Source organism: Monodelphis domestica, chromosome 3 (genome assembly GCF_027887165.1).
Source record: "Monodelphis domestica isolate mMonDom1 chromosome 3, mMonDom1.pri, whole genome shotgun sequence".
Taxonomy (NCBI): Eukaryota; Metazoa; Chordata; class Mammalia; order Didelphimorphia; family Didelphidae; genus Monodelphis; species Monodelphis domestica.
This window is the reverse complement of record NC_077229.1, coordinates 281,952,103-282,024,191: the sequence shown is the minus strand read 5'-3', so window position 1 is coordinate 282,024,191 and position 72,089 is coordinate 281,952,103. Positions and strand designations below refer to the sequence as shown.

The window sequence follows — 72,089 nt, the reverse complement described above, 5'->3', positions numbered from 1 at the left end:
ACAACTGAGAACCTTTTTAGGAGTGACAGGTTTCTGTAGACAATGGATCCCAGGCTATAGCCAAATTACAAACTGCCTTACAGGCTTAACCAAAAATACAGTCACAGAACCTTTGAAATTAACAAAAGAGCATCTCCAAGCCTTGGCACAGCTCAAAGAAGCAATTATAAGAGCTCTAGCCTTAGGTATTTGAGACTAAAACAAAGAATTCCATCTCTTTGAACATGAAGCAAGAGGTATAGCTTCTGGAGTGTTAGTCCAAATTTTAGGACCCAATTTTAGGCCAGTGGCATATTATATAGTACACAGTTGGATATAATTGAGAAAAGAATGATTCCCATTTGAGAGCAGTCACAGCCACAGCAACCATAATTCAGAAGTCATCTGATTTGGTATTAGATCAAAACTTAATGTCTACTCTTCACACCAACTAGAATCCATATTGAAGAAATGTCATTTAGAAGCTTGCACACAGCAAAGACTTTCTCAATATGAAACTGTGTTACTAAGCAATGAAAACATCGCTTTAAAATGTTTCTTACCATTTAATCCAGAATCCTTAATTCCAGATCTGCCCTTTGAAGGGGAACCCATACATAATTGCCAGGAAACAATATCATTAGTAGAAAAATAAGAAATGATTTAAAAGATACTCCCCTGGAACAACATGACATTGAAATGTATACAGATGGCTCAAGCATGATAGTTAAGGGAGAAAGGTAAACTGGAGCGGCAGTAGTAACACAAACAAAGACATTATGGTATGCATCCTTACCAAAGCATGTGAGTGCTCAAGGGCAGAGCTAGTTGCTTTATTAAATGCTTTGCAAATTGGGAAAGATAAATATGTCAATATTTACACAGATTTCCAGTATGCATTCTCAGTAATTTATGCCACAGCAGACATTTGGAAACATAGAGGATTTTTGACAAGTACAGGCAAAGAGATAGCATAGGCCAAGTTAATGCAACTTCTTGAGACTGTACAACTGCCCAAGGAAGTGGCAATAATCCACTGTAGATCACACACAAGGGCTAATGATCATGTGTCCTTAGGAAACCATAGAGGTGACATTACAGCAAAATTTGGAGCTAGTGAAGGACCTCTACATGTATTGAATTTCTCAATAGTTGAACAGGACAATGTAACTAATACCTACAATGAACAGGAAATTCAGTCATTGAGCAAGAACTTAGGGGTAAAACAAATAAGAGATATATGATTTTCACAACTAGGCAAGTCCATCCTGCCTAGAATGTTATTTTATCACATGTGTAATGCAATACATGCACAAGGACACTATGGAACTCAAGCTGTGATTGATTTAGTGAGATGATTTTGAACTGCACCAGGAATATCCTCATATGCCATATGAATTTGTCAAAAATGTAAAATTTTTATGCAGTTCAATCAGAGAGTTTATAAGACCAAAGGGTTAGGAGATCATCCCTTAGCATATGCTCCATTTGAATGCATACAGATAGATTTTATCAATATGCCAAAAGACTGCCTTGTCATCATAGACAGACTAACTAAATGGCCAGAAGTTTTTCCTGCCAAAAAGAAAAAGTGACATTTGTAGTCAAAATCCTATTAAAAGAAGTCATACCTAGATTTGGGATTCCTACAAAATTGGATTCAGACCGTGTAAGTCACTTTACTCAATCAATATTAAATGAAATTTATAAAAATCTAGGAATACAAGCAACATACCACACACCGTATCATCCCCAAGTTCAGGGAAAGTGGAGAGATTAAATAAAGACATCAAAACATTGATAGGAATTGTGCAGAAACACACCAAAAATGGACAGATATTCTGCCATTAGTTCTGTTCCATCTTAGACCACAACCCAGTGGATATTTGCACATCTTTCCATTTGTGATGCTATATGGACATGCAATTTAGCAAGGAAGGACCTGTAAACCAGCTTACATTGCAATGATAGGTGGAGACTGTCAATTAACAAAATATATACAAGCTTTACAGACAAGAATAGCAGAATTTTATGAAATGGGCTTGATACAACAAACAGTACCCCTGGATTACAATTTGCACATCAAACCAGGACACATAGTATATTTTAAAAATTTCAATAGAAAATTGGCTACAGACATAAAATAGACTGGACCACATGAAGTATTGCTTACTACCCCATCAACTATAAAAATTGTAGGGAAAGACTCATGGTTCCACTGTTCGCATGTAAAACCAGAAAAATTCAACATCACTGTAACAGACATAAAAGATAATTAGACAAAAGATAGTGCTGAGAAATGAAAACAAAAACTGATTAACATCAAAAAGCACACCACAAAGAAATAATAGTGACACATAATGTTCAAGACAACAAGATCCCTGTAGTCAAGCATGCCACAGTGAGAAGACAACTTTCCAGTCCAAAGGAAAAGCATTCCAGAGGAAAAGCATCCCAGAGGAAAAGATTTTAAACCAACCCAGAGGAAAAGCATCAAGAAAAGCTGAGAGAGGGAAGAAACAGAGGAAAAGCTAAAATGGACAGTGAAGACATGGAACTTTGTAAATTTGTTTAATAGACACTAGAGAGAAGAAACAAATATATAAACAAATTTACAAAGTTCAAAGTTTTAGCTGTACATTTCAGCTTTTTTTTGCTTAAGAAAAGGAAAGGTGGAAAATGAGACATATGTAAGACTGAGTGTATTGAAATAAAAAAAACAAAAACAAAAGTAATTTCACATATTAGGGAAATAGCATGCATCACTTCATAATGTGGAAGAAAGAAGAGATTCGTCAGTCAACATGAGAAGTGGAAATCTGAAGAAACTTGATAAGTATTAATTCAACACAACACTATTAGACACAAAACACAAAATCACAGACTGACATATTGGGAGACCTTGTTTAAATAAATAAGTGTCTGAAATTGTATTTATGCAAAATGTAAATATGTATATAGTTAGTTTGATAAAGTCTTAGGCAAATAGAAAGACAATTAGATATTTCTATTTGACTGACAGGATGTGGGACAATGCATATTATTGCATTATATGTAAATAATCTCTATAAATAATGTATATACTATAATTAGGTTAGTAAAATAGTGATAGAGTCTATAAATATTTAGCATAGCATGTATATATGCTGAACATAAGATTAGGTTATATATTAGACTAGAGACTTAGATAATAGTTATTATAAGTAGGGAATAGATTAGGAGTAAATTCAGTTAAACATAGCATATAAAATTAGTTAAACATAGGAATAGACTTAAGCTGCATTTGCAGATAGTAAAATTTTAATTGTTTATTGTAAAGCTGATGCTGAAATTGTATTTAATGGAAATATATATATACATATATATATGATAGTCTGCAAATAATATGTATATAAAATAGGAAAACTATTTGTTTTAGTTAACTTAGCAAGAGTAAGTAGTATTAGCACTAAGATTTAAAAATTTTTGTAATGGTTTTGTTCAAATATTTATTGTATTGAATTTATTGTAAAACCCTAAAACTACCCTTACCCAAACTTTCCTGCATAGAATTCCTTAGAGTTGATTAAGTTAGCATAGAATAGTGATAGAGTAATTGAGGGAACTTTATTATTTGGGGGGAAGTAGTTAGAAATTAGATTTAGTAAATTAGTAACTATAATAAAAATAAGTGACCTTGTGAAGGTCACAACATAAAAAAGGGGACGATTATGGAAATGAGACTAAAACAAGTTCTAGACTTTCTGCCACTGTATTGGAACAAGCAACAGTGGGAATATTAGAGAGAGAAGAAATTGACAAGACTGACAGTTGGTGGGAGAAGAGGCAACTGGGTGTGGCAGTTAGTCTTGTAACTAGCTTTTCTTTCCTGGTGTGGAAAGGGTGAGGAGCTTTTCTTTCCAGTCTCTGGATAGAAGTGCCTCTATTTCTTCATCCCAAAGAGACAGACCCAACCAGCTCTGAAGATCAGAACTTTCTTGTTGCTTGCTGTCTACTGCTAAGATTTTGAAATTAAGAAAACTAGCACATATATAGCATAGACAGGAATAAGAGAAACCTTCCACCACCCTGTGAGGTCTGGCCTCAGCTCCAAAGCTGAGAAAGGCTCAAACCTTATCTAGGGAAATCCCTCTTCCCTTTTTCCCTGATACTTCTCCAATCTTGAACTGGTTATTAAAATTTATCTCATTTGAATATCTCAGTCAGATAAGTGGATTATCTTTTCTGGGGGCATATAGAGGGAGATGAACCTCAGTTCAGTCATTCAACTACAAACAGTCCTTATTGGACCCCTGATAGATGATCAAAGTCTGGGGAAAGGCTTGTCCCTCAGAAGGGTACGTGTTACCTACTCTGGGGCATCTTCGGCATCAATCCAAAGAGAAGACATCCCCACAGGCTATCATAAGTGGCTCATTTCTCAGATACCCCATTTTGTTCAAAAATAGCCTCTCAGCAGGTGGCATCTCTCCATTTGCCTCACTGGCAGCAATATTCATTCTCTCTCCTCCATTCCCTGTTACAAACCTTCAATATCCCCAATTCTTCATATCCACCCATCTTTGTCTATTAAATATTATCACATTCAAAGTTATAATTATTAGTTCTTATTTCCCTCCATTCTATTTTTAGTCACCATTTCCCCCTATCTTTCTTTTTATATTATTCCTCCTCATTAATCTAATTTTACTCTTACCACTATTTCCCAAATTCCCACCTTTTTGGTGCCTCCTTTATTATCCTCTCCTTTCTTTTAAAGGCTCCTTTTCTTTTTTCCTCCACTTATCTATTTTTTAGTTCCTTCTTTGTCCTTCTCTTATCCTGTTATTTGTTAATATGAATGACCTCTATCATTCTGTCTCCTGCTATATCACTTTGCCCTCTTTTTACTTGATCTAAATGCACTTCTAATATTTTCTCTTTTAACTTTCTACTAGTGGTAGTCTCTCGGTGATCGAGAATGACTATTATCTTTGTGCAGTTTCATCTACGGTGTACCCTCATGTGGCTTTGGAGTCCAAAGGCTGAGGCGCACAGTTTGTGGCACATGGGGCATGGGACTCCAGTTGTTACAGGAGGTGCGGTTGTGGCCTGGTGGCGGCGTTCATGCACAGCAGCAAGACATCAACGTCGCTCATCTTCAAAGGTGGTGGCAGCATGGTGAATGTGGGTTTGCCAGCTGCTTCTGTCAGAGGCAGCGAGTTCTAGTTCCTTTGGTGTAATGCCAGCCCACTTCAAGTTGGACTTGAGCTGATCCTTGAATCTTTTCTTTGGTCGGCCTTGTTTCCTGAGTCCATCTGACAGTTAACCATAAAATACCTGTCTTGGTATTCGCTGTGGGTCCATGTGGATGATGTGTCCAGACCATCGTAGCTGGGTTTTGAGGACCAGGACTTCGATGCTGGTGGAGTTGGCTCTGTCGAGGACTTCCTGATTGGTGATTTGGTCCTGCCATCGGATCCTCATGATTGGCCGGAGGGAGCTTTGGTGGAATTGCTCCAGCTGTTTCATGTGCTTCCGGTACAGTGTCCATGTTTCACAACCGTACAGGAGTGAGCTGAGGACCACTGCATTATACACTTTGAGCTTCATCACAGTGCTTACACCTCTGTGTTGGAGGACTTTGCAGCGCATCCGCCCAAGTGCCTGGCTGGCCTTTTGGATCTTGGCATTAATCTCGTGGTCTAGGGACCTGTCGTTGGCGATGATCCTGCCCAGGTACTTGAAAGTGTTGATGTTAGAAAGCTGCGTGCTGTCAATTGTAATGCACGGCTGGTTCGTTGGCCTCCCTGGTGCAGGTTGGAACAGCACCTTTGTTTTGCTGAGGCTGATAGTCAGGCCAAACAGTTTTGCTGCAGTGGAGAACCTGTCCACAATAGTTTGGAGATGATTTTCTTGGTGGGCCATGAGAGTACAGTCATCTGTAAAGAGAGCTTCCAGGATGAGTCTCTCTGTTGTCTTTGTTTTTGCAGTCAGGCGGCGAAGGTCGAATAGTGAGCCATCCAGTCGGTATTTGATGTAGACGCCCAGGTCTAGATCCATCACAGCATGTCGTAATACTTGGGTGAAAAATAGGTTGAATAGTAGGGGAGCAAGGACACAGCCTTGTTTCACGCCATTGGAGATGTTGAAGTGATCAAAAGTCTCTCTACCAGATAGGACTTCCCCTGACATGTCAACACGAATTATTCCCTCTTTTACCCAGAGTTGATGAGAATATGGTTCTAGCATTACCATTCCTCCTTCCCTTCCTTTCCTTCATTGTACCATTTCTTTCATTCAGGCTTCTCTTTTATGGTATGATTATTCTAATTCACCCCCTGTAAAAGTTAAAATTAAATCTTTATAGTAAAATATTTTATTTTAAGAAATTTATTAAATGGTCATTAGAAATCAAGGAATAAAGAGGATACAAAATAAAAACCATGTGCCCATGACTGATTAGCCCATTTAAAATCCCCATGCTTAGCTTACCACCATGCATGAATCATGCTAAAGAGAGAGGCAGGACCCTACCTATTCTCACTTAATATCCCCTGTCTACAGGAAGTCCATAATTACAGGAAATCAGTGGACTCCCTGGAAATGTAGTTCTTTTTTAGGGTAAGTTTTTCAATTATAAATTCTCTCCTGATGATTAATTTGGGGGGCTAGTCTCCTCAATTTGAACACTTAACATAATCAACTTTAAATTACAATTATCTGGGGATAAAAGGGAAAAGAACAAACCCATCGGCACATTGACAAAATACCAGTTAGGGAGAAGTCCCCTTCAGCATAAGAGTATACATAAAAAAACAAATGTATTCAACCGCACACAATTCAAATCACCACATCTCAAAGTGTGAATCTTAAAATTTCTCAGACCCTACTTCATAAGATTTGGTTAACACCATTTCCCATTTTAAACAATGAAGGAACTTAGATCAGAAATGTGAGACCTCTACTTAGATCAGGAATGTGAGACCTCTACTCCACCCCTACTTAAGCATACTTTAGGGGAAGAAACTCCTTGCTGAACAATGAAAAATACTTAAACCCATACTTATAGTAAGGCAAAAGTTCTTAAGCTGTGCCTATTTTTAGATCTAATACAAAAGGGTGCTAAGTACTTATAAAGGTCAGGCAACTTGTGAATTTACAAGGAGCAAAGAGGTGAGAACTTACTCAGGTGTGAATTACTCAAAAATTTAGACTACTTAGGTGTGAATTAAGAATGGTCTGTCCTTTGGAAAATGTCTATTGTGATTGGTAGATGTGAGAACTTAGGGGAGGTGACATAGGAGAAAATTAGCTTTAAAAAGAAGCTCAGAAAGGGCTCTGGGATTTCATTCAGCTGGATTCATTCAGCTGGGAGAGTCAGCTTGGAAAAGCTGAATTGCAGGAGGCAGCTGGCCAAAGCTGCCTTGAAGGGTCTCTCTCAGGGCTCCCTCTCAGAGATCTTGTGGTGAATTGATAAAAGACTGACTGATCCCTCTCATAGGGTTTTCAGCTTAGGCTGGCTTATGCTGGCCTAGGCTGGTATAGCCCTTTTTCTCATTATTCCCTTTTCTCTCTCTCTCTCTCTTTTCTTTAATTCCTCATCTGTATTAATTAAAATCTCTATAAAATCCAGATGATTTGGGTATATTTCATATTTGGGCATTTTTTCCCTGGTGATCACCTTATATTGATTTAAAACAAGACACTGTCTTGAAACCATATTTTCTGTGGTCACAATTTAAGCCAAAACACTCTTTTTTTCTGCCACAGTTTATAACTCCCACTATTTTAATCATCACAAAAGTTCACTCTGGATCTTCTGGTGCAGCATGTTGTCTGTCTAGGCATCTTCATGGTGCCTTCTCCAAACAGTTCACTTTCTGGATTCCAAGAGGTATCATGTTTCTTAACCTAAAATTACTTACAAATAATTTTTAACTTTGCAATTTAGAATAATAATAATAATAATAATAATAATAATAATAATACACCCCCCAAAGAGGGTGTTGAAAAACACAGGGATCACTTAGGAATGCATGGCTGAGTTGTGAGGTATATGAACCAATTGTCTTTCCACCCCTGTAGTGCCATCCTACTAATGAGGCCTATTCCAGAATTTTCAAAAGAAGATGATTCTAGAGACCAGATGGGGAATTTAAGAATCAAGATGAAATGTGTTGATTAAATGGATACTAGTATTGTATTACTAGGATCAAGGAGACTTCATGTTATTTTATACTGGTTATTATTATTATATCATACTTTGGCTTTTTTATTTCAAGATATTTATTTTTGCCTGTAAGGGGAATATGCCCCAAATTATTTTATTTCTTATTTAGGGACTAGGGGGATTTCTTATACAACCTTTGGTCCACCAAAAGTTTATTTTCCTGTTTATCTTAACCTCACTTTAACAAAATTTGACTCATGGAACAATAATGCTAATTTTCCTATACTGACATTCCATAGCTATGCTGCATCTCACCCTCCTCCCTTACCCCACACAGGGGAGGGAAGAATGAGCTCCCAATGGGCTGCTGGGAAGAGAGCCGAGTAATGTGAAAAAATGTCATCAGGCATGGTAGAGAAAGGGAAGGGAACAGCTCTACCCAAGTCCCTCTGCCTTTCTAGTAACAAACTTTTGTGGGGGAGAGAGGGTAGTGTGCATGCCCACAAAGAGTGTGTTCTGTGTGCCATCTTTGGCATATGTGCCATAGGTTCACCATCACTCATCTATGGCATAAATCCAAAAACTAGATATTATTATTGTATAATTCACTCTATTAAGTATAAGGAGTAAAGGGTCAAAAAAGTTAAAGATGCCTACCACCATAGGAAGTGCATAGCATTTGATATTGAGGCTTTGTACTTATTATGCCATCAATCCTGCCTAAGAAAATTTGGAAACAAATTTATATCCGAACAATTCAAGTCCTCCTTTACTTCACAGGATGAACTAATAATTATTTTGCTGCAAGGCCTCAAACAGGATGTAAAGGTTGATTCCATAACCCTTTTTGTAAAAGACAGAAGCTTTTTAGAATAAATGTCCCCCTCCCCAATTCCTTACCCCTATTATGTCTCCCAAATTACACTGTGCTTTTTAACACTTTAGTCAAAATAGATCAATTTCCATTTGTTTGGGTTATTAATCAAATTACTTAGTTGCACAAAAAAGTTTGCCTCAAACTCCTAGGAAAAAATATACAGAATTCATGAGATGCTGAAAACATAAAAATTCATTTCCTAACTGGAGGCTCTGCAACACCATAGAGCAGAAATTATTACTTCTCATTGTGTTTACAATAAAGAATTCAAGCAACCAAAGCCTTCAGGGCTGGACACCTCATCACTGCACTTGAACTCAGTCTCAGCACTCAGCCATAGCATGTGAAGTTAATTACTCTGGGCATTGGGCCTCTGAACAGAAGAATGACCCAATTTGAGGGTCCATGTACCAGGTACCATGCTACAGTGAATTCTTTTACTACCTACACAGTGTACACTCAGTGATTTTAAATGTAGTCTTCATTCTGGCATTCTGGAAGGAAGTTCAACTGTCATCTCATTTTCACTGGGACACTTGTCTCCTCAGGTACCCATTAATGAGAGATCATAGTAGTCTTCAGACATTCACTGTCATCCTTCCAGTTCAGATAGCATCCCATTCTTGTAACTTTGATTTCCATAGAAAACTCCTCATTGTGATGGAGTCTTCAAAGGAATAAATCAATAGTATTGAACACGTAAATTAGAATATACAAGGAGCTACCTATGTAGATATATATTTCCCTGTGGGTAATTTTTCCTTACCAGGGCGAGTTTTAGGGTGGGTAGAGGATATAATGTTTCTTTTCCTTTTTCTTTTTCAAGGGCCACTAAAGTGATTCTCCCTGAGACCTGCATATCACAAAATAATATGATCCAATAAACAAATATACTGAAATATCAATGACTTAATTTGCTATGATGCATTAAGAAATACTATGCCACCTTTTCTAGTAATTTACATTTAAATGATGCCCAGTGGGGAGTAAAATTTTTAAGACTAAAGAACGAAAGGAAAATTTTGGAATTTCAGAGACTCAGAGGAAAAATCACTGGCTCTGGAGTCAAAGGACATGACTCAGTAGGATTTGTGTTCAAATGCTACCTCTGATATCTACCACCTATCTGACTTAGTCAAATCACTTAGAATCTATATAGCTTCAACTATCAAATGAGGAATTCGATTAGATGGCCTCTGAGGCCCCTTAAAGCTCTAATTTCTATGAACCCATAATTCTAAGATCCTATGACAGATCAATAAGATAATTATTTTAACAACTTTTCAAATCTCAAAGTTGATTACCTAATCCTTTTATCTATCAGTTCAAAACTTTTCTTCACCAAAATAACTGAAGAGAGGTTATCAGAGCTATCTAATGCATTATGATTAATTCTGTGTAGGATTTGTCAGAGAGACCTCAGTTTAAAACTTTCAATAAACAACCAATCAATTATCATTTTTTTTTTATTGAGGCCATTCTATTTCAGACACTGTGCTAGGTGTTGAGGATACAAATATAGAAGTACAAGTCTCTGTCCTCAAGGAGCTTCTAATCTATTGAGCATAAAAATATGTTTGGATATAAATTTTATACACACATACATACACACAAAATAGATGAAAACACAATGCAAGGGGTGGCAGGGAATGACCATGCACTTAAAGTCTCTGCCTCAGTTTTTCATTGGCAAAATAGGGAAGATAATAACTATGTTGCATTCCTCATATTGCTATATCATTGCTATATCAAAATTATATTTTTATTATATTTTATAAAGAGTTTTGAAAGACTTGGAGCTCTATGTAAATGGTGGAAATTATTTGCATTGTATTTACAGATGGCATTAAAGCAAATTCTTATTGAATTCAATTTTATTAAAGCAAAATTATTTGATAAAACATTTGGTTTGGGGAATTGCCTTTAATAACACAATATTGGAAATGTACTCCATTTATTAAGGACAGCAAGGTGGCACAGTCTTGGAACCAGGAAGACCTGATTTCAAATTTGACCTCAGATATTTACTCTAGGGTCTTGATCAAGTCACTTAACCTTTTTTGCTTCAGTTTCTGTATCTATAAAATGAACTGGAGAAAGCAATGGTAAACCATTTCGGTACTTAAAAAAAAAAACACAGATGTGGCCACAAAGAGTTGAACACAACTGAAAACATGAAACAACAACTCCATTTGCAGTGTTCTCCTTGTTGAACAAACCTTCTTAAAGTTTCTGTATCCAGAATGAGACTTAGTTGTTTGGGTCAGACAGAAAGCTGAAGTATATAAATCAGAGATTATGAGACAGGAAATCAGTTTGCTTTATTTCAATTGTATTTTTAATTTCATACCAAATGGGAGATAGCTTCCAAAAAGAATAAATAGCATAAAATTCAAACTATTGGACATGAACAGGAGAGAGAGACAAAGAACAGTGGTCAATTTATTATTCAGAATATCATATACAAAAAGTGACTTAACTCAACAAAAATTAAACACATTACCAAAGGAATTAGAGGAGAAATTATGGTTATTTCCCAAGACAACTATTAAAACATTAATGGGGTAATAGTGTAGTGGGACAATGGGGAGACAAGAAATACTGCAAAAGACTGGGGGGTGGAATAATAGGAGAATGGAAAACAGAGACAAGAAGTGATTTGAATCTTCTCAAATGAGATGTTATAAAAATAAAGAAGGAATACCTAACATAAAGTACAAAGCATCAGTATGGACTCATAGTCAAGAGAACTAGATTCAAGTTCTGCCTCCTCCTTAAATGCTATGGAAAATGGAGCAGTTGAGTGGTATAACTGATTAAGTTCTGGGCCTAGAGTCAGGAACACTCATTTTCTTAAGTTCAAATCTTGAGATTTACTAGCTATGTGAACCTAGGCAATGAGCTGGAGAAGGAAAAAGCAAACCACACCAGGATGTTTGCCAAGAAAACACCAAAATGGGATCATGAAGAATTGAACACAATTGAAAGACAACAACAAAAGCTGGGCAAACTGTTTCTGAAGGGCTAAAATGTGTGTCGAGCTTAAAGCTATGGAAAGCATGTAACATGAAAGATATCATTTTCAGCTCCCAATCATACTGTGAATTTGGTTATTTATTACTATTTTACAGATAAAGTAGTTAGGATAAACAGATGACTACTTGACTAGGTCACAACATAAAAAATTACATGTAAAATTTGAATTCAGGACTTCAGATCCAGGATTATATAAATCACAGAGGCCCCTAAATCTAACATACATCAGTCCTTGGGACAACTAGAGCCTGGCACGGATAAATCTCAATAGATGAGCTTTCTAAACCAACTCCAATTGTAAGCTATGAGTTTATATCTGGTACTCCACTCTACAAACAAAATGCCTATTATTCATAGGGTACTCATATTTCAGCTATTATCTTGATTATATACATAAATTAAAGAAGGGTGTAAAATGAGAAAAAAAAATCACACAGAGGCAAAAAAGATGCTAAAAGGGGGTTCTATTTAGAAACAGAATTTCTAATTTACCAGCTAAGTCTAATGTTTTAATATTATTGGGGCCATTCATCATTAAAATAATAATACTGAAACACAATGAAAGTGTTATCCTTCTGAATGGGGGAGAAAGAGAAGTGTAAAATTATGATTAATATTGTACTCAGGAGACGTCTTACTGGGCTAGATAATGCTTCTCTTAATCTCTGTAGAAAAATTCTTCTCAGGGGACTTTCAGGAATCAAGATGGCAGCTTAGAAACAAAAGCTGTGTGCTCTGTGAAAACCCTTCCATACCAATCAAAAACCAAGCACTTTGAGGGGGACACAAAACCAAATACAAAAACATAACAAAGCAAGGTGATCCTCCTGCTCAATTCAACTTAAAAAGTATACAGAGAAGGTTTAATCCTGGGGTTTAAGGAAAAGAAAGAATCAGGGTTCCAGAATCCTTCTCTCACCTACTGTGCTATGACTTAGGCCATTTCTTGGATCTTGGGGCCAGGGCTCCAGTATGGAGGTATTGCCTTGCTACTGTGGAAAGGAAATTAGAAATAAGTTCTGAACTTTCTGCCACTGTGTTGGAACAAGCAACAGTGGGAATATCAAGAGAGTAGAAATTGTCAAGACTGACAGTTGGTGGGGGAAAGGGCAACTGGGAGTGGCAGTTGGGTCTTGTGACTAGCACTTCCTTCTTACTGGGCTTCCTTCCTTCCTGGTATTGGAGGTGGGAGGAGTGTTGGCTTCCCAGTCTGGATTTGGATGCTTCTTCTCGGTTCAGCCTGAAGACACAGGCCCAATCAGCTCTGATAGTTAGAACTGTTCCTGTTGCTTTCTGTCTACTGCTAAGATTCTGAAATTGACAAAACTAGCACAGAGGATGGGAGTGGGAGAAACCCTCCACCAGCCTGTGAAGCCTGGCCTCAACTCTGAAGCTGAACAAAAACTCCAACCTTATTTAGCGACATCCCTCACCCCTCTTTCCTGATACCGTTCCAATCCAAACTGTTTATTAAACTTTATCTTATTTGAAAAAAAAACTGTAATATTTATTGGAAAATATGGGGGAATTGGAAAAATGGGGGATAGTGGAAGCTTTGTAGCAGGCTGTGGAGGATTTGAGGGAAGAGAGGGAATATTGCTCGGTGAGTCAAAGGAGAGAGATACCCCCCCTGCTTAGAGGAAGCAGCAGGGGTCCAATAAAGAGTATTTGTTGTTGAATGACTGAACTGATGTTCAGCTCCCTCTATGCCCCAGAAAAGATAGTCCACTTATCTGACTGCAAATGTTGTCTACAAGAAACACACTTGAGGGAGGTAGACATATACAGGGCAGTACTAAATATTTATGCATCAAATGGAACAACATTCAGATTTCTAAAGGGGAAACTAAAGGAGCTTATGGAGGAAATAGATAGTAAAACCATACAAGTGGAGGACCTCATCCCTCCCCTATTATAATTAGATTAATCAAACCAAAAAATAAATAAGAAAGAAGTGAGGGAAGTGAATGAAATGTTAGAAAAATTAGAGCTAATAGATGTCTGGAGAAAAATAAATATGGATAAAAAGGATTATAACTTCCTTTCAGTAGCACATGGCACATATACAAAGATTGACTATGTACTAGGGCATAAAAACATTGCAAACAAATGTAGGAAAGCAGAAATGATATATGCAATTTCAAGACCATATTGCAAAAAATAATAATAATAAATAAGGGCTTGTGGAAAGGCAGATTTAAAATTAATTGGAAATTAATGATCTAATTCTTCAAAACTGGTTGGTCAAAGAACAAATCAAAGAAACAATTACTGATTTCATTGAAGAGAATGACAATGAGGAAACAACTTAAAAAAATCTATGGGATGCATCCAAAGCAGTACTCAGGGGGAAATTTGTATCCCTGAGTGCATATATCAACAAATCAGAGAGAGAAGAGGTCAATGAACTGGGCATGCAAATTAAAAAAACTAGAAAGAAAACAAATTAAAAATCCCCAGATAAAAGCTAAACTGCAAATACTAAAAATCAAAGGAGAAGTTAATAAAATTGAAATTAAAAATATTGAACTAATGAATAAGACTAGGAGTTGGTACTTTGACAAAAAATACAATAGATAAAGTACTGTTTAATCTAACAAAAAAAGAAAGAAGAAATTAAAATTTACAGAATCAAAGATGAAAAGTGCAACCTCACCTCTAATGAAGTGGAAATTAAGGAAATTATTAAGAACTATTTTTCCCAATTATATGGCAACAAATATTATAATCTAAGTGAAATGGGTGAATATTTACAAAAATATAAATTGCCTAGACTAACAGAAGAAAAATAGAATACTTAAATAATGCCATATCATAAAAATAAATTGAACAAGACATCAAGGAACTCCCTAAGAAAAAATCCCCAGGGCCAAATGGATTCACAAGTGAATTCTATCAAACATTTAAAGAACACCTAATCCCAATACTATAAAAGCTAACTGACAAAAAAAGCAAAGAAGGAGTTTTACCAAATTCCTTTTATGACAAAAATATGGTACTGATTCCAAAGCTAGGCAGTCCAAAAACAGTGAAACAAAACTATAGACCAATCTCGTTAATGAATAGAGATGCAAAAATCTTAAATAGAATACTAGCAAAAAAGACTAGCACATCACAAAGAATAAGCACTATAATAATCAGGTGGGATTTATAACAGGAATGCAAAGATGGTTTAATATTAAGAAAACCATCAACATAATTGATCATATAAACAACCAAACCACCAGGATTCACACGATTATCTCAATAGATGCAGAAAAAGCCCTTGACAAAAACAACACTAATTCCTATTTCAAACACTAGAAAGTATAGGAATAAATAGACCTTTCCTAAAAGTAATAAACACTATTTATTTAAAACCATCAGCAAGTATCAGCTGCAATGGGAATGACTTAGGAGCCTTTCCAGTGAGATCAGGAGTGAAGCAAGGATGCCCATTATCACTTCTATTATTGAACATTGTATTAGAAACATTAGGGCTAGCAATTAGAGAAGAAAAAGAAATTGAAGGGATTAAAGTAGGCAACGAAGAGACAAAATCATCATTCTTTGCAGATGATATGATGGTCTACTTAAAGAATCCTATAGAATCAACTAAAATGATAGTGGAAATAATGAACAACTTTAGCAAAGTTGCAGGATACAAAATAAACGCACATAAGTCATTTGCCTTTCTATATATTTCCAAAATCCCTCTAGACAATATAAAATATTTAGGAATCTATTTCCCAAGACAAACACAGGAATTATATGAACACAATTAAAAACACTTTCCACACAATTAAAACTGCACCTAAATAATTGAAAAAGCATTCATTGTTCATGAGTAGGACAAGCTAATATAATAAAAATTATAATCCTACCCAAATTAATCTACTTATTCAGTTCTATATCTATTAAACTACCAAGAAACTTTTTTTATTGAATTAGGAAAATAAATTAAGTTCATTTGGAAGAATAAAATGTCAAGAATATCAAGGGAACTAATGAATAAAATGTGAAGGATGGGATTCTAGCAGTATCAGATCTTAAACTATACTAGAAAGCAATGTTCATCAAAGCAATATGGTACTGGCTAAGAGATAAAAGGAAGGATCAATGGAAGAGACTTGGGGCAAATAGCCTCAGCAAGATAAGGTATGATAAACCCAAAGATCCCAGCTTTTGAGACAATAATCCATTATTTGACAAATACTGCTGGGAAAATTGAAAAATAGTATGAGAGAGATTAGGTTTAGATCAACATCTCACGCCCTATACCAAGATAGATTCAGAATGGGTAAATGACTTAAAAATAAAGAAGGAAATTTTAAGTAAATTAGGTGAACATAGAATAGTAAACCTATCACATCTATGGGAAAGGAACTGTTTTAAGAATTAGCAAGATATAGAGGACATAACAAAATGTTAAATGAATAATTTTGATTACATTAAATTAAAAAAGATTTTGTACAAACAAATCCAATGCAACCAAAATTAGAAGGGAAGCAACAAATTGGGGGGAAATATTTATAATAGCAACCTCTGACAAAGGTCTAATTTATCAAATATATAAGGATCTAAATCAATTGTACAAAAAACAAGCCATTCCCCAATTGGCAAATGGTCAAGGGACATGAATAAGTCGTTTTCAGATAAAGACATCAAAACTATCAATAAGCACATAAAAAGTGTTCTAAATCTCTCATAATTAGAGAAATGCAAATCAAAACAACTCTGAGTTACCACCTCACACCACCAGGTTGACCTATATGACAGCAAAGGAAAGTAATAAATGTTATAGAGAATGTGGCAAAATTGTCTCCCTAATGCATTGCTGGTAGAGTTGTGAATTGATCCAACCATTCTGGAAGGCAATTTTGAATTATGCCAAAGTGCTTTTAAAGACTGATTATCTTTTGATCCATCTATACCACTGCTGTGTTTGTACCCCAAAGAGATAATAGGGAAAAATACATGTACAAAAATATTCATAGCCATACTTTTTGTGATGGCAAAAAATTGGAAAATAGGGGGTATCCATAGATTGGGGAATGGCTGAACAAATTGGGGTATATGATGGTGATGGAATATTATCCTTTTGAAAGGATTAATGAACTGGGGCAATTTCATGTGAACTGGAATGACCTCCAGGAATTGATGCAGAGTAAAAGGAGCATAATCAGAGACTGATACACTGTGACACAAGCAAAGGTAATGGACTTCTCTACTAGCAGCAATACAATGATCCAGGACAATTCTGAAGGACTTATGAGAAAGAATGCTACCCACATAAAGAGAAAGAGCTGTAAAAGTAGAAACACAGAAGAAAAAAACATATGGTTCGATGGGGATATATTTGGGGATATTGACTTTAAATAATCACTCTACTGAAAATATTAATAACATGGAAAAGGGTTCTGAAAAATGATACATGTAAAATCCAGTGGAATTGTTTGTCAGCTCTGGGAGGGGGAGGGAGGAAGGAAAGGAAAGAACATGAATCCTGTAACTGTGGAAAAATATTCTAAATTAATTAATTTTTTTTTTAAAGAAAAGTTCTCTTTTACCTAGAAAAGAGAAAGCAAGAGTTGAAGGGGAGGAAACTCAGCTTCTTCCAGGTTCAGGATTTTTAATAATATGAAATAGGCAAGTCTGTATCCCTAACTTCTGGAATGATGACCATCTTTTTTCTTTTTTAAAGATTGGAATATGGCTCCTCACTCCATCTCCTTGAAAGGAAAGCATGAAGGAAGAAAGTGTCAGTCCTGACTAGAAAGAAGAAATGAGTGAAAAAGGATTATTCTCTATTTTCTTTAGGCACTAAGTAAGAAACAACTATGCTCACAGGGACATGTTATCAAATATATTTAATCACCTTCTCTTTCCCCTCTGTTTCTTTTTTGTTCTTGGAGATTGTAAAGAAACACAGCTTATTGTGCTACAGTTATGCATGAAAACAATAATTATGCATGTGTTCTCTTAGGCTGAACTGTAGGAAGTCAGCAGGAAGAGGAGGTTACTTAACTATAAAGAAGAAGCATGAACATGGGTGGTATGGGGCAAGGGGAGATTAAGGGAGTTATTGTTAACATAGAAGGCAAATATGAATACAGTTCAACTCATTTCAATTTAATTCAAGTCAATTCACCAGACATTTATTTAAATTCTACTGGTTGTAGAGCATCCTGCTATTTTGAGACAAGCTAAAACAATGAAAAAGATCTTTTAATGAAATATAATCCAATGAGCATTTAAGGACCTTCTATGTACAAAATCTAGTACTAGATATTGACAGCATAATGACAATCTCTCTCTCTTAGGAGACGTACATGCACCTTTTGGCATATGCCATGTAAATGAAACAGGTGTGGGTGGGTGGTGGAAAGAGGTTGCTATTTATTCCCTGTTTCATTCATCTCTCAGTTCCTCTCATTTTTCCTCCTGTTTGAAACACTCTCCGTTTTCCATTCTGCTCATTTACCTCACCAGTTTCCTTTTAGTCCCAACTAAAATTCCATATTTTACTGGAAGACTTCCCCAACCTCTTTTAATTCTAATGACATCCATCTGATAATTATTTCCCATGTATCTCAATTTGCTTTTTATATATTTGTTTGCATATTGTCTCCCTGTTACATTATAATTCCCTTGAGGATGAGGCATATCTTCTCTTCTGCCTCCTTTTGTATCCATTGCTCTTGGTATATGGTACATTGGATATGACTGAACAATAACAACAAAATGGGCAAGCCTTTGCATGATAGCAGAGATTTGATTAGAGCTTTAAGGTACTTAGTAAATATTATTGATTGATAGATTTTTTGAGGACACAGTACTAACAGCTAAGGATATCAGGAAAGGCTTCCTGTAGAAGTAATACATAAGTTGAACCTTGAAGAAAGCTAGGGATTCTGTAAAACAGAGTTAAGAAGAAAGTGTTCAGGAATTGGGGACAGCCTGGACAAAGGCATGAAGAGGCAGGAAATGGAATGTCTGGTATCAAAAGCTATATTTAGGTTGGTTTGGTTGGAATGTAGGAAGAGAGTAATATGCAATAAACCTGGAATGTGAGCTGGAGCAAAACTGATAAAGGCTTCAAATGCTAAACTAAAATTAAATATCCTAAAGCTCTACTTCATCCAATGAAAGTTTTGTAATCAATCTAAAAACTTAAATAACCTCAAGATTTTTCTGAGCAGCCAGTCAGATAACTATGGTGTATCTCCATTGAGAAAGAGACATCATTGTCTCTCATTTTCTTGTAATTGGGACTTAAGAATCACAAACTGGCAAAAGTGTCCACATCAAGAAGCCAAACACTTTTAGAAAAATTAATATGATCATTATTTTTCAGCAAAACATCTTGAGAACCCTTCAAGGGACTAGTAAATCTGCCTCCAAAGTTCCTGATTTCCCCAGTTGTTAATTTCACTCCCCTACAGAAATTGCCATATATATCCCCCCCAATGACTTTATAAGAAGTTGTACATCCCCTACCTTATAGTTTGTAAGCTTGCTGAGGTGAGAGTCTGTCTCCTTTTGTAATTTTTATCCCTAGTCACATAGTAGGCTTCTGATAAATGCTTGTTCACTGAAGGATTGTTAAAGTAAATCAAAAAGCCAGAGGTAGACTCCCTGCATTTGAACATACAGGGAAAAGGAGTGAATAAAATTGCTATCTACCATTTTATAATGAGTGAAATGATAACAAATTAGCCCCCCAAAAGGTCACAAATTTGCCTGCTGGTTTGAGTGCTTATTTGTTTTTCCCTGGCAAAGGAGTTTTGAGGAAGACCTTCAGGGAGGCTTCTGTGCATTTCCCCATATTAATAGTGTGGTAAATATAAGGTAGCGGGTGGGATTGCCTTCTCATTACATTGGCTACCTTCTGTCACACTGATGTTGCCCCCTGCCACCTTGTTCATCTGCTTACTGCTGTCCTGCATCTGTTTATAATTTATTTCCAAAGTATACTACTGTATAACACTTTTCAAAATGCACATGTCAGTAAGACTTTATTCTACTCAAACTCTTTAAAATCACTGAAGAAGAAACCTTCTCATGAACCACTTCAGATTCTCCTCCTAAAACGAATGCACAAATAAGTGCAATTTGTGGCAACCCTGTACATTATCAGTTCAGAAAACACCAGCTTAGTCTTCCAGATCTGACATCCTAGGGTTCACAGTAGCTTAAGCTTAGCTCTCACTAATAAACAGAAAAGAAAATTTTAGATTAGAAATATCCTAAAGATTTAACTTTTAGAAAAGATGAGGGATAAGAAATGGACTGAATGGGTATGCATATGTGCATGACATATACATACTTCTATATATATGATTTTCAGTTTACAAAGGAATTATAGTAAACATAATTCAAATGATTCGACTTTGTTACATCCCACTACATGGGAATTATACTATAGCTTATTATATCTTTCCCCTAACTTAATTTCTCAATTTAATTTACACTTTTCTGGGAGATAAGATCTGCATTAAAGAAAAATATATATTTGGAAATTTTACAGAGCAGGTACTTCTGAGTTTTAACTGAATGTTCTAAAAGTCAATTAACAATGTCCCTGAAACAATAGCAGTAGTAATAGTAGTAAAAGGAGAGGAAAAGGTAGAGGGGAAACACAGACATACACATACAGAAACACAGGCACATATGCACCTCTTCAGAAAACCGTATTCTGTTAGCACTTTTCCCTTCAAGTACTAAAGACTTAAGCATCAGAACAGACAATCATGAAGGTGACACTACAGAAAATCTATAGGAGGTGAGATCTGCAATGGTTTTGCTTGAATTGTGACAGTTCAATGAATGGAAGTTTTATTTGACCCACACTAAAAAGAAAATATCAGATTACTCTGGGAAGATTTCCCAAGTCGCAAGCCTTTTCACCTAGAGGAATTTGTGATAGATGCAGTCCCTCAAGATGTTACAGAATCAGCTTTTAAATTTAAGACTTTGTAGCTATTATGGATTCTAATCGGTCTGTTTGACTCTGAAATTTTTTTTCATGGCAAAATCTAGAAAATGAAATCATATATTTTTAAAATAAAGTTGTTTATTTTTTTTTCACTATTCTCACAGCTCCAGTTTTCTTTTTTAATGAATGTGCAAGACTTTGGTCACTTTAAGATATTTTTATGCTTTTTGGTAATCTTTTTTGTTTTCTCACAGCTTATGAACCAAATCATTTGCTATTAATCTCCTTGAACAAAATATTCCAAGGTTTTATATTGTGTCTATTAATATTTGTCATCATTGAGGGGATAGCAAGCCTACAAGGCTTTACCAATTATTTCCTGCAACAAAGAAAAGGGAACTTTCAAAGGAAACCTTCCCTCTTCAAGAATACTCTCCCAAATAATTAGAAAGCAAGTCCTTGTAAGTACTTTCAAGTGAAATTCTATTCAATTTCTGCCCCAGCTTATATGAAATCCTGACTCCTCTAACATGGACAAAGTTCAAAAGAAAAATATATAAAGGGTGGTTTTAGGAAACACATACTTTTTAATATACTGTGTAGATTCTCTGAAAAAATTTCTTTACATTCATCATAATTTAAAGTAATGAGGGTTGAATTGCCAATCTGAAAGATCCATTTATACACACACAATTATCTTTCCCAAAAATGTATAAAAAAGAAACAAACTCATCATTCATAAATTTTACAAAATCTATTTCTACACAAGCAAATTCAAGAAATTTCCAGATTAGAGTAATTTTTTCTTTTATTTCAATTATCTATCTAATTGATATAAATGTATTGATGAGAAATGCATACAATTATCTTAATTTTAAAACTCTTCTTGTGGGAATAAATAGATTTCTTTCTCCTTTTTCAATTGATGACAATGTCTCCAAAAATGTATTTTTGTAATAGAAGCACTTTAATTACATACCCAAATTCCTAAAATCAAAAACTAATTTTTGATTTGTGTTTCACATTTGCTTTTTAAAAATTTGTTTTTATTTTAACATGTATGATTGTGTGGGGTGAGTACCATTTATCCACAGTTTCAATTCACTCAATCTCATATAATATATTAGTTTTTTCTTTATTCTGCCCAATGTCACATGACTTACCATATCTAACTCAGTGAATGCCAGAATTTTTAAAGATAATAATCAAATCACATTTTATTTCATTCAAAATGTGACTTACATATTTGATGCTTGATGTGACATTTAAGTAACATATTTTAGTAATATATTCCTTAGTTTTGAAGGGATATTACTATTTAAATGGGCTAAAAAATCTCTAACAAAATATATGTCTTGTCTTTACAAATGTAGAATTGAGGCTGGATTGCGACTTCAAAGAAATATTTCATTCCAGAAGGTAATCACCACTCTTCACGTATTCATAAGCCATCTGCAAGAGTTGCTCTGGCTGAAGGAAAAAAAATCATCTCTTGATGGCCGGTCTTCTAGAAATATGATTTCCTAAACTGTTAGGCTAGGGCTGAGATAACAGGTATATTTATAGTTTGAGTCCTTTTTAGGGCTCCTTTCTTCCTTTGTTGTTCACCTGCCATCCAGCTTTCGACTGTGCTTCCAAGAAGCTGTTGCATACAGAGTGTTCAAACCCTGGTCAAATGTCTTGGCGGACAAGTTAAACCAGGTTGAGTATAATTAACAGGCTCAAGCCAGTTGATGAGTATAAGGTGTGTCTACCCACAGGTGTGTGAAGTCCATGGAAGAGACAATTGAGAAATTGGACACTGAGAAGCACTTAGAGCTTTGTTAGACATTGAAGAAGCCAAGGTTATCCATTGTATCCCAAGCCATCACCAGTCATCCTGACTTTTGTCTTGTCACTGAACTTTGATAACTTTCGAAGAAAAACTGAAGATGAAGACTTTGGGTAATTTCCCCTCACCTAAATCCATTTTATGTGCAAATCAAAAGATATCATTAATGATGTCATTTTGGTCCAATGAAGGACAACAACCAACTAACCTGTTCTATGATCAAATACTGATCCTGTGGATGTTTTCCAGATTGGTAGGACCTATTCACCATTATTCATCATTATATCATACAACCTAGAAGTTGTATGCTGAGGGTATCACTTCCAAGAACACTGAAGTGATAGACAGAATAAGACAGTATCATAATAAGACTATAATAAGATTATAGATTTTGATTTAGAGGAGGAATTGAGAAATCATATCTTCTACATGTCTCATTTTAAAATGAAGATTCTGAGGCCCAAAGAGGTTAAATAACTCGTTCAAAGTCATACTGGTTGTAAATAGCAGAGCTGTTATTTAAATTAAGGGCATCTAATTCCAAAACCAAACAATGGTAAATTTCCTCACCAATACTTACATGATAATATGTTTTAAAAGTCTAGTATATACAGTAGATAACAAGGTCAATCTCTATATATGTCTTTCCCTATATACTTATATACATATATATATATATATCACAAATGTGTAATTGTGTATTATAATGCATTTTAGAATAGTTTTGTATTCTTTTACTTCTATATGCTTTTTTCCCACTAAATAAAAAGGCATGTAGTGCTTATATCACAGAACAAAGCTTGCTTATATCACAGAACAAAGCTTGAAATTCATATTTCCTGAATGTAAATGCCTTCCTACTACACTAGGGGACATTTGTTGACCTTTCCATTTCATTTAAAAATAGCTGGTGTGTTTGACCTCTATTACCTCCCTGAGTACTTCAATCCCTTCCAGTGAGTTGGGCATTTAACTTCTTGAGACTTGAAAATCTGGCAAGCTGAGAGGCTTCTCTCTAAACATTCAACTTTCTTCTCTGAATTGACCTTAAAGCTATGGACAACAAACCACCTTAAAGAATTACTGGCTGAAGACAGGAATATAGGCCTTTAGAGATGAGTCATTTAGGTGCTATTAGAACACTGTATTTTCTTTATCTCTCTACATTTTGACAAAGAAAATGTAAGACCACAATAACATTAAATGGCTACATTTAGATTATTCCCTTTAGACATATTAAGGCCATTTCTTGAACATTTATCTAAAGTGCTTTTTCTCTGTTTCAACTTAAAGTTCAAAATCATGAAGACAAACAAAGCTATCATTTTGTTATGAAATAAAGTTTTTCTTTCAGACTTTCTGAGATCTTGTAGGACATCCCACAATTCTACAAAATAGTGGAAATGGGCATCCACAAATTATTTTAGTTTATTGAAGAGAATGAGGTTCAAAAGAAATGAAGTGGCTTTCTTACATAAAAATAACTCATCAAATTTGTGGCTGAGCTACATATTACTTCATTCCCTCTTAGTGAGTCTTCTCATTCAGGGCTCCTCAAAATAAGTTTCCACTACAATGAGAGAAATAACTGTCAAAGTATCTGACTTTATATGTAAGTCCTGCAACTTCCACATAGGAGGCATTCCATAAATATTGGTTAAACTTAATTGAATTGATTGTCAAAAGGTATAGTGCTGGATTGTTCATTAAGGCTAATAAAAGTACAGAGTGTACCAATCTTTGAGCTTTTGCTCACAGAATTTCATATGCAGGGCAGAAAAAAAGAGGTTGATCTAGCAGGAGATTGAGGCATACAAAAGCATATTGTGGAGATGCCTATGAAAGCTTAAAGCTGGAAAACTTTTCAAACAGAAATGAGAGTTTGAAGTTATTTTAAAACATTGGGTTTTTTTCCAATTACATGTAAAAACACTTTATTCATGTAAAAAAATTTAGTTTCAAATTCCCCCCTCATTCCCTCCCTCTTCCCCAAAAACAAGCAGTTTGAAGGTTGTACATAAGAAATCACACAAAATATATTTTCTTTTACATATTTTATATATATTAGTTATATTGTGAAAGAAAATTTAGACCAACAAATAAAGAAAAATATATACTTTGATCTGCATTCATATTCCATACTTCTTTTTCTGGAGGTGAATAGAATTTCATCATGTCACTTAGAAATGTTTTAGATCATTATATTGTTGAGAATAACTGTCATTCACAGCTAATCATCATACAATACTTCTGTTACTGTGTACAACATTCTCCTGATTCTGTTCACTTCACTTTGCTTCAGTTCATAGATCTTCCCAAGTTTTTCTAATAGCACTCTTTTTCATTATTTTTATTGCATAGTATTGTCCATCACAATCATATACTACAATTTGTTCAGCCACTCCTCAACTAATAGACATCCCCCCAATTTTCAATTCATTACCACCACCAAAACTGACATATTTTTCTACTCATACCTAATTTTCCTTTTTCTTTGATCTCCTTAATGTAGAAATTTAGTAGTGATATTGTTGAGTGGATTGGTAGAAGAGTACCATTGTTCATGGTTGATTGTTATGTTTTGATAATTCTTATTTTTGCCTTTCTATCTAGTGTAAGGGGTAAATTTAGGGGTTTTTGACTAATATATTATCCTTATGGTCACCAGGGATTAATTAAAACCCCATTAAAAATACTCAAATCAGTTTGGGAATTTTATGGTGGTTTAATTAATATAGAGGGAAGGAATTAAGAAGGAGAGAAAGAAAGAGGTATAAGAATTTTCCGGCCTAGCCTAAACTAAGGGAAGTTCAGAGACCACAGCCACAAGGCCTCCTCCAGGATTAAAACTAGCTCAGCTTCCAGCCACAAGGTCTATTCTGAGATGAGGGGCTTCCTAAGAGGATAGCCCTTTTGAAGGTAAAGGGAAAAAAAGGAATCAGTATAAACTCACTCACCTAGCATGCTCACACCAAGCCCAGACAAGAGCTTCAAGCATACCAAAATGCCAAGATGCCCAGTATGCTTCCACCAGCCATGTCTCCGCCACAAAAAAAAGAAGGGCAAAAGGAAGTGATGTGAATAAATAGACTTTTTTTTTAACATCACTTCCTGAATCTCACATGGTAGCTTAAGCTTGACTTCAGACAGCCCAGGGGGTCTGTCAGTTGTTTCTTATTTGTCAACACTTAATCCTTAAGTAGGGGTGTATATATTCCTGGTTGCTAGACTGAGCAGGGTGGAGTAAATCTAAAATTCACACTACTAAATGTTTCATAATTAAGAGTCAATGTTTTCAGAGAAAGAAAAAATAGAGAACAATCTCCCTAAAGAAATTGATGCAAAAATTTAAAATAAAATACTAGCAAAGAGAGTACAGCAATATAACTTAAGGATCATTAACTATGACCAGGAAAGTTTTATACTAAGAATGTAAGACTGGTTCAGTATTAGGAAAACTATAACTGACCATATTAATAACAAAACCAACAGAAATCATATGATTATATCAATAGATTTAGAAAAAGATCCCCTCCCCATCCCAATTTTACATATAACCTGTTAGTTTAGCTTCTTGAAAAATTAATTGAAAAAGACAGAAAAAGAGAAAGGCAGACAGACAGAATTCCTCTGACAGAGGAATCAGAGACTATTACAATGAAACTAAGGGGATGAAAATGACTCTCCCTGGAAACAAATTATGACTATACAAAAGACTATCATAAAAGACATACGGTTTCTTGCTAAGGAAAGACAAAAAGTTGAAGAAAAACTGCAAGTTGCAAAGGTTTTTAACCTCAAACTTTCCTGAAGCATCAAAACATTGGAGTTGCACTGAGCCCTAAAGTTCTGCATAGTCCTGGCTGTCTCTAATCTTTTATATACTACCTAAAAGGTCTTTGATTTTATGAAATGTCTTAGGGTAAATTTTTTTCTTATTTGTTTTACTTCAGCCTTTTTGAAATTTAATATAATTGAACACAATTAAGGATAAGCAAGAATGGTTATTTACATTTCTTTTCCCCCTGTTTAATTGTACATTGTTCTTTATAAATAAAGGAAAAATGTATCTACCCTTTTGTGTTTCACATTAAAAGTTTTCCATTTAATTAAATTTACTTCAAATACACTTTTTTAATTTTTCAAAATAATTTCAGAAAGATAAATATACTATTGAAATGCATTATCTATTCAACCAAATTCTGAAAAAAAATGTAATGCATATAAATTTACTTTTTGATGATTGAATATCTTTATTATTAGCATCTAGAGGTATATGAAACTGAAATATTTTAACTGATCTCCTTTTTTTCTTTATTGCATATACTTTAATTTTCATCATTGTATACACTGCCTATGTAAATAGTATCCTGGAAATCTTTTTATTTTTATCTCTCTTTTTTTCTCTCAATTCATAGGCAGTGAGCAGCCTGCAACACTTCCAAGTGTGAACTGCATCAGATTAGAGAGTTACTGAGAAACATTTAACAAATTAAATAAATATACACATTAAAATGCAATACCTTCAGGGATCCTTATGTATACATTAGGGGCCCCCATTTCTACTTCAGCTTTATACCATTTCTACATAACTAGAGGAATAATCTCTTTGAAACACTGATATGTTATCTGAAGAAAAAAAATTTAAACCCTCATGTGGCTCCCTAGGTAATCTTCCTGGTAAAATCCTAAACCCTGTCAATCATTAAGCACTTAAACAATGCTTTCATGAATGACCTTAATAAATGTCCCAGAATTTTATTACATTATATTGTGTTGTGTTACATTGTATTAAATTGCAGTTTTTAGCATTGCATGATATTGCATTTCACTGTACTGTACTACATTGCATTGCATTGCCTTATATTATGTTATATGATATTATATGCATTGTATATGGTTATTCTCCTGGATAAAAGGGGGCAATCTCACCTGGGGACCATTTTTAGATCTGTTGTGTTTTCTTGGTGGCAATCCCTTAGTCTCTCAGAAACTCATTCCCACAACAGGAGAAAGATGAAATCAGTGTCCCTCTCTTAAAGAACAAATAGACATGATGACTTTTATATATCTGATCCAACAGCACAAGGAGAAAGCACAGGGATACCCAATAGTTCTATGGCCGTGCAAGTCCATTACATCAAATACTAAACCCCAATCTGTTTTGTACTCAGCACAATATGCACGGTGCGCCATTAGAGAATGACTGTATCCCCCCTCTCAAGTCACTAGCAAACTACTGTTGATGGTTACTCAATTATAATCAATACAAGTTATTCTAAGCTTGAAATAGATGAATGAATGAGAAGGCAGCATATCCAAATGGAGACAGGTTTTGGAGCTCAGTAGACTTAGCTTTAAGTCTTGTCTTACACTCATGCTAAATTTATAATTCTGGCCAAGACACTCGCACCTCTTAGTGCATTAGACATATACTTAAGAATATAAATTGTACTGTAGTCAGCCTTTCTTGGTAAAGGAAGTTCTTTATCAGGAGTTCCTTATACCAAAGAAATCTAGATCCTTTCCCTTCTACGGGCAAAGCACTGTGCTAAGCACCAGAGCTAGAAACATAAAAGCAAACAAATCATAGAAATGAGAGGAAGAACATGTGTTAGCTATCATCCAAGCTTCATTTTACTCACAGCTTGACTCTCCAAACTTCTTTTTTTTTCCTTCTTACCAGCTGGCTTTCCAACCTGGAGAAACTTTTACCCTGAAGCCCCACTCTCCTATTTGCTAACTGTGTATCCAGATCACTCTTTTCAGGGACCCCAAACATACTTCACTAAACTCATGAATCAACTCTCCAGCCTTCTTCTTGTCATCAGTTGTCTTGTCCCTATAGGTATTTTCATCCTATGGCTCTATTTTATATTTTATTTTCTCCCAACAGAATATAATATCCTTGGAGGCAATAACTTGATTGTATTGCCTGTTTGTTTGTATAGCCCCATCACAGTCCCAGGCACACAAAAAAAAACACTTAATAAATGTCCTCTCTAGCTATCTATCTATCTACCATTATGAATGTATGTATGTACGTATGTACAAATCTATCATCTATCTTCTTGTGCTTATACACTAGTTCCCGTCAATGTCAAATGTGCATAATCATTTTCCTTCTTGCCTTCCTTAAGAAACTGGCAAAAATTGTAAGGACTAATTATTAGTCCAAGATGTGATATGTACATATGTTCAGGAACTATTGAGTTGGATAGGGCTCTTTGTTAATATTTAAATAGTTTCCAAATGTAGAGGTTTACTGTTTAATTCATCTATAAAACAAGGACTGATCAAATACAAAAGAAACACATGAGATATCTCTAAAGGAGAGTACATACCCTGAATCATATTTGAGATCACTTCTACAAATCTCAGAATCTAAGATAAGTAGATGTAATAAGTTTCAGAAAACATTTCTGTCATGTCTACCTACAAAAGTCACTATGAATAATGAGGAAATTTTAGTAACCACTAAGGCAAGAAACAACTGGTAATTGATATGGACATCATATTAGAATCAACTTTCTTTTTGTAGTCAGACCATCATCTAATTAGAATGAAGTTTAAAATTAATAATAAATTAGGAGAAAAAATTGATGAAGAGAAGACACTGAAAATAATTGCAATAACTTCAGTTCAACCAAATTCTAATGTGATATAAATGTTGAAAATTATATTTATGTTTAGCCATTATGTCATGTATAACTTTATGACCCTGAGGACCATATTGCCCATGGGGTTTTCTTGGCAAATATTTTGGAGTAGTTTGCTATTTCTTTCTCCAGGGCATTAAGGCAAACAGAGGTTGTAGCCTCCCTAGCATCACACAGCTAACAAGAATCTGAGGTCAAATTTGAACTCAGATCATCCTGACTCTAGGCTCAGAGCTTTTCCCATTGAACCACACAGTTGCCTCCTTTGTTGAAAAATGGGTGATAGAAAAATCCAAAATATTTTTCTTTTTTGGGACAAAAACCCACTATTCGATAAAAACTGCTGGGAAAATTGGAAGACAGTGTGGGAGAGATTAGGTTTAGATCAACACCTCACACCCTACACCAAGATAAATTCAAAATGGGTGAATGACTTAAACATAAAGAAGGAAACTATAAGTAAATTAAGCAAACACAGAATAGTATACATGTCAGATCTTTGGGAAGGGAAAGACTTTAAAACCAAGCAAGACATAGAAAGAGTCACAAAATGTATAATAAATAATTTTGACTACATCAAATTAAAAAGTTTTTGTACAAACAAAATCAATGTAACTAAAATCAGCAGGGAAGCAACAAATTGGGAAACAATCTTCATAAAAACCTCTGACAAAGGATAATTACTCAAATTTACAAAGAGCTAAATCAATTGTACAAAAAATCAAGCCAATCTCCAATTGATAAATGGGCAAGGGATATGAATAGGCAGTTTTCAGCTAAAGAAATCAAAACTATTAATAAGCACATGAAAAAGTGTTCTAAATCTCTTATAATCAGAGAGATGCAAATCAAAACAACTCTGAGGTATCACCTCACACCTAGCATATTGGCTAACATGACAGCAGAGGAAAGTAATGAATGCTGGAGGGGATGTGGAAAAGTAGGGACATTAATTCATTGTTGGTGGAGTTGTGAATTGATCCAACCATTCTGGAGGGCAATTTGGAACTATGCCCAAAGGGCGATAAAAGACTCTCTGCCCTTTGATCCAGCCATACCACTGCTGGGTTTGTAACCCAAAGAGATAATAAGGAAAATGACTTGTACAAGAATATTCATAGCTGCACTCTTTGTGGTGGCCAAAAATTGGAAAATGAGGGGATGCCCTTCAATTGGGGAATGGCTGAACAAATTGTGGTATATGTTGGTGATGGAATACTATTGTGCTAAAAGGAATAATAAAGTGGAAGAATTCCATGGAGACTGGAGCAACCTCCAGGAAGTGATGCAGAGCGAAAGGAGCAGAACCAGGAAAACATTGTACACAGAGACTTATACACTGTGGTACAATCGAAGGTAATGGACTTCTCCATTAGTGGCAATGCAATGTCCCTGAACAATCTGCAGGGATCTAGGTGAAAAACACTATCCACAAGCAGAGGACAAACAATGGGAATAAAAACACCGAGGAAAAGCAACTGCTTGACTACAGGGGTTGAAGGGACATGTCTGAGGAGAGACTCTAAATGAGCACTCTAATGCAAATACTAATAACATGGAAATGGGTTCAAATCAAGAACACATGTGATACCCAGTGGAATCGCATATCAGCTATGGGAGAGGGTGGGGAGGGGGAGGAAAAGAAAATTATCTTTGTCTCCAGTGAATAATGTTTGGAAATGCTCAAATAAAAAAAATAAAAATAAAAAAAATATTGTTCTTAATTGTTACCATTTCCTACTGAACCAACAAATAACTTGTCAAAACCAGGGGACCAAAAGAATCCAGAAATTGCTTTATTCAGTAAATACTTGATTTCCTTGCCAAAGACAGATGTTGCCAAGGATAATGAACATCACTGCTTTGTGAAACAACAAGATTCAACAAGTGATAAAAAAAGTCTGCAGAACATTTTTCATGAGCCTCAAATGATCCATATGATCCCAGGTGCATGCATGATGAATATCTAAGTTGCAGAAAAAAAGAAATGTAAAATGAAACACATTTTTCAACATTTCCTTAATGCACTATTTTCATCATAAGAGACAGAGGAATTGATATTCGATTCCAAACACTTCTGAACTCAATGAGCTTTACAAAGGAGGAGGAGATAGTAGTTGGAGAGTTAAGAAGACTATTTAGGTCATTTCAGGCATATATAGAAGAAATCCATGATGTAGATTGTATATCTTAAAAATATTAAGCCATCATTTCTAAAAAGGGTCATGAAAAATACTGGTGTGTGTATGGCTGGAGGGAGAGAGAGAGAGAGAGACAGAGAGACAGAGACAGAGACAGAGAGACAGAGAGAGAAACAAAGACAGAGACAGAGAGACAGAGAGACAGAGACAGAGAGAGCGAGAGAGAGAGCAAGAGAGAGAGAGAGAGAGAGCAAGAGAGAGAGAGAGAGAGAGAGAGAGAGAGATTGAGATTTATAAAACATTACTATGTTGTTCCAGGAACAGAATAACTGAAATTTAGTGCTAAAAAGAAATAGAAAGAATAAAGAATAAGTGGAAAAACACAGAAAAAAGCCAAAAAGATCCTGAAAGAATGTGAATAACTACCAACACATTTCTACTTTCTAATTTTTTTAAATAAAATGTTTGTGAGAGTTATCTACATGCATATCAATGTAGCCTCTGTCAAATTATGATAAGGAAAGAGATCGGATTTTACAAATAATTCTCCATAATAGACCTCAACCATACAGTCAGACATTTGACTGAAAAGTTGAAAGAAAACAAGATCCTGTTGTGATTATGTTTGTTGATTGCTTTAAAAAAAACCCGCAACAAAACATTACTTTTAACTATCTGTCCTCCAACAAGTCTCAAGTGTATGTTAAATTTTGCAAAATTCCTAGATAAATTCAACCAAAGAAATTAATTTATTGTTATTAGGAAGAATGTTATATTTTTCTTCACCAATAGGATATTATATTAGGAAGAAGAAAATATTTTATTAATACATCCAAAAAGACTTGGATGGAATAGAATGTATGCTTACCAAAGATATCAACTATTGCCATTTGAGAAGTTGAGGAGAATCTTAGGAAAAAGAAGAGAATAAAACTGCTAGGGACTTTTCATAATTCCAGTGTGAAGTAAAGAAAATAATGTCTCTAGGTTCAAAGACAATTGCTGGCACCTCATCTTCCCCATCTTCCTTATTAACCATTTATTTAGAGACACTGAATTAGTAAATGACAACAGTCCAGATGGTTAAAAGAAAGACTCTACCTTTGTTCTCTCACATCCTATCTAGAATGTAGCAATGTCCTGAAGGAATCAAAAGGAAAAGGCGGATGCTCCACCTCACCCAGTCTTAGGGGTCTTAAGCCCATGGAAGCCTTCTCTGACTTTGTATTTATTCTTCCTGATCTTAGCAAATGTGTATTCTGCATTGGTTATGTCCAGGCAACATTTTGTGAGTTAGAGAGGATCCAGAGGAAACATTTCACATCTTACCAATTATTGAAACTGGTAACTGAGTCCATGAGAGGAAGCAGTAGTAGCCACGATAACCTTAGAGGTGATTGAGCAGAAACTTTGAAATGAACATGCATAGTCAGTCACCTTGGGAGCACTTCACGGTCTGGAGAGATTTTAGGGAGACAGTTGTATAGCCCAGGCCAATAACAGATCAGTCCATACCAGAATCAAATTAACTTATCCAGCCAAGCTGTCACATGCTTTGAGGAGGCAGTCCAATGCAATGATTCATCTACAAAATATGTCATGCTCTGGTATGATCTTCATGAAGATTCCTTGAAGAGAGAAAATTGCTTCCAGGCTCAGGAGTCAGGAAATTCCTTTTTGCCACATGTGTTCTTCATGCATGTACTTCATTATAGTTATACTTTAAATTTGAGCCTACTTCTCCTGGGGATCTGTGTGGGCAGAGAAGAATGTTTCAGACATTGAGAACAAATCTTTATAGCAACTTGTTTTATACTACTACCATAGTACATTCTTACTATGCTTTACAATATCTCAACAAAAAGATATAAAAAAGCCAATGTCAGATATGTAAAACCACTACCAAACATCTTGATAATCACCTTCCCTTAGTCCTCAAAGAAAATATCCCAGGACATTGAACCCAATAAACTTTGGAATAACAGAACACTGTTCTTTCAAATATCAGCCGTGCTTCTAGCCAAGATTCAGAGGCCTTAATTGAAGAGTTCAAGCACTGGAGAAAAATGATCATATCTCTCATTGTTATCAATACCAACTGTAAACAACATGTATGTAAGCCCAAGAATCCCAGGAGTATTAGCATCTTCCAAATCTCTAGTCCTAGTCTAGGATTCAAGATTTTTCTCTAAAGCCTTTACCCAGGGAAGCAATACCTAACAACCATTTTGGAAAGGCAATCTAGCAGTGGCTAATATGAGTGATTTAGGATTGCTTCCTAAGAAAACACAGAGAAATAATACTCTGAAATGAAGTATTTTTTTTCACTTTAAACATTATTTTATTTGGTCATTTCCAAACATTATTCACTGGAAACAAAGATCATTTTCTTTTCCTCCCCTGCCCCCTTCCCACCACCTCTCCAATTGCCGACGCACGATTCCACTGGGTATCAAATGTGTTCTTGGTTCGAACCCATTTCCATGTTGTTGGTATTTGCATTAGGGTGTTCATTTAGAGTCTCTCCTCAGTCGTATCCCCCTCACCCCTGTAGTCAAGCAGTTGCTTTTCCTCGGTGTTTTTACTCCAATAGTTTATCCTCTACTTGTGGATAGTGTTTTTTAGATCCCTGCAGATTGTTCAGGGACACTGCATTGACACTAATGGAGAAGTCCATTACCTTCGATTGTACCACAGTGTATCAGTCTCTGTGTACAATGTTTTCCTGGTTCTGCTCCTTTCGCTCTGCATCACTTCTTGGAGTTCATTCCAGTCTCCATGGAATTCCTCTACTTTATTATTCCTTTTAGCACAATAGTAGTCCATCACCAACATATACCACAATTTGTTCAGCCATTGCCCAATTGAAGGGCATCCCCTCATTTTCCAATTTTTGGCCACCACAAAGAGTGCAGCTATGAATATTCTTGTACAAGTCTTTTTCCTTATTATCTCTTTGGGTTACAAACCCAGCAGTGGTATGGCTGGATCAAAGGATCAAAGTCTTTTATCGCCCTTTGGGCATAGTTCCAAATTGCCCTCCAGAATGGTTGGATCAATTCACAACTCTACCAGCAATGAATTAGTGTCCCTATTTTGCTGTCATGTTAGCCAGTCTGCTAGGTGTGAGGTGATACCTCAGAGTTGTTTTGATTTGCATCTCTCTGATTATAAGAGATGTAGAACAATTTTTTCATGTGCTTATTAATAGTTTTTATTTCTTTGGCTGAGAACTGCCTATTCATGTCCCTTGCCCATTTATCAATTGGAGAATGGCTTGACTTTTTGTACAATTGATGTAGCCCTTTGTAAATTTGAGTAATTAAACCTTTGTCAGAGGTTTTTATGAAGATTTTTTCCCAATTTGTTGTTTCCCTTCTGATTTTAGTTACACTGGTTTTGTTTGTAAAAAAACTTTTTAATTTGATGTATTCCAAATTATTTATTTTGCATTTTGTGACTCTTTCTAAATCTTGCTTGGTTTTAAAATCTTTCCCTTCCCAAAGGTCTGACATGTATAATATTCTGCATTTGCCTAATTTTCTTATACTTTCCTTCTTTATGTTCAAGTCATTCACCCATTTTGAATTTATCTTGGTGTAGGGTGTGAGGTGTTGATCTAAACCTAATCTTTCCCACACTGTCCTCCAATTTTCCCAGCAGTTTTTATGAAATAGTGGATTTTTGTCCCAAAAGCTGAAAACTTTGGGTTTGTCATATACTGTCTTGCTGAGGTCACTTTCCCCCAGTCTATTCCACTGATCCTCCTTTCTGTCTCTTAGCCAGTACCAAATCGTTTTGATGACCTCTGCTTTATAATATAGTCTGAGATCTGGGACTGCAAGGCCCCCTTCCTTTGTATTTTTTTTTCATTATTTCCCTGGATATCCTTGATCCTTTGTTATTCCAAATGAACTTTGTTATGGTTTTTTCTATATCAATAAGAACTATTTTTGGAAGTTCCATGGGTATGGCACTAAATAGATAGATGAGTTTGGGTAGGATAGTCATTTTTATTATATTGGCTTGTCCTACCCGTGAGCAGTTAATGTTTTTCCAATTTTTCAAGTCTGGTTTTAGTTGTGTGGAGAGTGTTTTGTAGTTGTGTTCATAAAGTTCCTGTGTTTTTCTCTGGAGATAGATTCCTAAGTATTTTATTTTGTCAAAGGTAATTTTAAATGGGATATCTCTTTCTAGTTCTTGGTGCTGAACTGTGTTGGAAATATATAGAAATGCTGATGACTTATGTGGGTTTATTTTGTATCCTGCAACTTTGCTGAAGTTGTTGATTATTTCGATTAGCTTTATGGTTGAATCTCTAGGATTCTTTAAGTAGAGCATCATGTCATCCGTAAAGAGTGATAACTTGGTCTCCTCATTGTCAATTTTAATGCCTTCAATTTCTTTTTCTTCTCTAATTACTACTGTTGGTGTTTCTAGTACAATGTCAAATATTAGAGGTGATAATGGACATCCTTGTTTCACTCCTGATCTTAATGGGAATGCATCTAGTTTATCCCCATTGCAGATGATATTAGTTGATGATTTTAGATATATACTGTTTATTATTTTTAGGAACGACCCTTCTATTCCTATGCTTTCTAGTGTTTTTAGTAGGAATGGGTGTTGTACTTTATCAAATGCTTTTTCTGCATATATTGAGATAATCATGTGGTTCTTGTTGGTTTGCTTGCTGATGTGCTCAATTATGTGGATAGTTTTCCTAATATTGAACCAGCCCTGCATCCCTGGTATAAATCCTACTTGATCATGGTGGATGACCCTTCTGATCACTTGCTGGAGTCTTTTTGCTAGTATCCTATTTAAAATTTTTGCATCTATATTCCTTAGGGAGATTGGTCTATCATTTTCTTTCTCTGTTTTTGTCCTGCCTGTCTTTGGAATTAGTACCATGTTTGTGTCATGAAAGGAGTTTGGTAGAACTCGCTCTTTGCTTATTGTGTCAAATAGTTTGTATAGTATTGCGGTTAGTTGTTCTTTGAATGTTTGATAGAATTCATTGGTGAATCCATCAGGCCCTGGGGATTTTTTCTTAGGAAGTTCTTTGATGACCTGTTGGATTTCTTTTTCTGATCTGGGATAATTTAAGAAATCTATTTCTTCTTCTGTTAGTATAGGCAATTTATATTTTTGTAAATATCCATCCACATCACCTAGGTTGGTATATTTATTGCCATATAGTTGGGCAAAGTAGTTTTTAATGATTGCCTTAAGTTCCTCTTCGTTGGAATTCAGGTCCCCCTTTTCATCCTTGATGCTGTTAATTTGCCTTTCTTCTTTCCTTTTTTTAATTAGATTGACCAGTACTTTGTCTATTTTGTTTGTTTTTTCAAAGTACCAGCATCTAGTCTTGTTTATTAGCTCAATAGTTCTATCACTTTTGATTTTATTAATTTCTCCCTTAATTTTTAGGATCTCTAGTTTGGTTTTCTTCTGGGGGTTTTTAATTTGTTCATTCTCAAGTATTTTGATTTGCATTTCCAATTCCTTGATCTTTGCCCTCCCTAATTTGTTAATAAATGAACTAATGGATATGAATTTTCCTCTAAGTACTGTTTTGGCTGCATCTAAGGTTTGAAAGGATGTCTCACCATTGTCATTTTCCTCAATGAAATTATTAATTGTTTCTATGATTTCTTCACTAACTGACCGATTTTAGAGTATCATATTATTTAATTTCAAAATTAATTTTTGATTTGGCTCTCCATGTAAGCTTTCCAATCAATATTTTTATTGCTTTATGATCTGAAAAAGGTTGCATTTATTATTTCTGCTTTTCTGCATTTGAGTGCCATGTTTCTGTGACCTAGTGTATGATCTATTTTTGTGAATGTGCCATGTGGTGCTGAGAAGAAGGTGTATTCCTTTTTGTCCGTATTTATTTTTCTCCATATGTCTACTGACTCTAATTTTTCTAAGATTTCATTCACCTCTTTTACCTCTTTCTTGTTTATTTTTTGGTTTGATTTATCTAAATTTGATAGTGGTTCATTCAATTCTCCCACTAATATGGTTTTACTGTCTATTTCCTCCTTCAATTCTCTTAGTTTCTCCATTAAAATTTTGGATGCTATACCATTTGGTGCATACATGTTGATTAGTGATATTTCCTCATTGTCTATACTCCCTTTTAACAGAATATATTTAACTTCCCTATCCCTTTTGATCAGGTCTATTTTTGCTTTGGCTTTGTCTGATATCATGATTGCAACTCCTGCCTTCTTTCTATCATTTGATGCCAAAAAGGTCTTACTCCATCCTCTAATTCTAACCTTGTGAGTATCAATCCGCCTCATATGTGTTTCTTGAAGACAACATATGGTAGGGTTTTGGGTTCTAATCCAATCTGCTATGTGTCTATGTTTTATGGGTGAGTTCATCCCATTCACGTTCAAAGTTATGATTGTTACTTGTGGATTCACTGGCATTTTGATATCTTCCCCTAGTTCTGACCTTTCATCTTTAGCTATATCCTTTTAAACCAATGATTTACTTTAGGTCAGTCCCCCTAGTCCCCTCCCTTGATATGCTTCCCTTTCTAGCCCCTCCTTTTTTATGCTCCTCTCCCCTCCCCCCTCTCTTTCCCTCCCTTATTATACTCCATCCCCCCTCCCCCTCCTTGATTTTCCTTTCTTTCTTACCCTGTTGGATAAGATAGAATTCAGGATCCCACTGGATCTAGATGTTCTTCTCTCTCAGTTTGATTTCACTGAGAGTAAGGTTTAAGTAATTCCACTTCAGGCTCTCTTCCTCTCCTTCTCATATGAGAGTTCTTCCCCTCCCCTTCCCATGTGTATCTTTCTATGGGAAAGATTATTCTTTTTAGTCCCCCCCATTTCTTGAAGTAAATGTTAGTATTATCGACGATTCTCCCCCTCCCTTTTCCTTTCTTTGCCCCCCCTTTCACCAAATCTTCTTGATGCCCCAATCTTTCCTTGTGCATGATTCTTCTAACTACTCTTATGATGCATACATTTTTGAGATACATTTTCCCCTCATATTAATATATATGATTTGATATAAATGTAGTCCTTATAGAAGAGAGTTTGTCTTAAAGAAAAAGATAAGATTAATCTCCTTTTCCCTTTCTTTCAGATTTACCTTTTCATGTTTCTCTTCCTTTCTGTGATTTGATATCATATTTTCCACTACGTTCTGGTATTTTCTTAGCAAATGCTTGGAAATCTTCTATTTTGTTGAATGCCTATACTTTCCCCTGGAAGTATATAGTCAGTTTTTCTGGGTAATTGATTCTTGGTTGGAGACCCAGCTCTCTTGCCTTTCTAAATATCGTGTTCCATGCTTTGAGGTCTCTTAGTGTGTTAGCCGCTAAGTCATGTATGATCCTTATGGGAGCCCCCCTATATCTGAAGCTCCTCTTCTTGTCTTCTTGTAGGATTTTCTCCTTTTTTTTGGAAGCTCTTGAATTTGGCGATTACATTCCTGAGGGTTGTCTTTTGGGGATTTAGTATAGAGGGTGTTCTATGAACCCTTTCTATTTCTATTTTGCCTCCTTGCTCCAGAACACGTGGGCAATTTTCTTCTATATTCTCCTGTAGAATAGCATCACGGTTTTTGTTTATCTCTGGTTTTTCAGGGAGACCAATAATTCTGAGTTTGTCTCTTCTTCCTCTGTTTTCGAAGTCTGGGACCTTTTCAATGAGATATTTTGTTTTCTTCTAATTCATTAATTTTTTTGGCTTTGCTTTATTGATTTTTGCTGTTTTGTAATCTTGCTGTCTTCCATTTGCTTAATTCTGGTCGTTAGGGACTGATTTTACTTTTTCAGCTTTGTCTACTCTTCTATTAGATGCTTCTAGCTCTTTCTCCAATTGTGAAGTCTTGTCTATCAGACTTCTGATCTCTTTCTCCCATTTTTTTCCCAAAAGGTTTCCATCTTTTGGGTAAGCTCCAGTTTGAGATCTTCCAGAGCTTGTGGATAGTTCCCATTTTGGGAGGCATGTTCTGATTTTGTTTGGATTTCATCCTCATTCTCTTCTTTTCCTTGGGTACTCCCTCCATAAAAGTTTTCAATAGTCACTTTTCCCCCCTCCCCCCTTTCTTCTTGGAGGCTTGATTTTGGGCCGTGTGAGCCATTCCTTTGGTGGTTTTATTCCACTTTCTTTTTTGGTCTGGGGTATGGGTGGTATGAGTGGTTTTTCTGTGTATTTAGGTTGCCTCAGACTAGTTCTTCCCAGCCTCCGAGGTTTCTTAGAGCACAGGTCCCTGTGTTTTGCCCAACTGCCCAGGGGATCAGCGTGGCCTGCCCAGGTGTTCAGCTCCGCCCAGGTGCTCAGTGCAAACGCCCCAGAGTTAAGGTCATTTCCTTGCAGTCTTTAGATCCCAAGGACCCTGGTGTCCCCCCCCCTGCCCCCAGACAGAGATGCTCCTCACTTACTTGCTGTCCCAGTGAGCTCTCTGATAGCTTACTCTGGTTTGGTGGGGGGTAGGGGGAAGGGGTGACTCAGTTCACATTTTTGTGAGAGCTTTTCCTTCTCCTTATAGTGTGGAAATGTTCAAACCCCACATACCTTTGTTTCTGTGGGGTACTGGAGAGTACCTCCATTTTTTCCAAGGTGATTTTTATGCTCTTTTGAGGTAGTCTATTTCGTTCGGTGCCGGGGAGGGGAAGAGAGTCGCGTCTAGATTGCAGCCATGTTTACCCGGAAGTCTGAAATAAAGTTTTTACTATCAAAATCCTTGGCACTGTCAAATTATTTAAAATCAGTGTTAAAAAACATTTTATTAGTTAAAATTAAATTTGAGAAGATGCAATACCATCTGTTTTATACCCCCAACAAACATGGGAACTTTCCATCTGACTGACAACTGAAATCTTCTACCCATGTTTCTTTGTTTGTTTGTTTTTTCCCTAATTAGAATGTAAGCTCCTTGAGAGAATAGATTGTCTTGTTTTGCTATTTGTATTTGATGTGCTTAGCTTGATGTTTTGCCTATATAGGCACTCCATAATGCTTTTTAATTAATCCAATAATACATTCATGCTTTCATTCTTGAATTCATCAATACCTCTTCCAAAAGCTAATTGAAATCTGGCTGATTAAAGTTAAAGAGAAATACAATGCAATAGTATTAAAGGGAAATGCAATTATGTTCATGCACAAAATAACTAGAAAACATAGATCCTCAAGATTATCCATAGACTAAAGAAGGAAGAAGTAGAAAATTAAACTATCTGGTTTTATCCCCAACTTATTGGTGCAACCACATAGTTGGGCAGTGGCTACCAAGGCCACTATTAATCAACATAAATGCTTTCCTATAAATGCTTCCTGGTTGTGAGTCTTGACATACATTCTGTGAAGTATTTAATTTGTAAGTGACCAAAAGGTTGACAGATAATGGGCAAAAGTAACATATACAATTTTTTCAAGATAAATTCTGTTAAAGAAGAGTTAAGAGTTATGTCTTTGTCACAGTGAATTAGAAAATGAAAAATAAACATAATTTGTTTTTATTTTATTAAACATTTTAATTATAATTTCTATTTCAATTACATATCAATTCAAGCATTTTTATTTCCATTATATTTTCAAATGGTTTGGACTAAACTAAGTAGTTATGTGAGCTATAATTCAACACCTCTGAAGTAAGGAATATTAATTAAAATATAAAATCATAAAAAGCAAAAAAACTAAGTTATGTGATTAAAACAAGGGATAACATGGGCAGAATCAGTACTTTACTGGTATTAACAAAATATGAGAAAGAGAGAGATAGGAAGGGGGAGGGATTGAAGGAAGGAAGAGAGGGAGGATGGGAGGAAGGGAGGAAAGGAGGAAAGGAGGTGAGAGTCAAAAGATGTCTGATATAATGGAGATGAGGAGTAATAGAGGAGAGAAATTGATAGGATTAGGATTTTGTATTGTTCTAACTTTCCTAAGATCTCAGAGCCAGAAAGAATCCATGCCACACATACTTCTTGTCTGGAATAAAAAAAAAGAAAGAAAGAAAAGTAGACAGAACTGACTATTCCTTCTCCATAAAGCTGGAATATAGAAAAGTATCAAATGCTAATTTCAAAATTGCTATATTAAATATACAAGCAGGAAGTCTGCCAAAAACCTGTACTCTTTATATAATTTGAATGTCTCTTCTTCAACTTTCAGTTCTGGGTTCTCCCTCTGGTAAGAATATCTGATTGCTTCTAATCTGCTTCATTATTTTATACAAATTGTCTAACTGAGGGCCCCCAAGGGTGGGATAACAACTCTTCTATTTCATGAAATACATGAGGTTTGTGACAGTTATCTCTTTCTCTCCTCAGAAGCTTTCTCAATGATTTTTGGGGTTTTTTTTAAATTATATTCCAGACAGTTGAGTATTCCAGAAGTTTGGCCATCCAGATAAGTGTCTATATATTCAAGAAATACAAATAAATAAAATGATTTAATAACCTGACAAGCAGCATGACATTGTCAATAGAATGCCTACCTTTGATCCATTGCAGAAACATAGAATTGCCTATTTTAAGAGATGGATGGCCATGTAGTCCAACCAAGGGAAAGTAACTTACCATCTCAAAACTTAAGAGAAAATTAGACTATAAATTGTGGAAAAGTAACTCATATATATTGATATAGTTTGAATTCTTCACCAGGAGTTCCATGAAACAATGAAATTGCAGGTATAAAACAAACAAAAAAACTTTAAGTTTTTACATTTGATATTATATATTAAAAATATACAGAATAATGTGAAATAACAACCAATAAATTTGTGAAGAATGAAAAAGTCTTAGGGTTGAATTTTTATGCAATTATAATTGTGTGTAACTTGAAGAGAAATTAAAGTAGATGAGAATTTGTTTAATGATCTCCATTTTAAAGGGAGATAAAATAAGGCAAAAGGAATTAACTTTCTTAGCAATTAAATGGCAGATATCTTAGTAAATTATATTTATCTTCCAGGTGTCTATTTAATTAATAGCAGAATTAGAACCCCTTCCACCACCCCCCAGTGACAAGATTACTTTTCTCATGGAAAAGTCATTTTATATGCTATATGTCTACATTATTACTCTACTTTCTAAAAACTCAAATATTACTTCAATAATTAACATGCCAAGGTTGAAGAGAAAATAATTTAAACCAGAATAGTAGAAAATAATTTTAAAACTGTAAAATCAATATCAAACATTAATCTAAACACAAAGTAATTATTGTATGAACCATTTACTAAATTTAATGCAGTTTGACACATAATTAAAGAACAATCTGTCCAATTTTCTTAGGAGCATAAAAAATACTTACCTTGTTTTCCCTTCTTTTCAGAGAGAAACTTCAGTATCAGGTTGATCCTTAAATTCTCTTAGCTTGAAAGAAACATGCTTAGTCACTTAATCCTACTATCTGCTAGCTTTTGATTTGCTAGTTAATCATTGTTCTAAATATTTTTTTAATCCTAAGTAGTTAAATTTTATGAAAAGATTTTCTATTTTATTCAAATGCATTCTCTATCCTCCATTTATTCCCTTATAAATTCTGAAATTTAGTTCCTAATCTCATTATCCCATTGAAATTGTCCTGCCCAAAACTACCAATGTTCTCTTAATTCCTACATTTAACGGACTTTTCTCAAGTTTCACCCTTCTTCTACTCCTGATCATCTGATACTGTTGACTACCATTCTACCAGGCTCTGTCTTGGTTTCTCTTGTCTTTTCCTTTTGTGCTCTCACTTAATAATCTCATTAGCTGGCATGAGTGAAATTATTATCTTTCAGGATGACTCACATACTCCAGTATCTAATTCTAGTTTCAAACCCTGAGTTTCATTTGCATGTCACCAAATTCTTTTTGGTCATCTGAATCTGGAATGTCCTACAAACATCTCAAACTCAAGAGTTCACATTTTGATCCCCCACCCCAAACCCTCTGAATTTTCCCATCATTAGCCTTACTACTATGCACTATCATCCTCCTAACCATCCAAATTCTCAGCTTCAATGGTGACCACTTTTCTCCTTCAATCTTATTCACCTTCTATATCCAAACAGTGGTCAAATCTTGTTCATAACTTCTCTCCTATATTTCAACTTGTCTCCAGTCCCATTTCAAGGCCACAAACCTATTTAAAGGCCTCATCATCTTATACTTGGTCCATTATATAGCTTCCTTCATTGGTGTCCTTGGCTCAGGTCTCTCACCACTCAATTCAGGCTCCATGACTTTCTTTAAAGTGAAGATTTGACCATTTCAAACTGAGAAGGGACTCAATAAACTTCACTGTCTCTTTTGTAACTTCCTTAATCAAATATGAAATCCTTTATATGGCATTCAAAATACTTCAAAATTTGGACCCTTCTAACTTTTCAAGTCTTCTTACATGCTAATTACCTCCATATATTTTACAATCCATCCATACTGGCCTATTTACTATTCTTCCATCTCCTGTCTTCATGCATTTGGAGTGCCTGGCTGCCATTACTGGAATATTCTACCTCCTCAATCTTCCACTTTGATTATCCCTAAATTCCTTCAAGATCCACCTCAAATGAAACCTTTCACAAAATGTCTTTCTTGACCCTTCTCACTCCTAGCTGCTGGAGCCTTCATACTTAAGATCTCCCTTACTTAAAGTCATCTGTTCTCCCCTATGAGAATGCAGAATCATTGAAGGCAGGAATTTTTTTAACCCCAGTGCTTAATGCAGTAAAAGGCATAAAACATGAATTTGATAAAGGTTTTTACTGTTATGTTTGTTTTAGCTTTTATAGAGAGCTATTAGGGAAGAAGATGAACTCTGTGGAATGTCTGTGTAGTCTTGCCAATCTAAAATCAGGCCCTTCTCAATATAATTGAATATACCTTGGTAATAAGTGTCATTATTTGTGTGTGTGAGTATATGTGTGTATCAGAATACTGAAAGTTCTGTAATATTTAGCATAAATAAGCATTTCTACTTATGCCCAAATCCAAAACTTAATGTGACTGAAACCTCAAGGAGTTGGAGAAAGTTTAGAGAGCATGGTATAAATGTATATTCAGTGACTCTCAGAACCAAACTCAATGTGCAGTAAATGATACAAAATTCTAAAATTACATAATTAATCTGGGGTTGTCAAATTTCAGGAAGGCTTAGGTGAATTTCTCTAGCCTGATAGTAGGTTTGGAGGACCTTCTCAGGACAAAAGAGAATCTTTGCACTTGCATTCTCACTGCTATTCAGGAGAACTCAACTTTGTTTAGTTTCCAAGGTCTCAAAAAGTAAACTTCTGTCTAAGTATATAGGAATCATACAAGGGAGGCAAAGAGATAAACGTAGAATACAAGTGAATAAGCATATGATTAGGAGAACAAGAGTATAGAAAATGTCTTGAAGCTGGGTTTGCCTGTAGCTCTGATCAGTTTCAACCATAAGTTATGGCATCTGGTAAAAGTAGAGTCCATTCATCATTTCCTTCTTTCTCCCTGATTCTTTCAGAGTACAGTGTCAAAAAAAAAGTCTATTCAGAGTTTAACTCTCACTCTATTCCTTCAGCAGTCACATCACAGAATGGCTGAAACTGAGTTTAAGGAAAAGGAAGAAAGAGGCAAACATCTATAATTTCTTCCTGGCTCTTTATGCTTTACTTAAATGTGTCTTCATTTTTACTTGGTTCATTTAATAAATAACATGCCAATATAATTATTATTTTTCCCAACCCATAAATTCACCATTCAAGATAAAGAAAGGTAAAGCTGGCCCATTAGAGAAGAAATTTTCCTGGTTTTATTCAGGGATTGGAGACAAGTCAATTAGAGAGTTTTTTGCAATTTTGACAATTTCCTAAAAATATTTTACATTATATCTACCATACTATCTTTGACTGGGAGAGAAAGAGTTAATAATTAAACAAGCTAGTAGTGGATGAGTGGGATTGGTGTGTTTGACTATGAATGTATTCTGTTAATAGGTGAAGATGTTTCTGTTTCTCTCTGTCTGTTGGTCTCTGTCTCTCTCTCTCTCCTTCCCCGACCCTACCCTTCTCCATCTCTCTCTTATCTTGGAACCACCTTTCCCCCACTCTCCTTGATCTCTGACACAGAATAACAAATTCATATGGGAGTGCTACATGTGTCATGGTAAGTATATTTGCCAGACACTGTTTTTTTGTGATCCATTAACAAGGCTTATATACATCCTGTGGCTTCAGACATTTGCTAGCTATATGACTCAGGGAAACAATGAATATTTCTTAATTTCAGTTTCCTCTATAGAATTGGAATAAAAATAGCAAGCACTTCATAGTGTTGTTGTAAGAATCAAACAATGTAACTGTCAAGTGTTTTGCAAACCTTAAAACACTTTAAATACGGTGATAATTATTCTTATAAAATGGTAGAAAGAAATCAAGGTACACTTAAGACGTGTGTGTGTATATATATATATATATGTATATAATCTATATATCTATATATGAACATGCCAACTACCTCTAACATCGCTAAGCCAAATGGGTGTTCTAACTACCTCTTCAACATACAATTCTCAGAGAATGTGTTATCTTTTTGAGATATCTTTTCCTCTTCAAGACTATACTGTATTATAGTTTTGGCATTCCTTCATGTGTAGAGTAGGCATCTTTCCCTGGATGTAACACTTCCCTTAAATGACTCTGATCTCAAATTCACATTTGGAAAGGTACAATATTTCTATGACTTCAAATTAACTGATCCCCCTGAATATACTTGAATATAACAGTTTAAGCTTATAGTCAAAAGGTAACCTCTATCCCCTTGCAATTGATTTAGGATGAAAAAATCATAGCAAGGTCTATAATAAGATGCTTCTGGCCATTCTGACTCCCTCTTTATTATAAAGTAACAGGTTATATCATTTGGATTCATACAAATATTCATTAATTCATTCAACAAACTATACTAGTATTTACTATGAACAAGTATTCATTATACACATTTTCCTAAATATCACCATGGAAATAATTGCAGCTTACAACCAACATCTGTTTCAGAGGAGGAAGAAGACAAAATTTATGAACTTGATAAAATCTTACAAATTAAATCAACATATACATTGATGATTTCAGTGCAAAGGAGGTCATAGGAGTGAATATATATATGTGTGTTTGTGTGAAAATACAGTTCAGGAGTAAAAGATGAAATTAAAGAGGTCAAGGACTTTTCAGTTATTCAACATTCATATGGAATAAATACATTATTTGAAAATATAAGCAGAATAGTCTACTATATTAAGCCAATAGCAATAAAATGACAGTACAATGGTACTTTATGGTTAAACAAACATGGTGAGAATGAAGCACCTTTTAACAGTTAGTTTGAGTGAAAGATATGAGGAAAAATGCTGATTTTTATTAGGCCTATATCATTGATAGAAATTTTGAATGTAAAATCTGTGACCTTATAATTCACAATTTTGGTATCATCCATGACTTTTCACTCTCCCTTCACTTCTCATATGCAAATAAGCTAGAAATCTTGTTCCTATTTCCACATTTCTTGCATCCCTCCTTCTTGACTCCAGACAGCCACCATTGAAATCCATTTGCTCAATCACACAACTAGTAAGAGTTCTAACCTGCAACTGAACTCACCTCTTTTGATTCTAAATTCAATTTTCTGAATCACAGAATCTTAAAACTTGAAAACATCTCAGAAACAATCTAATTCAACCTATAACTGAACAAGAATTCTCTTGCCAACATCTTTGACTAGTGGTCATGGAACCTCCATTTTTTGATCTTCTAATAAAAGGGAAAGAATGGTGGTCTGAGAAGGAGGGACAGAGAAAAGACTCCATATGCATGAAGCTTGGAGGATCCTGGAAGTCCCCAAGATGTAGAGGTCCCTAAATTTGTTGCTTCACCAACACTGTCCATCCCAGGTCACATAGTTCCTATCAGTATCACATTTCTACCAGCTGCAGGAATCCAAAAATAGAGAATATTATCTGAGGAGAGGAAATGTGATAGAAGGCTCCCCCTGACCCTCAAGCCAACCCCTATTGTAGGGCCCATGTTAAAAAGATCCTTCTTTAGTGCTTCAAAATCATGACAGAGAAATATCAGTTCACTTTAGGGTCATAAAAACCAAAAACTAGAGAAGGGCAGAGAATCACCCCAAGTCACCTTATAAAACTATGATCATTTGGGAAAGAGAACGTAAGTATTTATGACTGCCATTTTAGGGTTTCCTATTTGATAAACGTATAGAATCATAACTATTTGATATTCAGAGTAATCTAGATGATCCCTGCTAATGTGTAAAGATTTTTTCAGGATTCTCCAAGTTCTCTTGATTGTCTGGAAACCAACTAGCTTCCACCTACTCAATTAACATTGAATTTCTGACATGGAGTTCCTTCTGAACAACAGAGTGATACATGTGTATCATGGAAAGTACACATCTTTTCCAGTTTGTAGATGATCCAGAGTTAAGTTCACTTCCTGCACTTTGAAAGCAGATGACCTTTATCACACTATAGAAGATCTCCTTCTCACTCTTGCTTTGAGGCCCTTCACCAAAACCTTGTGATTTCATCAGAGAGGTTAAATAAGGAGAGAGATGAATTTAAATCAGAACATCTAGGTTCAAGTTATGAGTAGAATATTCTACATTTGTCCTCCTGGGCCAATATCACTTCTCTAGGCCACAGTGTACATTGGATTAGATGAAATTGCAAGGTTTAGTGAAACCAACTTGGTTGATTAGTGAAACTGTCTAAGATATAAATGTAGACTTAGGTTTGACTTGAGAAGATTAAATTACCAGGGATCAGATGGCCTTTTCCCTTGAATATGAAATATAGAGCATCATCTCTTGAGTTTAAGGTACCTACCACAAGAGAAAGTTATGAGCTCATAATCTAGTCACATGACCACCAACCTAGCTGTGTACTCTTAACCTCTCACCTAGCCTTAGGATTAGTCTCCTACCTAGTGACCTTACCTCCAGAAAGGAAGTCTCTCCCTGTTCTAATTCACCCTCTATTTAGCTGCTAAATTGGTGTTCCTAAGTGCATATTGTTTAACCATATTACTTTTCTAAATGAAAAGCTTTAGTGGCTCCCTATTATCTCTAAGATACTGTTCTGTTAGACCTTTTAAGATGTTCATAATGTGACCTCAATGTGTTATTCCAGAATAATTTCCCAATACTTAACTTTCCATACTCCAAAGAGACATTTTGTGTTTTCTGAGCTTGATATTCTGTCTCCCCCACTAAAGTGCATTTGAACAGATTTTTTTTGTTCTTCATGTCTGAAATATTCTATGTACTCTCTTGTACCTCAAAGAATTTCAAGTTCCATTCAAGGTCCAGCTCAAACATTTCCTCATACACAAAGCCTTTCTACATTTCCCCACCAAATGTTATTACTTAGCCCACCCAAAATTATTTTGCATTTACTATGCATATTTTTATGTTTAATTCTCTGTGTACATCATCATTTTATATTCTATATATGTGTCAAATGAGATTATATTAATGAAACCAAATGAATTAGTCATTCCAATAAAGAGAGGTGGGATGAAGAAAGAACCTTCATTCTTCCCAAATGAGTAGTTCTTCCAGTGAATTGCAAACTACTTGATGAGATATTTTTTAGTCCTCACCGCCTAACAGAGTGCTTGACAAATTGTTATTATTGTTCAGTCATGCCTTACTCTTCATTACTGCATGAATCACACTGCCAATGGGGGTTTTCTGGGCAAAGATACTGGGGTGCTTTTCTATTTCCTTCTCTAATGGATTAAGACTAACAGAGGTTAAATGACTTGCCCAGGGTCAGACACACAGCTAGAATATCACTAAGGACAGAATTGAACTCAGATTTTCCTGACTCCAGGTCTCTTGCTCTAGCTACTGAGGCACCTCACTGCTACTTTGGCAAATAGCACACAATTAATAAATGCTCATTAAATTAAAGAGATAAAGTCTTCTTGAGGTGGTGAAGGTTATGGAATAACTTGCAAAAGTAAAGGAAAAGGAAAACTATATCCTGGAATTTACTCCTGAAATTCTTTTTTTGTCAATACTTATATTAACAAAGCTTACGGCCACAAAGTTTTACCATCATGAAATATCCTCACAAGTATAAGAGTCTCATTTTCAGTGCTTGGAGCAGTGCATTCATAAATGTTTATTGACTATTAGTGGCTGCATCAAATTGGAAATTGGCATGTGGTCTCCACAGCACACTGGGCAGTACAGGAATAGCCAAATTTGCTGCACTCATCTCCTTCTGAATCATTTTTTTCCTACACAAAAAGGCAGAATTATGCATTGCCTATTGGTCACATTCAGAGGTGGAAGAAAGAGGTAGTTATAGTTTTTACCTGGATGAATTATCTTCTTTTCTGAAAAAGAAACTTACTAAAGACCTTACCTAAATTTATTACTAAGCCCTACCTCCCCCACAAAACAAAATGTTCTTTTTCTTCAATAAAAATCTTAAAAGCAAACCTCAATTTTTCTTTGTAGAGCAGGAGACATTGATCATGTGACAGCGCTCTATTACTGACAATTCTATTATATAAAGTGACTGACACAGATAGAAATCACTTCATCTGATAGATGCTGGCACAGTAGAATGATAGCTGCTACTCACTTACGGGCATTTCATATTCTTATTGGTTTAGATAAGACATCCTATGAACTTTACCCAATCAGAGACGCTCAACTCTAAAAGAAGCATTTTTTTAAAAGTACCCTTCTGAATGGTTACTTTTAAAAACTGCTCATTCTAAGGGACTAAAGGTTCCTTCACCACCACCCCCTTGACTTGAATGATTATTCATTTGGTTTCTCTAACAGTCCCATTTGACACATTTCTAGAATGTAAAATGGTGATTTTCTCTCATATTCCTTTCTCCAGTACTAGATATAGTTTGAGGTAGATTATCCCAGTGCCTGAGCTATTCTTTTGGAAGTGACATTAATTCTTTTAAAGCACAAAGCTATTCAGAAAAGGAAAATCTATCTTCCATTAGTCTCATTGCTATTTTGGGATGCTAGTCTCTAGATACATATAGTAACTTCTTTCCTTTTCTTCTCAAAATTACATAAAATTACAAATTTACTCAAATGGGTAGAAATAAACATGATTATTTTCTGTTTCTATGATTATGCATCTAAGGATCCCAAAGCACTGAACTGTATTATAATTGTAAGTTTATTTGTAGCTCAGTAATGGAAGGATGTTATACATGAACAGAAATAGTTAAGGACACTATTGAGTTACTACTAGAAGTTCCTCTTTAGATTATTAGCTACCCAAGGAAAGTTAATTTCCCTTCATTATATGAAGCCTTTTCATGGCTTATATCAGGGAAAAATGTGTGTGTGAATACATCTATAAATATAGGTATGGATGTATGCATGCATACACATTTATATCTATATAACACTCTAAATACATATGTAAATGTATCCATATGTACTTGCATGCTGATGCTGACAATATAAATACCTGTCCTCCTTGATAAGCTGTGTAGAGGATAAAAGAGACTTTCTTAAAGGCAAAATAAATTTGGCTTAGAAAATATCTTAGCTATATGAAAAATAAGCCATAAAAAGGTAGAAGGCCTAAATCTGAATCTTGTGGCACTAACTAATTATATGACCTTGAGCAAATTGCTTGAAGTTTCAAGCCATAAATTTCTTCATTAATAAAATGGGAATTATAATACACTACTCAAAGGGGTGATGTGATTAAGTATTTTGAAGACATTCAGAATACTTATGATCACAGACCAAAGTATGGAGGGAATCTGAGGTAATAGATGAGGAATTGAAGCACATGGAATTGGAGTGATTTCCATGAAATCCTTCAGGTAATAAGCATTAGAAATTAATTTGAAAACAAATCCTCTGAATCGATTTTATACTTTTTTGTATTGTGTCATGCTATGCACTTTATGCAGGAATATATATTCCTTCTAGCAATGCTGGTTATACCTTACCCAACCTTAAGATTCTTATGCATGCTCTCAACATCCTTACATCTTTTCCAGAGACCCATGCCACGTGTTGGGACCTTTTTTTCTGAGAGACCTCTACTCTCTGAATGGCTATCAATGGAGAATTTGAGTTGTTCACTGTTTATCCCCTCATTTTATTATAGGACTAGGCCACCTTAATGTCATCCTTTTATGACACATTGTCTTTGTAATTCTGTGATACTGTATTACAAGCTATTCATACCTGGAATGCTACTCTCCATCACCCTTTGAATGACACAGCTTATTGTTTTTTAGGTTTTTGAATCCTATGCATTAAGACTGTTTAGCATAATCCAAAGAATAATTGTACTTTATTTCAGAAAGCACCTTGTAGTCACTAAAAGGACCAGAATCAATCCAGTCACTCTTTTTCTTGTCTAATTTTAAGTCTAGGTCATGCATCTGCAACATTTGTTCAAGATACTGATAGAGATGAAATCTATATTTTTCCATACTTAAGTGGTATTATAGAGATAAAAGTTAACATCATTCTTGTTGTTATTAACTTCCTCCAGTGAGAGATATTTCAAGGGAAGGAGAAAAATATTGCTATATGATATGGCTTGATAAATAATGGAAAACCATTTCAGTCCCAAAAAAAAGTGAAGGTTTGAATACTAACATAGACTCTTTCTATCTATATATCCTCTATGGACCTCAGTTATCTTTTCTGTCAAACAAAAGGACTAGACTAAATGACCCCTAAGATGACTTCAATTTCTAGATTTATGATCCTAAATTCCTTTACAACTCTAAATTCCCTATACATTGGGGATATTAATGCCTAAGATTTCACCAGTAGAATTTGAAATAATAACATTTCAAAGTTGGAAGTAACATTAGAGACCATTTAGTATAACCCCTTTCTGAGAAGAAAATCCTAAAAAAAAATCCTCAAATGATGGTCCTGGTACCCTTGAGAAAGAACTCTTAGGACAAGAAACATTTATAATATCATTATATTATAAAATGGAAAGTTGAATTTCATGGTCTAAAATTCCGTATGGAAAGTCTCCCTGGGAGGCATAAGAGCCTCTACAGAATTAAAATGTAAATAAATAAATAAATAAATAAAGGAAAATTAGTATAAAGGAGGAAAATAAGAGTTATCTGATGAAAAATGCACACAGAAATAAGTGACCACCTAGAGGAGATGGAGTGGGAAGATGCTTCCATGAAGTAGAAGCTACGTCAGATAATAAATGATAAACATAAAAGCTTTGTGGACTTGTATCAAGTAGATGTCAGGAGTCCTAAAACTCATGATGAAATGAGACTGAGAAGGGAAGAAAAAGAACCAACCCATCCCCAAAAAGCAAATTGTTATTGTTTTTGTTATTTAATTTTGTTTTGTTTTACCTATACTGGGAAAATGAAGAGAATAACAGGAAACTTAAAACTTCAGCTTGCTTGGGGTTGATAGATTGATAAAGACTGACAAGAGACAGAAGGTCCAATTCTAAATGTAGTTCTCTTTTCTTTGCAGAGAATACTCTTTACAGCAACATGGTAAAGAAAAAAAATGACTGACAGGGAATTGATACCCAAGATAAGTAAAGATAGTAAGATACCATCTAGCTGTTCTTAATGAATTCAAGTAATGTGGCCCAAATAAATGACATCCTCAGATACTAGAGCGAATCAGAATGATATCACAAAACTAGAGAAAGACAAATGTCCTAATTTTCAAAAAGAGAAAGAGATTTATCTTCAAATTAAAGTGCAATAAGTTTGACTTCAATTCCTGTGAAAATTCTAGGTCAGATCATTAAAGAGATAGTTAGTGAATATGTAGGAAAGGAAGCAGTGGTTGATTAAAAAGTGCCAATAAGGCTTCATCAAGGTTAAGTCATGCCTAATTAACCTAATTTCCTTTTATTTCTACAGGATTACAAAATTTCTTTATTGAAGTATATTTTACATAGATTTTTAACAAACTAATTGATAAAGTAGCTCATATTATTGTGGAAAAGATAGAGAGATATTCACTAAACAATATCATAATTATATGGATTTAAAACTATTTGAATGACTTGAATTGAATAAATTAATGCCAACTTTACCAGGAGTCTCTAAAGTGATTTCCCAACAAATTGTGTCAGGTTTATTGAGAGAACTATATATTATTTAATATTTTTATCAGTGTTCTATAAAGACAGATAACAAGCTCAAATTTACTGACAAGCTAGAGCATTAATGCGAATCTAATAAAATGAAGTTCAATAGGAATCCAATATTTCTTCTCTTTCCGTGATTGATACTACCACCCTCAGCCTCCTCTCCCTTCTGATTAGAGAGATAGAGAAGTGTTCAAAATTTCTCCCCATCCTCCCCCCTTTTATGGAACTAGAAACTGGATTGTCAGTAGCACGTTTTGTATCTGCTACTGGGCCTGGTATCAATTCCACAGAATAAGATACCTCTCCGTTGTAAACCTATTGGTGTCCCCTGTTTCCACCACCCTGCCTCTAATTCCCCACCTTCTTTTGTGTATTGCCTCTCCCTTTAAATTATAAGCTACTTAAAGACAGTGACTGTTTTCATTTGTAATTGATTCCCTGCCATTTTTCATTAGGATTGCTTGAAAATCTTGTATTTCATTTTATGTCTATTTTTTTTCCTCTCTTAAATTATACTCAGTTTTGATGTATGTTATTTTTTATTGTTTTTCTAGTTCTTTTGCTTTCTGGATTATAATATTGCAAACTATTTGCTCCTTCATTGTGGTAGATGCTAAATTTTGTGATCATTATTTGAACTATTTCTATCGGACTGCTTGCCTATTTTCTTCTGAACCTAGAAGCTCTATAATTTGGTTCTACTATTCTTGGAAGTTTTTATTTGGGGATGTCTTTCAGTTAGTGATAGGTGAATTCTTTCAATTTCTGTTTTGACCTCTGTTTCTATGAAATATAGGCCATTTTATTTTATAATTTCTGCAAATATGATGTCTAAGGCTTTTTTTTTTCATCATTACCTTCATGTAGTCCCAATAACCCTTATTTTGTCCCTTCTTGGTCTATTTTCCAAATATTTTTTTTCTGATAAGTTATTTCAAATACTCTTCTATTTTTCAGCCTTTTGACTTTATTTTATTGTTTTTTCATGTCTCATGGAGTCTTAACTTCCATTTGGTTAGTTTTAATTTTTAAAGAGTTATTTTCTTCAGTGAGTTTTTGTACATCTTTCACAAAACCATTAATTTTCTTCTAATTTTATCATATTGCTATCCTTTCTTTTCCAATTTTCTTCTACTTCAATTTAATATTTAAAATATTTTCATTCATTTTACATCTCTTTAAATTTTCTCACATTTGTTTTGGCTTATTTTTATTTATTTTGAGGGTTTACTTGTTAATATTTCACATCATTGTCTTTTGATTTTATGTCTTAGCTTCCTTGACTACATGGAATATTTTCAAGGTCAATTTTTTTTTCTTTTATTGCTATTTTCTCCTTTTCCCAGCCAATTTTTTGATTGTGAACTTTATGTTGGAGTTGGGATCTCTTTACCTAAGGGTGGATATCTGTGTATCCTGAACTTTTGCAGTTAATCTGAGGGCCTGTATGTTTTCAGTGATTACAAGGTGGTGAGATGTGTGGAGAGTTTTGGTTTCTATCTTCCTAATCTGTTATCTAGTCCTTACGTGGTTAGTGCTTTGTTCCTTTGAGACCATAAACACTCATGACTACCATAGAACTATTCCCTAAAATTAGGCAAAGGGCAAAAGATCTAAAAACTGGCACCAGGTCTTATACCCATTATGAACCCAGGAGTGCCTAAAATATCCTTCTGAGCAAATGTTTAGTCCCCTTAGGCCCTGAACACTTCTGGTTCTACATCTGTTGGTACTGCTGCTACAGCAATTTGTGAATTCATTTCTGAGCACCACAGCCACTCCTGTTGCCAGAGCCTCTGAGTCCCACAGGTTGTGCTGCTTCTCCCATTCCAGTTCACAGTCATTCTATACCCATGTCCTCAGATCAATTTGTGTCCTTCTAAACAATACTGAGGCTGGAAAAACTAGCTACTTTGAATTTTGTTGTTGTTGTTGCTGTCATTTTTATCCTACTCAGAATTTGATTTGAACAGTTTTTTATGAATTTATTTAGAGCCACTGGAGTTTATTGACGAAAGGAAGAATATGGTCAGAACACTGCTTGAAAATTAAAATGTGTTAAGATTCAAATCTCAGAAGAGACTTTTTGGTATACTGAATTCAGTTTCCTAATATTCAGACCACAGATTTCAAAACTTTGTGTTTTGGGGTTTTCTTGAAATAGGTTAGTAGATATTTTGTCTGCTGTGTCAAGGTATATTTTGATTTTTAAAAAATAAACTCTTACTTTTGGAGCCTTTGGGACCTTGAATCTAAAAAAAAAACAAAAAAGAAAAGAAAAATGTGTTGCACTTAAGTGTTTTGGTTAACAGTAGCATGGAAGTGGGAGAGTACAAAGTTTGCCTTTGTCATTGATGGGCTTGCCTTTAAAGTAGTTGAAAATTAGTAACTTGTCAATATATTAATTATGAGACATATTATATATCAATCTTTTATCAGCGCCATCTTTTATCATAAAGGTAAAAATCCATACCTCAAAAAGCTCAGTATACAACAAGAAACACAAAATTTTGTCTTTGAAATGCAAAGAAAATCTTCTAGAATTGTTTAATGAGTTAAGAAATTTATTTTGAGAATTCTCATTCCTTTTACTATTATGTTAATTTTCTTCCCAAAACCTAACTATGGCCAAAAAAAGGCAAGTAAATTTGCCATTTAATATCCACTGATATTATCTTTGTTCTAGTTATACCTTGTTACTTTTGATAGGGGAAATCCTTTAAAAGTTAAACCATAGACTTCCGGGTAATCATGGTTGCAATCTAGACGCCACATGCTTCCTCTCCCCGGCACCGAACAAAATAGACTACATCAAAGGAGCATAAAAATCACCTTTGGAGGCACAGAAGGACTCCCCAGTACTCCCCAGTATACCACAGAGGCGAAGGTACGTGGAATTTTAACATTTCCACACTATAATAAGAAAGAGGAAAAGCTTGCACAAAAACATCAACTGAGCCCCCCTTTCCTCCCCCCCCACCTCCCCCATCAAACCAGAGTGAGCTACCGGAGTGCTCACTGGGACAGCGAGTGAGTGGAGAACGTCTCTGTCTGGGTGTGGGGGCACTCCAGGGTCCTTGGGATCTGGGGACCGCCAGGAAAAAACATCTCAGGGTGGTTTCATGGGAGAATCCTGTGCTGAGCACAGGGGGCTCAGGGAGCATTGTGATGAGCATTTGGGCTGAGCTAAACACCAGGGGCTGAACACACGCTGATTATCTGGGTGAAGCTGAACACCTGGGCACTTTGGCCGTGATCAGGGGCCCAGCACTCTAAGAAACCTCGGAGACTGGGAAGAACTAGTATGAGGCAACCTAAATTCACAAAAAACCCACCCATATCACCCAGACCCCAGACCAAAAAGGAAGGGGAATAAAACCACCAAAGGGATGGCTCACATGGCCCAAAATCAAGCCTCCATGAAGAAAGGGAAAAAAGGTGACTATTGAAAACTTTTATGGTGGAAGTACCCAAGGAAAAGAAGAGAATGGGGATGAAATCCAAAAAAAATCAGATCTTGCCTCCCAAAATGGAAACTATCAACAAGCTCTGGAAGATCTCAAACTGGAACTTATCCAAAAGATGGAAACCTGGAAAGAAAAATGGGAGAAAGAGATCAACAGTCTGACAGATAAGAATGCTCAATTGGAAAAAGAACTCAAAGCATCCAATAGAAGGGAAGACAAGGCTGAAAAGCAAAACCAGTCCCTAATGACCAGAATTAAGCAACAAGAAGAAAGTAAGATCATAACACAGGAAGCATCAATAAAGCAAACCCCAAAAATTAATGAATTAGAAGAAAACATAAAATATCTCACTGAAAAGGTCACAGATTTGGAAAACAGAGGAAGAAGAGACAACCTCCTAATGATCAGTCTCCCAGAAAAAACAGAGATAAACAAGAAACTCGATATTATTCTACAGGAGATTATGAAAGAAAATTGTCCACATGTTCTGGAGCAAGGGGGCAAAATAGAAATAGAAAGGGTTCATAGAACACCCTCTATACTAAATCCCCAAAAGACAACCCCCAGGAATGTAATCTCCAAATTCAAGAGGTTCCAAGAAAAGGAGAAAATCCTACAAGAAGCCAAGAAGAAGAGCTTCGGATATAGAGGGGCTCCCATAAGTATCACACAGGAGTTAGAGGCTAACACACTAAGAGACTGCAAAGCATGGAACACGATATTTAGAAAGGCAAGAGAGCTGGGTCTCCAACCAAGAATCAACTATCCATCAAAACTGACCATATATTTCCAGGGGAAAGTATGGCATTCAACAAAATAGAAGATTTTCAAGCATTTGCTAAGAAGATCAGAACTTAGTGGAAAATTTGATATCCAATCACAGAAAGGAAGAGAAACATGAATAGGTAAATATAAAGGAAAGGGAAAAGGTGATAAATCTTACCTTTTTTAAAGTAAAACTCTCTTGTATAAGGACTACATTTACATCAAATTATATATATATATATATATATTAATATATATATATATAAATATGTGGGGAAAATGTATTGTGTAACTCTCAAAAATTGTATGCATCATAAGAGTAGTTAGAAGAATAATGCATAGGGAAAGATTAGGGCATCAAGAAGATTTGGTGAAAGGGAGAGCAAAGAAAGAATAAGGGAGGGGGGGAACCATCGATAACACTAAGATTTATTTCAAGAAATAGGGGGGGGGCTTAATAGAATAATCTTTCCCATATAAAGATACACATGGGAAGGGGAGGGGAAGAACTCTCATATGAGAAGGAGAGGAAGAGAGCTTGAAGTGGAATTACTTAAACCTTACTCTCAGTGAAATCAAATCTGAGAGAGAAGAACATCTAGATCCAGTGGGATCCTGAATTCTATCTTATCCAACAGGGTAAGAAAGAAAGGAAAATCAAGGAGGGGGAGGGGGGATGGAGTATAATAAGGGAGGGAAAAGAGGGGACGGGGAAGGGAGCATGAAAATGGAGGGGCTAGAAAGGGAAGCATATCAAGGGAGAGGACTAGGGGGACTGACCTAAAGTAAATCACTGGTTCAAAAGGAGATAGCTAAAGAAGAAAGATCAGAACTAGGAGAAGATATCAAAATGCCAGAGAATCCACAAATGACAATCATAACTTTGAACGTGAATGGGATGAACTCACCCATAAAATGTAGACAAATAGCAGATTGGATTAGAACCCAAAACCCTACCATTTATTGTCTTCAAGAAACACATATGAGGCGGATTGATACTCACAAGTTTAGAATTAAAGGTTGGAGTAAGACCTTTTTGGCCTCAACTGATAGAAAGAAGGCAAGAGTTGCAATCATGATATCAGACAAAGCCAAAGCAAAAATAGACCTGATCAAAAGGGATAGGGAAGTTAAATATATTCTGTTAAAAGGGAGTATAGACAATGAGGAAATATCACTAATCAACATGTATGCACCCAATGGTATAGCATCCAAATTTTTAATGGAGAAACTAGGAGAATTGAAGGAGGAAATAGACAGTAAAACCATATTAGTGGGAGAATTGAATGAACCACTATCAAATTTAGATAAATCAAACCAAAAAATAAACAAGAAAGAGGTAAAAGAGGTGAATGAAATCTTAGAAAAATTAGAGTCAGTAGACATATGGAGAAAAATAAATATGGACAAAAAGGAATACACCTTCTTCTCAGCATCACATGGCACATTCACAAAAATAGATCGTACACTAGGTCACAGAAACATGGCACTCAAATGCAGAAAAGCAGAAATAATAAATGCAGCCTTTTCAGATCACAAGGCAATAAAAATATTGATTGGAAAGGGTACATGGAGAGCCAAATCAAAAATTAATTGGAAATTAAATAATATGATACTCCAGAATCAGGTAGTTAGAGAAGAAATCATAGAAACAATTAATAATTTCATTGAGGAAAATTACAATGGTGAGACATCCTTTCAAACCTTATGGGATGCAGCCAAAACAGTACTTAGAGGAAAATTCATATCCATTAGTTCATATATTAGCAAATTAGGGAGGGCAGAGATCAAGGAATTGGAAATGCAAATCAAAAAACTTGAGAACAAACAAATTAAAAACCCCCAGAAGAAAACTAAACTGGATATCCTAAAAATTAAGGGAGAAATTAATAAAATCAAAAGTGACAGAACTATTGAGCTAATAAACAAGACTAGAAGCTGGTACTTTGAAAAAACAGACAAAATAGACAAAGTACTGGTCAATCTAATTTTAAAAAGGAAAGAAGAAAGGCAAATTAACAGCATCAAGGATGAAAAGGGGGATCTCACCTCCAATGAAAAGGAAATTAAGGCAATCATTAAAAATTACTTTGCCCAACTATATGGCAATAAATATACCAACCTAGATGATATGGATGAATATTTAAAAAATATAAATTGCCTAGACTAACAGAAGAAGAAATAGATTTCTTAAATAATCCCAGATCAGAAAAAGAAATCCAACAGGCCATCAAAGAACTTCCTAAGAAAAAAATCCCCAGGGCCTGAAGGATTCACCAGTGAATTTCTATCAAACATTCAAAGAACAGCTAACTCCAATACTATACAAACTATTTGACATAATAAGCAAAGAGGGAGTTCTACCAAACTCCTTTCATGACACAAACATGGTACTAATTCCAAAGTCAGGCAGGACAAAAACAGAGAAAGAAAATGATAGACCAATCTCCCTAAGGAATATAGATGCAAAAATTTTAAATAGGATACTAGCAAAAAGACTCCAGCAAGTGATCAGAAGGGTCATCCACCATGATCAAGTAGGATTTATACCAGGGATGCAGGGCTGGTTCAACATTAGGAAAACTATCCACATAATTGAGCACATCAACAAGCAAACCAACAAGAACCACATGATTATCTCAATATATGCAGAAAAAGCATTTGATAAAGTACAACACCCATTCCTACTAAAAACACTAGAAAGCATAGGAATTGAAGGGTTGTTCCTAAAAATAATAAACAGTATATATCTAAAATCATCAACTAATATCATCTGCAATGGGGATAAACTAGATGCATTCCCATTAAGATCAGGAGTGAAACAAGGATGCCCATTATCACCTCTATTATTTTACATTGTACTAGAAACACCAACAGTAGTAATTAGAGAAGAAAAAGAAATTGAAGGCATTAAAATAGGCAAGGAGGAGACCAAATTATCGCTCTTTGCAGATGACATGATGGTCTACTTAAAGAATCCTAGAGATTCAACCAAAAAGCTAATCGAAATAATCAACAACTTTAGCAAAGTTGCAGGATACAAAATAAACCCACATAAGTCATCAGCATTTCTATATAATTCCAACCCAGCTCACCAGCAAGCACTAGAAAGAGAAATCCCATTCAAAAATACCTTAGACAAAATAAAATACTTAGGGATCTATCTCCCGAGACAAACATAGGAACTATATGAACACAACTACAAAACACTTTCCACACAACTAAAACCAGACTTGAACATTTGGAAGAACATTAACTGCTCATGGGTAGGAAGAGCCAATATAATAAAAATGACCATCCTACCGAAACTCATCTATCTATTTAGTGCTATACCCTTGGAACTTCCAAAATTTTTTTTTACTGATTTAGAAAAAACCATAACAAAGTTCATTTGGAAGAACAAAAGATCAAGGATATCCAGGGAAATAATGAAAAAAAAAATACAAAGGAAGGGGGCCTTGCAGTCCCAGATCTCAGACTATATTATAAAGCAGAGGTCATCAAAACGATTTGGTACTGGCTAAGAGACAGAAAGGAGGATCAGTGGAATAGACTGGGGGAAAGTGACCTCATAAAACTTTCATAAAAACTGCTGGGAAAATTGGAGGGGTGGGAAAGATTAGGTTTAGATCAACACCTCACACCCTACACCAAGATAAATTCAAAATGGGTGAATGACTTGAACATAAAGAAGGAAACTATAAGAAAATTAGGAGAACACAGAATAATATACATGACAGAACTTTGGGAAGGGAAAGACTTCAAAACCAAGCAAGAATTAGAAAGAGTTACAAAATGCAAAATAAATAATCTGTAATACATCAAATTAAAAAGTTTTTGTACAAACAAAACCAATGTAACCAAAATCAGAATGGTAGCAACAAATTGGGAAACAATCTTCATAAAAACCTCTGATAAAGGTTTAATTGCTCTAATTTACAAAGAACTAAATCAATTGTAGAAAAAATCAAGCCATTCTCCAATTGATAAATGGGCAAGGGACATGAACAGGCAGTTCTCAGATAAAGAAATCAAAACTATTAATAAGCACATGAAAAAGTGCTCTACATCTCTTATAATCAGAGAGATGCAAATCAAAACAACTCTCAAGTATCACCTCACACCTAGCAGATTGGCTAACATGACAGCAGAGGAAAGTAATGAATGCTGGAGGGGATGTGGCAAAGTAGGGACATTAATTCATTGTTGGTGGAGTGTGAATTGATCCAACCATTCTGGAGGGCAATTTGGAACTATGCCCAAAGGGCGATAAAAGACTTTGATCCTTTGATCCAGTCATACCACTGCTGGGTTTGTAACCCAAAGAGATAATAAGAAAAAAGACTTGTACAAGAATATTCATAGCTACACTCTGTGGTGGCCAAAATTTGGAAAACGAGGGGATGCCCATCAATTGGGGAATGGCTGAACAAATTGTGGTATATATTGGTGATGGAATACTATTGTGCTAAAAGGAATAATAAAGTAGAGGAATTCCATGGAGACTGGAACAACCTCCTGGAAGTGATGCAGAGCGAAAGGAGCAGAACCAGGAAAACATTGTACACAGAGACTGATACATTGTGGTACAATCCAAGGTGATGGACTTCTCCATTAGTGGCAATAAAACACTATCCACAAGCAGAGGATAAACTGTGGGAGTAAAAACACTGATGAAAAGCTACTGCTTGACTACAGGGGTTGAGGGGATATGACTGAGGAGAGACTCTAAATGAACACTCTAATGCAAATACCAACAACAGGGAAATGGGTTTGAGTCAAGAACACATGTGATAATCAGTGGAATCATGCATCAGCTATGGGAGAGGGAAAGGTTGTGGGAGGACGGTTGGGGAGGAGGGTTGTTTCCAGTGAATAATGTTTGGAAATGACCAAATAAAATAATGTTTAAAATTTAAAAAAATAAAATAAAATAAATAAATAAAAGTTAAACCAGAATCACTTTAATGGTATATTTAGATTCCTACCTTCTTGGTACTCTACCAAAATTATCAGGCTTTAATTTTAAATTAAAAAATCATTTTATCTTTAGATTGAATAAGGACAGGTTCAGCTTAAGTAAAATATATATAATCAAAACATTTTCCAAAAGCATTATCTTCTTCCATGCATGAAAATATAGATATAAATTTAAATGATGCTTGGCTATTTAAGGTGAGTTAAAATTTAAGTCTGTAAACTCATATACATTTATAGATTAATTTTAATATATTTCTCTCATATACACAAAATGTATTATATATCATATCATGAATTATAAACTATATTATATATATACATATATACATGAAATACATATATATTTAAGTTTTATTAGACAGTATGGCTTAATGAATAGAGAGATTGCCTCAGAACCTTAGGAATATGTGAGTTCAAGTATAGTCTCATAGCTATACTGGCTAGAACTTTTCCTCCTTTTATCTGTCTCCTGGCTTAAGTGACTTCCTTCAAGTCTTATTTAAAGTCCTAGTTTCTACAAGAAGCTTTTACTAGTATTCCTCAATCCTGGTGCCTTCCCTCTCCAACTACCCCCAATCTATCATTCATATATACATATATGGGGAGTGTAGGTATGTACCTAGTCATTTAGTTATTTGCATTTTATTTCTCCAATTAGACTGTGAGCTTCTGAAGAGCTGGGCCTATTTATTTGTTTGTTTATTCATTTATTTTTTTTTTCTTTCTTTGTGTCTGCAGTGCTCAGGACAGTCCCTAGCACATAAAGACACTAAATGTATTCTTCTTCACTTAACTTATTGTGTGACTTTTAGATTAAGTCACTCAATCTCTCAATGTTCTAGGTAACTCTTAAGACTATATATTGCTAAGAAGGTACTGACCAGCATTGGAAGGGAGAGTACCTTCATTCTGGGGTTCCTGATGGAAATGAAATCACACAACTAGTCTTTATATTATATGTAATAAACATATCTTTCACTTTATATGTTGTGAAAGCCCAGTTAAAAGAGCAATATTAACAAGTATTCTAGACATTGGGGTAGAAATACAATATTATGACCTGTTTTATTTGGTGTTGGCCCTGGATACTTTTATTTTTCTTTTCATAAAATGAAGAAAGATTTCAAGATGTTATACTCTAATTTCTTTTTATATAGTGCTCAAAGATTTTGGTAAATCATTCATGTTCCAAACAAACCATGGACTTCTAATACCAATTGCCTTCATTTGCACAAATGAATGAAAAGCATTTCAAAATATAAATTTGTTTTTTGAAAGGATAGAATAATGAATTGTTTACAATCTGTAGCTCAAATATTCAGCACCCCAAATTTTTGTATTCTTCTCACTCAGACTTCCATAATAAAACATAAAACCTCTTCAGCTGTTCCATTTTTCCATTTCCTATCCATAACTCCTCTGAGATTCACATATTAAAGATAGTCGAACTTGTCTTGCCAAAGTCATGTTGTATTTTTTTTGCTTTAAAATCATTTTAATATATCCTTTTCTTCCTCTTAAATAAACACTTTAAATAATACTGTTCCTCCCTTACTGTTACCTTTTGTTTGTTTTAACTAAATGCACACACATATCACAAAAAAAGAATCAATAAGAAAAATAAATTCTAAAATCAGAATTTCAGCAAATTTTAGATCTCCAGACTTTTAATGAAATTGCACTTCTTTTTGTCCTTCCTGGAATATCACAACATAAAAGCTATCTATTCAAAGAGTCAGAAACAAATGATCCTGGCAGGTGGAAGGGATGGAGTACTGATGTAATGGTGTCATATATTACCTTAAATTAAATCATTATGCTTCCACTTGTTATTCAAACATGATAGTATTAGTGGTTTGATTTTCTTCCTAATAAATCCAATGTCTACTCTGATATGCATGAAGTACAGGAGAGTAAGATCAAAGGCCAAATGAAGACTGTATGTCAAATCTCTAAATTGGATTGCACAGTCACTGGGGCTCTTCACATCTAGAATTTGTCTGGATATCTGTCTCATCAGATCACTTCTTTGAATTAAAGACCAAAATAGAATTTAGAAACAATGCTATCACACCTTTGATATGAATGACATCTTTCTTTTATGGATGCTGTTACCCGCAGGATTCCTGCCTCCTGTTCCAGCCAGTTCCATAATCTAGTCTGCCTATTGGCACAACTACAACACATGTCTGCTATAGTGTTTGGTGACATTAGGTAAAAGATGAAAAGACTTTTTGTGTGCCACAAGAATACAGAAAGAGAACATTAATCTTAGCAGAATAGAAAATGGACCTTACGTAAGCCAAATTCCCTTTGAAAATGTTATTTATTTTGAAATATTCCAGAGCTAACTTCCAAAGTCTACTAAATAGTAAAGAAGGTGTTTAACATCCTCATCTTTAGCTTAAAATGTATATTAGCAAATATTTTCAGAGAAATTCATATCCAATTGGCTTTTCACAAGGCAATTCCTATGTGCCCATGTTGACAAACAATAACTGAAAGTTGCTTGCATATTGGATGCCTAGGAGGATTCAGAGGCATAGGATTTGAACCTTATGCACAAACTGTTTCTAAGGGTTGCTGATATATTCAACAAATGAAAATAAAGCTAACCATATAAAAATCCAATGAATAATGGTAGGTTGCATGTCTTGTGACAGTTCAAACCAGGACAAGTTAAATTTATGAAATATTACTTAAAAGGAAGTTGAGCTTCCCTTTAAAGAGTAGAAAGGAATTTTAGGGAACAGATGAAGTTCCAAGGTGTTTGTGCTAAGTGACTTGCCCAAGATCACATATCTAGTAAGTGTCTGAGGCCAGAGATCAGGAAGTATTATCAATATTAAAGCTATATGAACAAAATGTTTTGGAAATCCAAATTTTTAAAGGAAAAGGTAAATGAATTTTAGATGAAAATACATAATAAAACAATAATAGTGGGGTTTTAATTTTCCCCTCTCAGAACTGGAAAAATCTAACAAAAAATAATAAAGAAGTCAAACAGATGAATAGAATCTTAAATAAGTTAAATACGATCAATATCTTGAGAGAGATCAATGAAAACAGAAAGGAGTATAACTGCTTATTAGCAATACATGGTACCTTAGAAAAATTGACCATATATTAGGATGCAAAAACATTCATGTTAAATGTAGAAAAGCATAAATATTAAATGCAAACTTTTCAGACCATAATGCAATAAAATTGCATATAATAAGTAACCATGGAAAGACAAACTAATAATTAATTGGAGAATAAAAAACTAAATCTTAAAAAATGAGGAGGTTAAAGAACAAATCATGGATACAATAAATAATTTCATTAAATGGAATGATAATAATGGAACAATACACCAAAGCCTATGGATATAGTAAAAGCAGTAATAAGAGGAAAAATTATATCTCTAAAAGCTTGAATTAATTAAAAATAGAGAAAGAACAGATCAATGTATTAGGAATATAATTTTTAAGAAACTAGAAAAAGAAAAAATGTAAAATTTCCATCTAAACACCAAATATCAAATCCTAAAAATTGTAAGTGAGATCAATAAAGGTGAATGTAAGAAAACAACCAAATAAATGTCTAGCAGTTAGTTTTATGGGGAAAAATAGATAAATCATTGGTTAATAGCATTTTTAAAAAAGAACAAAATAGCAAGCATTAAAAAATGAAAAGGGTGAATATAACTCCAATGAAAATTAATTTAAAGAGGATTTGTTTTATTCAATTATATGACAACAAATTTAACAATATAAGTGAAGTTTAAAAAGAACTACAAATATGTAAACTACTCAGACTATTAGTGAAGGAAATAGAATATCTAAATAAATTTATTGTAGAAATAGAAATTGAACAGATGACAGATCAAGTCCCTTAAAAAATCAGGAATAATCAGGAACAGATAAATTCACAAGTGAATGCTACCAAACATTTAAAGATTAAATAATTCCAATATTAAACAAATTATTTGAAATGGTAATCAAAGATTCAGCTTTACCTAGCTCCTTTTATGAAGCAAATATGGTGCTAATACTTACATTAGGAAGAGCAAAAGCAGAGAAAGAAAATTACAGAAAAATGTCATTAATGAATATGTATTGAAAATTCTGAATAAAATACTAAGATGCAACAATAAATTATGCATTTTATATGTTTTGATCAAACAGATTTTTTATATCAGGAATGCAGGAATGGTTTAATATTCTAAGAAAAACAATCCACATAATTGATTGTATCAATAACAAGGGAAATAAAAATCATATGATTATGTCAATAGACGTAGAATAAGCCTTTGATAAAATTCAATCATCATTCGTATTTAAAACACTGGAAACTATAAATATAAATAGAGCCTTTTTCTTAAAATGATAGGAAATATCTTCCTAAAACCATTAGGAAATATAATTTGTAATGTGGATAAGCCAGAACCTTTCCCAATAAGATCAAAAGTGAATAAAAGATATCTATTATCACCACTATTATTTAACACTATTAAAAATGTTACATAGTAATAATAAAAAAAAGAAACTGAAGTAATCCGAATGGACCAAGAGACAATAAAACTATCCCTTTTGGGCAATGATATAATGATATATGTGGAAAATCCTAGAGATTCCACTAAAATTTTAGTTAAAACTACCAATAATTTTAGCAAAGTAGCAGGATATGAAATGAAAGTCCATTGATTATAAGCATTTTCATATATTGTTAACAAAATCCTTTAAGAAAAAAAGGGAGACTTTCCATTTAAAATAAGTATTGAAAGAGTAAATTGCCTGGGAATATGCCAGCTAAAACAAACCCAGAAATTAAACAAATATAATTATAAACAAATTTATACAAATAAAGTTAGATCTAAATAATTGTAGAAATATTAATTGTTCATGGATGGGCAGAATCAATATAATTAAAATGACAATCCTACAAAAACAAAACTTTTTCAATGCTCTCCCAATCAAATAACCAAAAAGCAAATTTTGTTGAGCTAGAAAAAATAATAACAAAATTCATTTGGAAGAACAAAAAAGATCAAGAATATCAAGAATTAATGAAAAAATGTAAAGGAAACAGATCTAGCAGCACCAGATTTTAAACTGTATTATCAAACAGTAATTATTAAAATCTATCTAGTACTGCCTAAGAATTAGAAAGGTACATCACTGGGATAGAACAGACATAGAATAAATGCTACTAAAAGATTATAGTAACCTTGTATTTAACAGAAGTTAAATACAAAAAAGATCCAATCTGTTGTGTAAAAATTGCTGGAATAACTGAAAAGTAGTTTGGCAAAAACTAGGTATGGACCAATATCTTAAACAATTCATTAAGTTCAAAATAGATATGTTATTTAGATATAAAAGAAGATATCATGAACAAATTAGAACAGGAAACATTACTTTTCTGATTTATGTAAAGGAGAGGAATGTGTGAGTCAAGGTAGAGAGCAATGTGAGATGTAAAATGGATAATTTTGAGTATGTTTAATTGGAAAAAATTGTACAAATAAAACAACTGTTGCCAATATTAGAAGGAAAATAGAAAATTGAAAAAAACATTTTCATATACAGTCTCTCAGATAGAGGTTTCATATCAAAAATATATAAAGAACTTTGCCAAATTTTTGGGAATAAGAGTCACTCCTCAAATGATAAATAGGCAGAAGATATGAACAGTTTTTGGATGAAGAAATCAAAGTCATATATAGGTTATGAAAAAATGTTCTAAATTACTACTGATTAGAGAAACACAAACCAGAACACTTGCAAGGCTTCACCCATAACCATCAGATTGGCTAGAATGACAAAAGGGTAAAATGGCAAATTTTCAGGGGGGTGTGGGAAAATGTGGACACTAATACACTGTTGGTAGAACTTTGAATTATTTCAATCAGATTGGAGAGCAATTTGGAGAGCAAAATATTTATAAAACTATATATGTATAGCCTGTAGTAGGGAAATTAAGATATTGATTAAAAGTTGATTATAATAATATATTTGATAAAGAGATTTCTGAAGGTGCAGGCAAGGCATAAGGCAGGGTGTGAGACCAGAACTTAGAAGGAGGAACACAGGGAAAAGGTTCTGACAGTTGATGAGGTGAGTCTGGTGGAGGCAGACATCTGAGACACTGATCTATGCTGGTGAGAGGGAAAAGAAAATTCTGAAAACCATCTGAAGAGGCTTTCTACTTTCCTGATCAAGAGAAGTCATCTCTAAGAAGAAGCTGGTAGATCTGTTTTACTGGAGAACAATTTGGAGAAATAGAAAGACAGAAGTTTGCCTGGATTCTGGGTCAGACCAAGGTTACCTCATTGTCAGTTAGCAGCTGCCATGTTGGCTGACTGAATCTATATGTATTTGGAAATATATTTATCGAATTAAGTTACTTGAATAAGGATTTTAGTTAGATAATAGTCAGATAGTGTTTGGGTTTTTTTTTAGTAAGCGCTAGGCAGTTTTAGTGTAGCTGGAAGAACCAAAGGCTCTGTTGTAAGAGGTGAAAAGTTAGTTCCCCTTTTAGTGGTAAGGTTTCTTTGTTATTAATCCTTATACTTATATCTTTTAATTATAAATAGATTTTTTATGAATTTATAATTTTCAAGTAAAGTGCATACTTGCCTGGTGAAGGGAAGTCACTCCTGCCTTTTCTTCTGAGGGGAGAAGTGAAAGATACAATTGTGAACAACAACAAAGTATCTTACCACAGCCTCCTCTTCACAACAACACAGATAATCTCAATACTTCAGTTTGGCGAGTTAAACAAGAATTTTGAGCCTACAGTTCTCCATTTTTGGTCCCCAACTGCCCAGTTTGGTCCCCAGTTTGGAATTCTTGTTCACAGCAAGAGGTCCAGGCAGCCATAGAACTCCAGCAGTTGACAGGCTGTAGTTCCTGTGGGAGAAACTCCAGGGGGCTCCAAAACTCTTCTCCCAGTCAGCTGCAACTCAGTAAGCAAGTTAGCTTTTTGAAACTTGCTAGACTAAAGAACTGACACAAAGTGGAAGTACGTTGTGGAAATAGTGTATCTCCCAGCTTCCCTATTCATAACTATGCCTGAAACAATCCATGATTGGATTGGACAGCCTGTGTTGTCCCTGACAATACCACAGTCTATTTTGTATATATACCTCTCCTGTTTTTGATCTTAGCCTATCTATACACAATGCTAAAAGTTTTACTGGCTATTGCAAGAAGATGGTATAAGTCCATTGGTAATGATATCAGAGAACAACTAAAATATGTGACCACGAAATTAGACAACATGGGAGCACAATACAAAGAACTAGCAAATGCAAAAACAGCAGTGCAGGGTGCAGAAAAGCCTGATACACCCACTAAACTAGAATTAGAAACTGAGGCACTTGAGTCAAACCTGGCAACAATGTTCTGTTTAAAGAAAACCCCTATGGTGTCACCTGATATGGGCACTGAAATTTTACTGTGTCATAAGAAATTATCAACAAACTAATTCTTTTAACTTAGAAAGAACTACTTGATAATGAAAATTAAATTATAAGTATCAAAAGAGCATATATAGTTATAGATTTAATATATGAAGAACAACTAGTGACTATTTACCTCTAGAGAATTAAGTGAAAAATGGAAACATGAAAGCCATGATCTATAATACACATTTATTTTCCAGATGATTCCTTTTATTGAGGGGAGGGAAGAGAAAAGCTGAGCCTGAGATACCTATAAATGAATTCTGTTAATAAAAAAAAAAGGATGTTAATGTTAATGTGCTTTTGGCTTTTGCTGAAAGTCTCAACCAAACCAAAGATCAGATTTTATTTAATGAGCCAAAATTATTCCTCCCAGCCTAAATGAATGTGGATTCAAGTGTTAATATAATGATTTTAGGAGTCTGAGGGAATTCAGTTTGGAGGTTGGTGCATAATAACTGGCATTTGTATAGACCTTTAAACTTTTTAAAGCGATTTACGAAGTATTTAACTTTATTCTCACAACAACTTTAAGAGATTGATGCTATTATCATTTCCATTTTACAAATATGAAAAAAGTCAGACAGACATTAAGTCACTGACCCACAACCCAAACAGCTTATATGTATCAAGATCTTTTTGACTCCTGGTTCAATGCTCTATCCATTCAATCACTTAGTTACATACATAATATATATATATCAAAGTCCAAAATAAAAAGTTCACTATTTCAGCAGAGTCCTAAAAAAAGAAGTATGCCTTAATGAGAAACAGGGTTATTGCATCAGCTATAGAAAGTGAGGAGAGACTTGTGAACAACAGTGTCACCAAAGGAGGACTTTCCATTCCATGCTGATCCTGCTAATAATGCCACTATCTACTACAGAGAAGTAGAAAGAAACCTTCCCCCCCTCTTGTTACTTGAGAATTAATTTATTGACAAAAGGAATGACAAGAATTCACCCACCAAACAATGATTTTTAAATTCACAATTTATCTTGTTAGATGTTGTTATTAATTATCATCTTTAGGGGCAGTAACAATATTTCCAAATGCTAATTATTGTCATTGGTTTTTTAAATAGAAAACGTCTATTCTCCCAAAGCAAGACATCACCAACATTTAATGTAAGAAAGCAAGACGGGAGAGAGGGAGACATCCAGAAACTAGACTATGATACATTCTATATTGAGAAGATGATTTCTTAAAAACAAAAATCATAATTGAAAAAACAATTCATAATAATGTCATTAGAAAAAGTAGCAGCATAGACTTAAAAGAAAAGTGTATTTGTTTTCATTGGTGTGTTTTTGGTAGGTAGGGGAGTGAGAACAGTGGAAGATCATGTCTAAATTTTGAGAGAAATGCTGTAAGGGAGGAAGAGAAATATGAGGAAATATAAATACAAGAATAGTAAGTTGTGGGGCCTAGAGACAGGAGGTCCTATGTTCAAATCTGGCCTCAGACACTTCCTAGCTGTGTGACCCTGGGCAAGTCACTTAACCCCCATTTCCTAGCCCTTACCATTTTTGTGCCTTAGAACCAATAGTATTGGTTCTAAGGCAGGATATAAAGTTTTGTTTTGTTTTTTCCCAAAGAATAGTAAATTGTTAAATTCAGAAAAATAGTGGGAATAAAGTTTTATAGAAAAGAGTATTGATAGGTTCTTATGGATCATGGTTCAACATATTCATATTATGCCTTTTAAAAC

General features: G+C 34.7%; 1 long non-coding RNA gene across 2 annotated transcripts; it reads right to left on the bottom strand.

The window, feature by feature from the left end:
- Positions 1–31,225: 31,225 nt before the first annotated feature.
- Positions 31,226–70,079, bottom strand: LOC103098540 (uncharacterized). Of its 2 annotated transcripts, none has more exons than XR_008917701.1 (3): positions 69,548–70,079; positions 40,145–40,284; positions 31,226–33,343 (listed from the first exon to the last, which is right to left on the bottom strand). It is a non-coding gene; the product is annotated as an uncharacterized LOC103098540 (long non-coding RNA). The 2 variants fall into 2 exon arrangements; XR_008917700.1 differs by lacking the exon at positions 69,548–70,079 and adding an exon at positions 42,887–43,467.
- Positions 70,080–72,089: the final 2,010 nt, after the last annotated feature.